Source organism: Cornus florida, unplaced genomic scaffold, assembly GCF_030987335.1.
Source record: "Cornus florida cultivar Cherokee Brave unplaced genomic scaffold, ASM3098733v1 CherokeeBrave_3.0.0_Hap2_Chr04, whole genome shotgun sequence".
In the NCBI taxonomy this organism is placed as follows: Eukaryota; Viridiplantae; Streptophyta; class Magnoliopsida; order Cornales; family Cornaceae; genus Cornus; species Cornus florida.
Window position 1 is genome coordinate 14,652,479 of NW_026775574.1, and position 67,340 is coordinate 14,719,818.

The 67,340-nt window shown below is 35.8% G+C and overlaps 2 protein-coding genes and 2 long non-coding RNA genes across 8 annotated transcripts in view; 2 read left to right on the forward strand and 2 right to left on the reverse strand.

The window, feature by feature from the left end:
- The window catches only part of LOC132302178 (uncharacterized), an 866-nt gene extending 299 nt beyond the window's left edge, over positions 1 to 567 (forward strand). The window contains exons 2-3 of the long non-coding RNA XR_009480760.1: positions 49 to 230; positions 363 to 567. This is a non-coding gene — a long non-coding RNA (uncharacterized LOC132302178). The remainder of the gene's footprint in view (positions 1 to 48; positions 231 to 362) is intronic.
- A 1,067-nt stretch (positions 568 to 1,634) lies between these two features.
- LOC132302811 (uncharacterized) lies at positions 1,635 to 5,136 on the forward strand. Of its 2 annotated transcripts, XM_059799778.1 has the most exons (4): positions 1,637 to 1,859; positions 1,940 to 2,095; positions 2,495 to 2,560; positions 2,709 to 5,136. In XM_059799778.1, the coding sequence occupies exons 1-4, from the start codon at positions 1,779 to 1,781 to the stop codon at positions 2,736 to 2,738; spliced, it is 333 nt and encodes a 110-aa protein (XP_059655761.1). In that variant the 5' UTR covers positions 1,637 to 1,778; the 3' UTR covers positions 2,739 to 5,136. The 2 variants fall into 2 exon arrangements, with proteins under 2 accessions (XP_059655762.1, XP_059655761.1); XM_059799779.1 differs by lacking the exon at positions 2,495 to 2,560 and having other exon boundaries at positions 1,635 to 1,859.
- Positions 5,137 to 6,977: 1,841 nt separating this feature from the next.
- LOC132302810 (uncharacterized) lies at positions 6,978 to 16,048 on the reverse strand. Of its 4 annotated transcripts, none has more exons than XM_059799774.1 (5): positions 15,502 to 16,048; positions 12,682 to 12,742; positions 11,083 to 11,318; positions 10,076 to 10,877; positions 6,978 to 9,547 (listed from the first exon to the last, which is right to left on the reverse strand). In XM_059799774.1, the coding sequence occupies exons 3-5, from the start codon at positions 11,314 to 11,316 to the stop codon at positions 7,344 to 7,346; spliced, it is 3,240 nt and encodes a 1,079-aa protein (XP_059655757.1). In that variant the 5' UTR covers positions 11,317 to 11,318; positions 12,682 to 12,742; positions 15,502 to 16,048; the 3' UTR covers positions 6,978 to 7,343. The 4 variants fall into 4 exon arrangements, with proteins under 4 accessions (XP_059655757.1, XP_059655759.1, XP_059655756.1 ...); XM_059799776.1 differs by lacking the exon at positions 12,682 to 12,742 and having other exon boundaries at positions 6,978 to 9,436; positions 9,512 to 9,547; positions 15,502 to 16,047; XM_059799773.1 differs by lacking the exon at positions 12,682 to 12,742 and having other exon boundaries at positions 15,502 to 16,047.
- Positions 16,049 to 26,122: 10,074 nt separating this feature from the next.
- Positions 26,123 to 56,337, reverse strand: LOC132302179 (uncharacterized). The gene is made up of 4 exons (XR_009480761.1): positions 56,108 to 56,337; positions 54,794 to 55,154; positions 51,596 to 51,684; positions 26,123 to 26,534 (listed from the first exon to the last, which is right to left on the reverse strand). It is a non-coding gene; the product is annotated as an uncharacterized LOC132302179 (long non-coding RNA).
- Between the last annotated feature and the right edge of the window lie 11,003 nt (positions 56,338 to 67,340).

Consider the following 67,340-nt stretch of genomic DNA (forward strand, 5'->3'; position numbering starts at 1 on the left):
TACATATATATATATTTTAGATTAAATCTCTAATAGCTGTTTTTTTAGGTTCTTTACACCCCGGGTAGTGTCCAAGAATTCTGTTTCAGTAAGAGTACTGAAACTGAAACATACAACTTCTATACAGAGAAGTATGAACAAAAAAATAGTAGCAATTTGATGGAACAAATTGGACTTGCTATTCTCAATTTACTTGTTACCGGTGTATATCTGCAGACCCGTAATGATTCGTAAGTTAATTTTATTTTTCATTTTATTTTTCGTTTGTATTTATGTTTCAAGGCTTCTGCTGGTTTTTTCCTTTTCAATTTGATATTAGTTATGTTAGGTACTGCTAATTTATCCGATCTTTATCCTTTCAGGATTTTTTGCAAAATTTATTGCTGGTTTGGACTTTAAGGACTATATTATAATATCGAGTGCAATTTTGCCAGTAGTTTATCAATACATCATTGAAAAACGTAAGGAAATCGATGACAAACGTAAGGATGTAATTGAGAATTACAGTGCGAAGTTTGGTTTATTCCTTCAAACCATGGAAATAATTAAGCAGAAAAGATCTAGGATGTAATGGAGGAATTCCTTGTAACGACCCTCACCTGGCCAGACACAATATTGTTCGTTTTTGGCTCACCCAACCAGAGACTTCCCAGGGGGTCACCCATCCTGATACTACTCCAAGTTAAGCACGCTTAACTACAGAGTTCTGATGGGTTCACGGCCATCACGGCTTTAAAATGCGTTGTAGAAGAGTGTTGAATCTACATATAGCACTTGCCTCATCCACACCCAGACGATGTGGGATTTTACATATAGCACTTGCCTCATCCACACCCAGACGATGTGGGATTGTGTACCTGTAACTCGCCCAGTGTGGTAGCCTACTGGTGCCCCCTGCACACGCTCACACACACCTGCCCACAAGGTCGCCACAATCACCCCCTCTTTGGGGCCCAACGTCCTCGTTGGCCACACTTCCGGCTGGGTCAGGCTCTGATACCATTTGTAACGACCCTCACCCTGGCCAGACAGTGTCCGCTTTTGGCTCACCCAGACCAGAGACTTCCCAGGTGGTCACCCATCCTGGTACTACTCCAAGTTAAGAATGCTTAACTACAGAGTTCTGATGGGTTCACGGCTATCACGGCTTTAAAACGGGTTGTGTCATAGAAGGGTGTTGAATCTACATATAGCACTTGCCCCATCCACACCCAGACGATGTGGGATTGTGTACCTATAACTCGCCCAGTGTGGTAGCCTGCACACGCTCACACACATCCGCCCACAAGGTCGCCACATTCCTAGTGTCCAAGAATTCTGTTTCAGTGAGAGTACTGAAACAGAAACATACAACTTCTATACAGAGAAGTATGAACAAAAAAAATAGTAGCAATTTGATGGAACTAACTGGACTTGCCGGACTTCTCAATTTACTTGTTACCAGTGTATTTCTAAAGACCCATAATGATTCGTAAGTTAATTTTATTTTTCGTTTGTATTTATGTTTCAAGGCTTCTGCTGGTTTTTTCCTTTTCAAGTTGATATTAGTTATGTTACTTACTGCCAATTTATCCGATTTTATCTTTATCCTTTCAGGATTTTCTACAAAATTTATTGCTGGCCTACAAACTTTGAACTTCAAGGACTATATTATAATATCAAGTATAATTTTGCCAGTAGTGTATCAATCCATCATTGAAAAACGTAAGGAAATCGTTGACAAACGTAAGGATGTAATTGAGAATTACAGTGCGAAGTTTGGTTTATTCCTTCAAACCATGGGAATAATTGAGCAGCAAAGATCTAGGGATGTAATGGAGGAATTCCTGGAAGAAAGGGATAAAAGTGGTTATAAGAAGGTAGTGATTTGTTTTTTTCTGATTTTTTAATTTAGTGATGTATTTTGATTTGTTTAAAATGTAGCTGATTCATTTTGCAGGCAGAAGCCGCAGAACTGGATGAGTATCACCAAATTCTGCAGTTATTCTTGAAGGGATTGAAGGCTAGGCCTGAAGAAAGCGATCCTTTAAATCTGGAAAGCGATAAAGTCATTCGCGAATTGGTAGAAACGCTCTTGGACGCTGTGGAGCCAAAGGTCTCTTTCTTATACTTAATGTATTGTGCTTATCTTAAAATTTAGAAGCTAAGAGAGGCTTTTAGGTGGGATCAAAATTCATACTATGAACCCGTGTAAGAGGTCTATCGAGAGTCTTTTCAGGCTTTGATTTACCTGTCATAGACACATCAATTGATGCAACTATTTTTACATATTTGTGATAATTAAGCTTTTACGAACAGATATGAATGTTCTTTAAATTAGAATATTTTTTATTATGAATGTTCTGTATTTTTTTTTGTCTTACTCTAACTAAAGATTCAATTAAACCAATTGTATTGCAAAATCGTGAACAAAATAACGAAAAATCTGTTCTATGAGTCACAGCGATCTTAAACGGTTTCTTTATGAGTAACTGTAACTTGGTGTTGTGTTTAGGACATAGCAGCAGCTAAGAAGAGGGCAGAGCATGAGAAAGCTCTGGACGACTGCAAGAAGAAATTGGTAAGATTGTGTGGAGAATTAAAGGCATCGGAAATATTTGTCACTGTTCTGCTTTTCTTTTTCTTTCATGTCTTGCGATTTAAAAACAATTTATGTTTCTCCAACCTGTGATACTGACTACTGTTTTCTGTCCCCCCTCTTTTTTCAGAATGATAATGGAGAAGGAAAGCCCAAGTAATGTGAGAAATCATGTGCTGATGACCAAGAATTTAACTCTTAGGTATGACTAGTTTTGTTCAGATTCATTTAAAGTTGTCTGATTGTCTCTGATTTAGGTATATGTTAGTGTCTGAAGTTAGTTTGGTCTGTTCATATTTAATATCTTATGTTTGTTTGAATCCAACTCTCTTGATAGGAAAGGATATTATATAGATTTGAGTGGGGGTAAATTGGGAACACAAAAAGGGTAGTTTGGGCATATGGATGGTTTGAACTTTTGAGTCAAATTTTCATAGTACCATAAGAGATAGCACTATATTCTTCATGGAGGCCAAAATCATCTGTCCTGAATTTTTTGGTGTTGTAATGATTTTCAACATCATTACTTACAAAAACAGATTTAATGTCTTCGGATTACAAGAGATGGTTTTGCCTTATGATATGACTGTCTTTATGGAAATTTATTTTTATTTTTTATTATTTTTTTTTTTTCACAATTAGTGTCTCTATGCACCTATATTAAGTAAATTTAAATTAATTGATAAGTATTTTTTTTATTTTATGAAAATCAAATTGAGAATGTTAATTTAGAATAAGGATTAAATTACACAAAGCATCCCTTAAATTTTCATCATTTATTGGTCAACTATCCTTAATCATTGACTATACACATTGACCTATTGACCTCCATTTTTTGAGTTGAGCTTAAAATCAGTTTGTTCTATTAAAATAAAATAAAAAACTAGACAAAACTAGCCTTCTTGTTTTGAGAAGACCAAATTGTCCATTCATGTCAACTAAAATTACACCTTCACCCATGAATATTAATGTGGTCATTGTCCTCTCGGTCTCTCATTACATCTCTATCGAATTTATTCATCAAGGAGAAGGCCTGTTACTGGATCACATACAAGCACATCGCAAACTAGTCATGTTAGGCGGTGGCGTGCGTTTGGGACTACGTTTGGTTGTGATTACTAATTTTTTGATTAGCTCATTCGTTTCAAATAGTTTCTAAGTGTTTTTTTATTTATTTATTTTATTTTTTTATAACAGATACCCAAAATCAAATATGGCAAATAAGTGCTTCTGCATGTGTTTGTTGTATTATATGTATGTATGTATAAGAGAAGAAAGAAAGAGAAAGAAGAGGGGCAAACACGTAACTTAAATATACCAACTCCCCTTCCAGATTCTTTTTTTTAAACCAACGATTTTGTGCAACAAGGTCATATGAGTAAATTCATTTTCATCCACCAAAAGTTAACTAGTCAACATAGGACTTTCTGTTATATCTTGTCTACTTCTATAATAGTGTTCCAGATGAAAATGTCCGAGTGAAGAGAGAGACAGGAGTTTTTTCGTTTATATAAAGTGAGATCTTGTTTTGTACACGTGGCACTTAAACATTACAAGCCTCCGTGTCGGTTGGTCTTCAGTTGATTTCTGTACGATAAAGATAGTACTAAATTCACCAATCACAAAAGTCTCTTTTTCTGTGATTATATTATTGCCTGCTGGTGGGCTTTTGCTATATACATGACTTCTACAATAGCTTACCCTAATCTAATCTACATATTTTAAAAGAGTAAATGATATTTATATTGAATATTTATATTGAATTGTCTAATCGAATAATTTTTAATTAATTATTTATATTAAATATAATTAAGTGAAGATAACAGGTCTACCAATTCAGTATAACTATTCGGTGTAAGAATCATTTTTCATTTTACATTTTGTTGAAAGAGATAGATTCTATATGGACCGAATTCTCCCTCCGTCATTTCATCATTTGTTGTCCTGATATTACATTACATTTTTTACACAGCAATTCATATTACTTATGAGCTATGTTAGAACTTTACATGAAATTATTAAGTGGTCCACAACCATTTCATCATGCCATTATCACGAAATGTGTCTGTTTTTATACCGCTTGTTGGTGACATAACATGTTTTTGATTGATTGGGATCACCGAACTATTTAAATTTAAATTTTTATCCAACTTTGCATCATTTATACAGCAACAATAAAATTTTCATATAATGTGTTCCACTAGCAATGTGTAAGGTACACAGAATTCCCTCTACATCTGGGCTACCTCTACAGCTGGGCTATGTTAAACCATAATTTGACTCGGACTCTCTCCAATTATATGATTGGAATTAAAAATATTTTCAATTTTTATCCCCAATCCTTTGTATTAAGATTATTATGGTAAATGCAAATAATATTGAAATCATTTTATCTTTTGAAATTAAAAGAGAATGTATGAATTAAGGTTCTTCAAAGGTTCAACAATCGGGTATAATTCAGTGGTCTAATTGGTAAAGCGCCTACCTCCTCAAACGGGTGTTCCCGTATTCGACCCACCTAATTTGCCAAGGAAAAAAAAAAAAAAAAAATTCAAAAATCCATTAGTGAGGAAAGGAGGACATATTGCACAGCTGAAGGGATACCAGCAATCTGGTTTGTATTGGCCAAAGGGCCACCTCTAATTTACATTTTCATTTATACAATTTGCTTAATTTTTCTGCACGGGGGTGATGGGGGAGGGTTAACCAAGAAAAGAAAACGACACCATTTAAGTTAGAAATACGGTTCGAAAACGAAATTTCAAGGACTTGCCTCCCGGATTTCTCCCAACGCCACTATGCCCCTGGGGCGAAAAGGAAATAAAATTGACATATTGCAATGATACATCCTTTGATGCTGAATATGAAATATGTAAGTAGAATATGAGTCCCATCACATAATGTTAGAGTGATGTCATGAGGTCCCACTCCCTAGGGATGCACAGGAAAAACGTAGAACTGAACCGATAAAGGAAACAAAATACCAATATTTTGGGCTTGGATACCAGCAATATGGTTTGTATTGGCCAAAGGCCCACCTGTAATATACATTTTCATCTATACAATTTGAAAAAAAAATTAAATTAAATTAAAATAAAATTGACATATTATTTAAGGGCAATGATAATGTAGGTCCCACCACATGATGTTAGGGTGATGTCATGAGGTTTCACTCGTTAGGGGTGCACAAAAAAACCATGGAATTGAACCGGTGTGTCGGTTCCGGTTCTCACGATTCTGGTTTCGGTTCTGAAATTTTGGAATCGTTAAATAATTATAAATATTATGTTTTTAATTATATAATTACTAATATATATGTCTATTGATGCATACAAAGAGAAATGTATAGTAAAAGTATGTTCTCATGTACAATATTATACATCAAAATACATTACGAATGAATTTAGATTCATTATTTTTAAAAAAAAAAAAAAAACAAGGAACCAGAACTGTGGAACCGGTTCGGTTCAGTTCCAATTCCATGTCCCAACAGTTCCGGTTCCAATTTTTGTGAATCGTTGGGGCCGATTTTGGTTCCGCCAAGAACTGTAGGAACCGGAACCGTGTGCACCATATCACTTATGCAACACCTGGTCGGCATCCTCTGAATTCGAAAGATGTATCATTTTTCTTTATTTTAACAATTATTCAATATCCCAAGCATTTTTAATCCTCATACAAGACTAACGAGTCCTCCAAGCTAGTAGCAGTGAGCATTTTATGCCTAATATCATCTGCAGTCTTGAGTAAGACAGATTGCCTATCCACATAAACATTGGAGAACCTTCTATTATTCCGGTCCTTCTAAAAGGAGAAATTTTTACATGCCCCAAGCGGTAAGCAAATGTGTTAGCTTTATTCATATTTTTGCTTGCATGTCAGGTTGTGAAACTTGTGATTAGCCGGAATCATGTAATAATTTGTCCTCTAAAAGATAACTTGTTTGGCCAATTAAACCCTCCTTGGAAGCTGGAGCAGTACAAACTCTCAGAGAATACTGGCAATGAAAAGAAAAGGTGTTGAATAGGCAAGTATCCTGCTGAGTAATTCCTTTTTGCACCAAGTCCATGGTTTGAAGCTTGTTTTTGGCTGCCAACTATAGAATGAAGCAATGTCCAGGGTTACCCCCATTAAACCAAACAACCATAGAATGCAGCAGCAGCAATGTCTAGGGTTAAGATGCTCTGAGAATCACGCTTCCACGAACAAGTTTTAGCTCAGAAAGACAATGCTCCAGAAAGGAATTTGAGAATTTTATACTGACTAGAGCACACGAGGGCAAGAGTATGCTTTACAGCCAGAAATGGGGTAAAGCTTTAATCATTTAACCAATGTAAGGTTAATGATGAAAACCCCAATTTTCTCATTCATTTCCTGGGGAAAACAAAGTATTTCTGGATACACTAACTTCATCTTTAACAATTTTATTGAAGAAAATTGGGAAAGAAAAAAAAAACTCACTATTGTACAATCTCTAAGATAAAAATGATGTCCCTCCTATCTACTACACTAGAGACAAATTATCATGGCACTTCAGATTATGAGAGAATTACTTCATAGACTGAAACAACAATGCTCAAACACGGAAGAAATCGCGCAATGGTGACCAAATGACAAACAGCCACCGGGACCCAAGTTATGATTTAAGGCATGTACAAAAGCAAACACCATATCTAACAACCACCTTACTCCAATAGCCATTAAAGCAGTTCTCTACTTCCCCACGCTGCGCTATGAAATCTCAATTAGCAAGCCTCTCCCACAATTATGTTAAATGGACAGACGAAGGATTACCTGGGGGGCATCTTTGCCGGCGGGGGCGCCTGGTTGTCTTCCCCCACCCTGTAAGGCTTCTATCCTCCAGTCCCACTTCAATGTTATTAAGCTGCTGCATCAGCGGGGTGCAAATTGTGCCTGCTGCCACAGCAGGGGTAGAGTCAACCAATGACCGCCTCCTTCCCCTACCACCGCCATTTCTGGTGCAACTCCTTCTCGTTGATCCAGAATGCCATGGATGGCCTGTAGCTCGCATCAGCCCTCCAAATGTCTGAAGATCCTCGGTGACCTCATGCCTTGACAAAGAAGCAAGGCCTGGAAGAATGTCTCTCTGAAAGTCTCTCCGTTGCCTCCCTCTCCTGGCCTGGCCTTTCTGGGATCGACTAGTTACAGAAGTGACTCCTGTTCCTTCCACTTCTCTGGTTTCGGGAACCAGAGGCATAGGCATATACTCTTCTTCCTTGATCTCTGTCAGTTTCAATGTCATGGCCTCAAAGTCATCAATCTCATTGGAGGAAGATTGCTCATTTTCTCCACCATTTTTGCCCCTTGATTCACTGCCAAGAATGTTTTCGAGATCATCTGCACAAGAAGAAACTACGTCCACAAACCACAGGAGAGAGTCTGCCAAAGAAGCTTCAGATGGGTGGCAAGCAGTGTCCTCTGTGTGATTCTGATGAGCAGATGATGAGATGGAAACTATAGCCTCTGCTGCAATCCTGACAATTTCATGCTCTGGGTTTTCAGCTTTATGTTGTGGCGAGCGTAAGGGTGTCTCAGGTTGCTTTTGTTCTTCCCCATGGAGAAAATCTTCCTCAATTTCTGGAACTACGGGGGCTTCCAGATCTATCTCCAATGCAAGCTTAACATTAGCACTGGTGTTTGCAACAGAGGGTGCTAAAAAAACTTCATCCACACTCGCAGACAAATTCAAATCAATGTGATTTCTGAAAATAGAAACTTTTGTACCCATTTCCTTGTCTTCAACCAGAATTTCTGCAGAACTCTGCTTGCTAGTCTCAGGAATCAGAAGGTCAAAAGCCACATTTATATCAATTTCTCCATTTCCATGAAGACGGCTACGAAGGGATGCCGAGGTGGAGCCATGAGAAGAAGACTCATTCCGAGAAGTACAAGGATTTACAGAAATAGGAAACCCAAGTATCTTTCTGTTTCCAAGGCTGTCACCAATCTCGTCCCTATTGGCCCCAACATTGTGGTCGCATGAAGCTGATGTAAGATTCTGGGTAAAAATTTGATTGGGACCTTTATCTTTTTCAGTTTTGATGGACAACTGGTTAGAAGAAGTTTGGAAGAAACTCATTTCTACCGAGTTTGAATCCCTCCTCATATTGATAGTCTCGCTCTTAGAAGCAGGCTTAGCTCTAAGCCAAGGCAACGCTGCTCCTAGATGGTCTTCATGCTTCCCTTCTCCATCTATGATCTCAAGAGCATCCTGGGAAGCCACCATGTTAGATGAACTTTTTGAAAGGGACACATTCAAGTTCATGCCTTTCCTAGAATTCAAATCTATAACATTTGAGCCCTTGAAGAAACTTCCAGAACCATAATTAATTGACCGTTCAGAGCCCATATTATCATTCTTACAAAACTTTAGATAATCAAAGCCAACTGAAGGGATGCAAGCTGGTACTTCCTTGGACCCTGATGAGGATCCATGGTAAAACCCATTCCGGTTAGGTAGATCACATCCAAGACCATGATTTGACATGGAACTGCTATTAAGTAGCCATTTGTTTCCAAAAATCTCATGGCTCTGAGCAGATGACTGAGAACTCCTACTCAAGGTCACAGACGAGTTAAAAGATGGGAGTTTTTGAATTGATGTTAACTTCTGGGTAAAGCTACTACTTGGATTTCTGCACGATGAGACAGAGGAAGACCGAGCATTCGCCAAATCACAGGAATTAACAAATTGATAAGGACCGGGTATAGGAGAAGCCACAGCCGGGTCCAGATGGCTAAAATTAGAAACATCACAACTTCTTTCAGAGATTTCTAAACGATGAACTGTGCCATCTCTCCGCAGATCCCCCCTGCTATAATGACTAGAAAGAGTTCCTGCAGGTTGAAAAGCTTTGTCAGGCATAATATGCATTGGCTGGGTAGGTAGAGGCAACTTATCAGGTTGGAGACCTTGATGGATTGGATTCAGATAGCCTTTACTGAGGCCTGTAATAAAGAAAACATTCAAATTGAAATCATTAACCCTAAAAAAGTAGAAGAATCTTTTTGGATCTATTTGCTACATTATAGAATTAAACAGATTTTACAGCAAAATATTGGTTCCCCGTTTTGATAGTCCCAAAAAAGAACATCAGTAGCATGATAGCTCATAAGTGGTTTGTTTGTTGAAAGGTAATGAATGAAGTACATGACACTTCCCCACATATATTTCTTACACATTTTTTAATTTTTTCTCGAAATTTTTGGAAAGTCAAAAACTTCCTTCAGATATGACCTTCAGAATCTAATTTTTTCTACTAGCATATTTTATTATTATATGTTTATAATTTTTATATGTAGAAACAAACGTACTAAAGTAGTTGCTCAAAGAATGCAACTACCAATAACCTCATCATCGTAGAGATCGAAAGACAATCTAGACATGAAGTTCAATAGCTGAAAATACACTCATGGTAAGAACATGCTTATCTAGAACAAAACACTCAGATTTTGCAATTTCAAGAGAATTCTTACCTTCTTCATACATATGGGAGAACCACTCTCTCCCGTTTCCTTTGTTCTCAATAGATATATTGCTCAAAGTCCCATTGTTGTTTCCATGTTGGGAGTTATTCAAAATTAACTGTGATTTTGGTTTAGAAGACAGATCCAGACCATTTATCTCTCCATGGCTGGCAGCACGACCTAGAAAATCAACAGATGCTGGAACACTTGCTTCTTCAAGCTGAAGTGGTTCGTTCAAGTCAGCCAACCCAATAGATCTCCTTAAACAGGAACCAGATCTTGAAGCATCTACTTGGCAATCATTCTTCACCTCAGCACCAAGAAACAACTTTACTCCACTCTCATGTGCAACATTATGATTTGTATTCGGTGAATAACTCAAAATGTAAGACGTCTTATTGTCTAGGGACTGTTCTCCTTCTTCGGTATCAATGTACTCATCTGCTGGAAGTTGAAGATTAAACAACTTTTTCCTCACTTTTGAGGGTCTGGATTCCAACACCTCACAATCTTTTGAACTGCATCCATTTTGGGAAGGACTTGGACCAGTTTGCATCCCATCCCCTTTGGTACAACTCACAGGAGAATTAATAATCTCAGCCCCTGAAACAGATTGTCTAGCAGAAACAGAGCTCGCCAACGGGAAACTAGTGATATGCCATTTCTGAACTTCTTCAGATGGCATTTGAGATGGCAATGGGGTTGACGAAGACGATGTATCAATTGATATCCACTGTTTATGTGCTTCCCTTTTCTTAATTTCATCCATCATGTCCCTCTGTATTTTGTAGAGGCGGTGGAGTTCATAAACCTGGGTACAATAAAAGATTTAAATAATCACAAGCATCTAGAAAGCGAATGGAGCACTTCAGCAAATGTAAAAAAAAAAAAAAAACCCAATTGAATTTACTTGACACCCTCCAAAAATATGGACTCCATTAGTAGTATCAAATAGAGCAGATTGTTTGAATGTGTAAAAATGACTGGGAACAATAGAGACACTTGGGACTACATGCCTGATTCTTGAATATCGCCTCATGCTCAAGCATTTTCTGCTTTAATGCAACCTTATCGTGTGATGGATACGCGTCTGCGACACTCCATGGGAAGAAACTGTTGTAAAACTGCCCATTTGCTAAGGTTTTATCTCCATGAAAGAGGTGCCAGCTGCTACTGTTAGAATTGTCATCATGATTCCTCATGGAGTAATATGCCGGCAAGTAGCTTTTACAATGCACTTTTGTTCCCATTCCTGCCAACCAATGATTCCAAGTTTGATATAGATCACATAAATCAGTTACCAAGTTCTCAACAGCAAAAAGTAATATCAAACTTCTTTCACTTGATTAGGACATACTGCTTGGCATGATTACCCACCTCTTAATTCTTGATATGAACAAAAACATAGAAGATAAAGATTGTTATACTAAAAAAAGGAAAAAAAAAAAAAAAAAAGGAAAGAAGAAAAGTCTGTTTTCCTTCAGTGAGAAAGCCTTAATAATCTTGAAATATAGGTTTTGCTAATTTGAAGCACCAATTCATGCCATATTATTCCGATAAGAAAAGCAAAAAGAGTGACACACACAAGACAATGATTATCAGGTTGTTTCATTAATTATAGTGTTTGATTAGGATAAATCTATATCCAGATGACCCAAGCAAAACTCTGATCCTCTAGCATAGGCAACTAACAAAGTAGTCTGAACAACAAATGGACAAACCAAGGGAATTGATGCCTAAATTGAGCTGATACAGAATGTAGTGATAGCATACATTAATATTGAAAAAGGTAACCCAGGGTTGCTTCCACAGGCAAAGAAGGGCAAGACATGGAAGTTTACACTTTGAGGATACCATTTAGTCACAAAGGACCTAGTTTCCTACAAGGATTAACTTTTCTCAGGAAAATTATCTTTGTATTTCAGATAAGTGTTAAAAGAATCGTATCTGGAAATACTCTTAAAGTATTTAAGAGCTGGGAAAAAAAAAATACAACAAATGCAAATAACAAAGAGCAACTAGAATGCTTTTGGTAATTCATAATTTTTTTTTCATTGGCAAGAAACACACTCACGCACCCACAATGCCCCTATGGGGACTTGAACCATCAACCTTCTCCTTTGAAAGGTGAGGAAGTACCATTAGGCTACACGGTCTACACCGCCATGTATGCATACCATATATACACTTAAGAGATAAAAAGAATGTACACATCAAATAATGCTTCATACTTCAATATTTGGAAATAACCATCACTTCCAAGTCATAGATTGAATTTAGTATCAACTTTTGCATTTTTTTTTTCCTAATTGTATTGTATTAAATACTGTAAGATACACTTAAATGTGCAAAAATTGAAATAAGTAATATATGAAAGACACGAGAAGTAATTTCATTCACATGACAAAGTATAAGTCAAAATTGGGGCATGAATCGGATATTTTTTTAAAACTGTAACAATTCATACCATTTTATCCACTACAAAACATAATTAGAATCTAAAATATCAGTAAATTTGTGGATGCTTCTGATCATCTGTCACCCCTCTCCCAAAGACACCACCCCACTACAAAAAGAAAAGCTTATAGTCCAAGTTCAAGAATGTCAATGATTACCCGTGGAGTGCGGTGGCCGGCGTTGGTAAGTTGAAGAACACCAATAACTATGGAATATAATCTGTGTAAAAAAGCAAACACAAACATGGTATTATAACTCGGCTTACTCTTTCTTGCTTTTTACCAAGGACTCCATTAAATGCATTACATTCGAAAGAAATTTTAAATTTCCTTTCTTATACTTCCCCTTCTAGGAGACACAAGTAAACAAAGTCTCTGTGTGTTTTTTCTTTTTCCATTTTAATTTACCTTTGGAACAACAATTATAATTTTTTTTTTTTTTCGTCAAATAAAAGATGATGAAGAATTGATTGCATAAACCTATATGGCCAGTTTGGAGAGCCGAAAGGCCAAACAGGTGGACTGACACTTTTTTTCGAAACAGATTCGATGAGCTCGTTTTGACCCGAAAAGACCCATTCCCGATTGAAAATGGGCCAACTCGTAGAATTCCATCGTTTAGGGCCCCGAAATCGCATTTTCAAAATTGTTGATTATTTCAAGATTTTTGTTAGAAGTCTAAATGGACTCGAAATTTTTTTACTTTTGGTATTTAGTAGTTTTTAGTGATTAGGTTTCTTATTCTATTTTTTCATAATTTTTAGAGAAAGTTCCATTTTGGGCTTATTTTTAGCTTTGCTTATGCGGTAGGTTTCTTGCGTTGTTAAGGTTTATTCATTATATATACATGTACTGCAGAGAGTAGAATCCATCCCTTGATTAATAATATTTTCAAAATTCTCTTTTCCCATACTTGGTGGTTTCAAAGTTGCTTACTGTTTCATTCGTGAACGTTCATAGCTTCCACTTCGTCAAAAGGTCAAAAAAGATTATTTATATCGAGTACCAAAACTAATTAATGTGTCTAGAGTATTAATGCATCTTTGTAAAATATTCAAGATGAGACCTACATATTGGCGTTACATATTGTTGTACTCATGAAACACATCCTATTGTATGTATCATGTCATAATCATGGCTAGGGAAATAACATTAACCTAATGGTTAAATGCATTGGTGAAAAACTTTCCCTTAATATCTCTCAACAAGTCATCCAGAAAAGGTGTGAAAGAAATAGGAAAAAAAACACACCTCGTAGATTTGGATTGTGATTTAACTATGTTGCCTGATACTTTAATATAAGTCTCCTGATTCAAACAGAGGATAGCCAGAGTAAGGGAATGGGATGTTTGCACACTTGTTATGGAACAAGTACCCAACAAGCATGTCCAAAAGTAAGAGGCAAAACATATCCCTTTTCATTAGAGGATCCCAAAAGAAATTTCTTGATATGATCCGGAATTACATTAATAATTAAATAAGAGTTAAATTTTGTCATATGCTACATAGAGCCTCATTTCTTTCCAGGTATGTAGGAGTTTACACAACATCCTATGTAAAATTATTCTTTCTTGGTAAATTAAGGAAGAGCAATTACTTTATTAAACAATGTATACAAAGCACTCTGCTCCACAAAGGCATCCAAATATCTCTGAACACCTGTGCTGAACACATTGCCCTAGTGTATTCATTGTTATAATCACTTGATTAAGAGTAAGTAAAAAAATTGATACCAGAAAGGTAATTCAGGATTGACAATCACTTTAAAGGGCGAAAAAAAATACCATGACTAAGAACCTCTCGCGTCAGTTTCAATTTAATGTCAAAATCATGGGACAAAGCTCATTGCTTAGACTGCTATTAAACGCTATAATAGTAGGGGGAAAAAACAATGTATCTACTGGTGGCTGCTTCAAATTGAACAGGAAGAATGATCCATTGACCAAATTAATAAAACGTCCCTCAAGATAGAGAAACACACATTTCTTCCTGTTATGGAGGGAACGGGAAGGGGGAGGAAAGCAGCAGCTTAAAAAGCAACACCATCAAAACATGAAGTATAAAAGTATACTACATGACAATAGGTTGCAGAGGAAAGCTGGCAAATACATAAAAGATATTAAGATTGTAGACCTTAGAGTGGGCATTATCCAAATCTCAAAATCGGGTGAATAAAAGTAACTGAATATGTGATCCGCAGCACCTTCCGGATCTCATCTATCATAAACCATATAATATTAACCTTCTAAGGCATGTAGGCAACTTAAATGCAGCAAGATTAATAATAATCTATATGATGTTTGGTTTGGAAAGTAGTGCATTTGATCAGGTATCAACATGCTGTCATTGGCAAATCTCCACGTAAAGCAGAATAAATTGAATTCTACCATTCTGGACTTGCTCCCGGATGAGCCATGATGCAATTGAAACCACTTATTTATTAGAATTAAGAAAAATCATTACCATGTACACAATAAATTTCTCAGCAGACATACTAAAAGCAAAAATCTAAGCACTAGAACCAAGGCTAATCAATAAGCTCTTCCAATCTCAAATGATCCAATTAAAAGCCCCTACATACTAGAATTTCATAAAAACCCTATCATCAACACGGGAACTTGTAAGTTCTTTTCGTTTTGCCAAGTTTTCCATAAGAAAGAATCTGGTTAGAAGCAGAAGCTAGAAAGATCACACATAAAAATGACCAATTACCAAATTCAAATGTACATTAAATCCATTAATAGTATAACAAAATAACAAATTACATTAAAGTGAGTCAATTATATAATAATGCAAAATGCACAAAACCAATTGTTCCAAGAGATCAAAATCAATTATTTTAAAAACCCAAAAAGGAAATTTGGAAATAATTAAAACCCAATTAACCAAATCATCAAATAAAGAATCCATCAAAACTCCAGAATCCAAAAACCCATGAATCCAATTATCAATCAGAAAGTGTATGATATTAAATTTTACCTCAGACCCACATCCTGCAATCACCTCTCCTTAAGAACCACCCATGGATTCAAGTCATGAGAAGTAGTACCTCCAATACTCAATAACTAAGAACATGGACATTTATATTCTCAGACTGGCACCAGCAAGGACAATATGAGCAAAAAAGAACAATCACATAATAAATACAGAGAAGCAACAAAGTGGGTACTTTGGTAACACAATCTGGAGGAGCTTAGATCGTCATCAGATAGAAGAAAAGATGGAGATTTCGATCTGCTGGGCCAGTCTCTGAAAGAAAGGAAGTTTTTAGAGAGAGAACCAAAGAGTTTTTTTTAGAGAGAGAGATCCCAGATAAGAAATCTTCACACACAAAAAAACGACCTTCTAAGAACAGTGACATTATATTTGTCAACATCCGGTCTCTTTTAATTCTATGCCTTTTCTTCCTCTCTCTCTCTCTCTCCTCTCTCTCCCTATGATTTCTTTTCCAATTTAATAATTTCTGGGTTTTTGAGGAAATGAAAAGAAATGGGCATTTCTAGATTCTCTCCACCTTTCCTTGCTTTTAGTACAGATATTAATGAAAATTAAATACTAGTAAGAAGTGTACATTACAACTATATAGATATAGATAGATATATAAATACAATATATATATATATATATATACATGCCTGCGTTGCTTAAAAAGACAAAGTTGAGCTAGTTTTAATCTTCAATAATACCGTATTATAGCAATCAGAATAATTGCTTGGAATTTGCCATTTTGAGTAGTGTTTAATTGGTTCATACATCAGACAAAAGGTGGGCCCCTTTTCACTGTGGCAAGATGAGGATTAGGGTTGGAGATATAAATACCCTCTATGTTGGAACTATTTACGACAATAAAATATAGTATTTATGCTGGTTCCTCATTGCCCATTGGTTGATTCTTCGCTCGTTACAGGAAAGTATGTATTTTATGATTACTGTGTACCTCGTTTAAAGCATATAGTATTACTACTATACATATATATATATATATATATATATATAACATACACGCACCATGCATAACAGAGAGAGTAATGCATTTTTCTTTTTTAACTTAAATAACAAACACACCCTTAAATTTTGGTTCTGTTATTTATGATTTATGTACACTAATGTCATTTCACTTTAGAATCAGTACATTTAATAAATAAAAAAGACCAATTAATGGTACATAATATTATATAATATTTGATATTTGCACTTCACTTCTTATCAAATACACTTATTTGGTTCCTTTCCTTGTTAATTGTACAAAAATTTATATAAGAAAAATGATACACTCTCGAATTTGAAAAATGTCAAAAGTGAGTGATGTAAGCGAGAGTACGGATTGCAAGTGCATTATTTCTCGAGTGATTGGGTTACTCCTTGTATTTAGAAGTTCGTGTTTGGCCATTGCCATTTCCGTCTTTCCTCTAACTACTAGCATTTAACATTCTAAAAAAAAAAGTGAAGTTATGAATATCATTACATGACATTACATTGACGTCATGCGATGGCCCAAGCCTTCACTTAAATCAACTCATTTGCATCTTCATAGGATGTATCATCTCATTTATATATTTAATATATGTACTTCCATTCTCACAAAATACACTTTTTTTTATTGACATAAATAACAAACATATTCATAATTATTGGTTTTCCTAATTATAGGTTAGGAACACTCGTGTCATTTTGCTTTAAGAGTGGAGTGTAATTAGTTGAAAGTAGAGTGCGAATAGAGTTTCTTATGTAAAAATCAAGATGGCATACTTTGTACCCTTCGATTAAATGCTTTATTTCTTTTTGAACAAACAAATCAAAAGTTTTGATATAATTAGAGGGTTAATCTCAAAAGGAAGATGATAATTTCCCTTTTTTTTTTTTTAACATAAATGACTAACCCTAGTACTAGTTTGATTGTTTACAAGTTAGAGGCAGTTGTGTCATTTGACTTTAAAAATAAAGTGCATTTTGAAAAATTCGAATATTGGGTCCTTTTGAAATTAAGTTGAAACTAATTTTACTGTTCTATATTGGATGACTGAGATCATTTGAGTTTCGGTACTCAAAAAGGAAAATGATTTTTACACTGAGTAAATATTTAAATTTTTTTTTTATCAGTCCTAAAGTAAAAGTCTCATTTGAAAAGTCACTATACTATTTTTTATTTTTTAATATTACAAATTTAACCTTTTTACATTGAACCTATAAAAAATAAACCATCGCGACCTATTAGGAATAAATTTGATAAAAATAATAATAAGCATTATGGGTCTCTTTGTCTAATTCAGCTAAACCAGAAGACATACAAGCATCTTCTACTAGTAGTACTAGTGTTGTAGTCTGGGACTACTTGTTTTGAGCACACAGGACACAAAAAAATGAACCTCTTGAGTGTTTGGACTGTTTTGGTCATAGGCAATGGATTCGAATTTTAATATTTTGTTGATGGTAATCTCAAATCACATATTACGGGCTTTGTCAATTGCTTTTGTTTGGTGTTTTTTGTTGCAAGTAGTCTACTGTAGTGAAGTAACTGCAATGCATTTGATAACTTTTGTTTGGTGTTTTCTATTGCAGGTGGGTGCACTATAGTGAAGTACACATCAACACATTTGATAACTTTTGTTGAAATTTGAATGGTATTTCGTTTGTTGCCGAAAACGGCCTCAATTCGGAAACTTAATGCTTTTGAAATGTAGCAAAAACGTGTACATTATCAAAAATAAATAAATAAATAAATAATAATCTAGGTAAACTTTTTAATTAGCCATCTTGTTTTTCAATTTTGCAACACTTTTATAACAAACAATTTTTTTTTTTTTTTGCTTCCAAAAATCTTGTAATAATTTTGCGTTATGAAACATGTTTCCAATCATTATTAAACACACTCCACAACAAAAACGTTATTTTTGTTTTTTATGAAAATTGAAACTTTTGAGCCTGTTTGATATGCGTTTTGTTTTTTTCGAGAACTGCAACAGTGAACAGTGGAAAAAACATGTTTAATAAAAAAAAAATTTATTTTGTACAGTGCCAAAACGTTTAGTAAATAGTAGTTAAAAGTCAAAATATTAATTTGGTACATGTTTCTGCATTGTAGCAACGGGTACTATATCAATGAATAGTAACAAAAAAAATTAAAAAAACTCTAAAATGACCTTTTTAAACAAGCTATTATATTTTTTAAACTTGAAACACGTTATTACCAAACATGTTTTTATATTTTTTGTTTTCAAAATTTTTACAATAAAAAACATTGCCAAACATATTTCCGATTACAATTCAAAACATCATATAACAAAACACTTACAAAATAGACTAGATATATATTATTATTATATTTTTTTGAGTGGGAGGCTGCTAGGTCCATCCATTAAAGTTGAATACAACTTAAAAAGTAAACCATGGTCTTGCTATACTATTTCATGAAATTGTGGGTTATGATGAATAAAGCACCTGTCAATGTCATAATCAACCTATATTAATCACAAATGGTAAACAAATGGGATGGTTGCGAGTCAATTAAGGTTAATCATTCAAGATATTTTTATTTTTATTTTTTCCTTTTCTTCTTATGAACATTAGACATGAATGTGGTCCCCCTGACCTCCCTCCCATTGTCACTTTCATGGAAAATGTGTGAAACTTTCCATCCGGTGGAAAATTCTTATAGCTAATAGATGTTAAGGCCCCATCAATTAAAGTCCATCATCAACCCCCAAAGTCTCTCTAACTTGATTGCCTTTTATTCTATTTATTAGTTTTATTTTGGCTTATCTCATGTCTCAAATCTCAATCCTCCTTCCTTCCTTCCTTTCTTTCTTTTTTGTCTTTTATTTTACAAAAAATAAAAATAATTTCACTCTACTTGAACAAGAACCAAATATCTCAATTTCGGTTATCTGAAAAAATTTCAAATAGCCCATATCTGCCATGACTAAAGTCTCGTATACTGGACTAGTGTAACTGGTGGATGCTTGTTCGTCCACCCATTACCGTTGGTATCAGAGTCAAAGATGTGACGACCTTATGGACAAGTATGTGAGCGTGTGCAGGTGGCACAAGTAAGCTACCACACTGAAAGAGTTACAGATGGGAGGGGGCAGGTGCTATATATAGATTCAACACCCTTGTATGACACAACACGTTTTAAAACCATGATGACCGTGAACCCATTAGAATTTCGGAGTTAAGCATGCTTAACCTATAATAGTACCAGGATTGGTGACCCCTTAGAAAGTCTCTGATTTAGGGGAGTCAAAAGCGGATAATATTGTGTCTGGATAAGGTGATGGTTGTTACACAAATCTAGTTATTGATCCGGTGTTACGCCAAGAGCTCGGTCCAGAAGTGTTCTGATTGTCGTCATGAGTAGGCCACCCTGACCGTAATGAGGGCATTGCTAGTTCGGATAGGGGAGAATGTTAGAGGTGTCTACTCAGATCGAATCTGAATGAAAAATAAAATAGGTATAAATGAATAGGTGTGCAATAGTATCTAACAACTTAAACTTTTGAATCAACGGGCAAGTGCCCACGGGTTACAACTAGCCCTAAGCCAGAATGGTGAGTAGGGCATGAATCTTAGTGAATTTTGAAGCATGTGAGGCGGTTTTGTGAGCAATAATGGCATAGTGGGGAGAGGGAAATTAAGTACCTTTCAAACAAATTTTACATGATTAGTATTCAAGTAAGTGGTTCCTACAAAGGCCCAAAAAGGATTTCAAATTTGGTAAAGCGGCAATCTATCAAATTATAAAGGTCCCATATATAGAGAGGTGTTGAACAGGAAAATCAGAAGGAGGGTTACAGATTCTGATTGTTTTATAATGATGATAGCCACTGATCATCTCACAAATTATAAGTGTGTGTGTGTGTGTGTGTGTGTGTGTGAGTGAGTGAGTGTGTACATGAACATGATAGACCATAGCAATCAAGACCAACTATAAACGTAGGAATTTACAATACTCTAATCCATCCACTGCTTTCTTATGCACTGATGTCTGATGGCAATTATAATTTAAAACAAACACATTCTCTTATTTATTTATTAGATTAGTACTCACACATACATTTCACAAATTATTTAATACAAAATTTGAAGCACATGCATTTCATAAATTGTCCAAAGTTTGAACCATTCATCTCTCTTCAAGGGAGAGAGGTTATACCATTGTGTTAATAAACCATTAGTAACTAACTCCAAATTTAACGTACAATATAAAAAATTTTACATGGTCGTACAATATAAAAAAATTTACATGGTCGTGCAATTATGTATGCAATTGTGTCAGTTTTTTGTTATTTTTTGCTTATGTGGGCCACAAGTAATTGACCAGATCAAGTAATCTCAAATTATATAATAATTTTTACACAATGTGTATCCAACTTGTTATTAAGATATTTTGTATAAATCTTGAAATATATAACTTAATAAATTTAAATGAGGATAAGAACTTGTGTCATTTCATCGAATTTATCTAACAAATAGGAGTATTTGTTTCTCTCACTCCTCTTTCTTCCAATTTTGTATGAAATGGAGGATTGAAAGAGACTGTTCATTTTTCTTTTCTGTCAAACCAGATATAAATTGTTTATTATTTTTGTTGTTAATAATGTTGTTGGGACTCTTAAATCACCTCATAATTCATTAGGTATGTGTGTTGTGGGCCGATACATAAAAACATTTTGCTTTAGCCCTTAGCCAACATATATCCCACAATAAGGCCCCACCTTATCTTGCGGAGCATAATTGTCTTTGGGGTTTCACTTTTATGACTCAAAAGAGTCCTGCCTCTCTAGGTTTCACTTCAAGCAAGGTTCTGGATTCCCCAAATTCAAGTAGGTTGTCCACAATATCACATTATCCTAGCTAACTGCAGAAAATTGAACTGTATTGAATAGTGGCTTAAATATATATTTGATCAACCAAGTGATAGATTTATATGAGGGGTAAGGTTTAGCACTAGTGAATTTGTTTAGATATTGACTTTTTTTTTTATTCTTTTTTTTTTTTTTTTTCCCCTTTAGATATTGGCTTGAATGTGGTAAACCTTGAAGAAATACAATTAACAAAGTTACTGAAATTAATAACAAAATTCTGCAATTACTAAATTCAAATTATGTGGAATGGTAAATCCTATCACATATTGTCACGATGACATCCTATAATGAGACTCAATTTAGTCCCATTATAGTGAAATTCGATAATTACCGAATTTAGTCATTAAATCATTATTCTAAATTTAATCATCACTTAAGCACCTTGATATCCACACCAAGGAAAATGAAATGACTTCGAATGGGCCTAACAAGGAAAAGGAAAATCCAAAAGTATCCGAGGGTCAAGAAGGGCTTCGTGGACCATTGTCCTGTTTATCATGATCCAAACACAACTCAATACCACCTTCAAAGTTGCAGCTTTTGTACCTTTGAATTGTTAAAAAAGAAACCTCCATATGCCAATTCCATGTCATTGTGGAACAAAAATGAGATCAAACTAGTGCAATTTAATGAGTAATTATTCATGAATTGACTTAGATTGGTTCATTCCCCATATTTGTTTAGGGTGTTTGAATTTTAACCTACCCATGTGAATCATATTTGATTTTGACATAAATGTCATTTATTATCCATTATTACTTTGTTTACACAACTGTTTTTTTTTGGGAGTATAATGAATTTGAAATTGGAGAAAAATTTAGTTTAAAACTAAAATAAATTTTATCTAATTTCAATTTCAAGGCATCGAAGATTCGTTATTTCAAATATAACAAAAGTAAATACTCTGTTTATCGGTTAGAACTTTTTAAATTTTAGCTAGGGATCAGGAGTAGCTCCTAACTGACACATATTCTTAGTTCAAAACTCAATTAAATTTTATCCAATTTCAATCGATGCTTCAAACATAGCAAAAATACATATTCTCGTATTTGTATTTGTCGGCTAGAGATGTTTTAGTTTTAGCTTGAGAACAGGGTAGCTCCTAACTAACTTTTGACGCAAATTTTTTGTTCAAAATTCAATCAAATTTTATCCAATTTCAATTCCAATACATCAATTCTGTGCTCCAAACATAGCAAAAGTACATATTCTCGTATTTGTGTTTGTCGGCCAGAAATGTTTTAATTTTAGCGGTAACTCCTAACTGATTTTTGACACAAATTTTTAGTTCAAAGTTGAATTTAATTTATCCAATTTCAATTCCAATGCGTCGATTTGGTGCTCCTAACATAGCAAAAATACATATTCTCTTATTCGTGTTTGTCGGCCAGAACATTTTAAAGTTTTAGTTTGGGAACAAGGTTAGCTCCTAACTGACTTTTGACAAACACTTTCATGTAACACAAGACGACACCAAAAAAAATTCCTAAGCATCCCATAATGTTCCACTTTAATATGGCAAAATCATGATTATACAAAGCATAGATGGAGAGCTACAAGCACTCACCACATGAAATTGGTGATGCACTACAAATGCATAACATTTAGGTATGTTGGCCATGACAACCACTCACAATACATCTTCCTCTTCTTGTTAGGAGATATGTCTTTTTCCACTGTGACAATAGTTGCATCATCTGACAGCTGTCATTAATCAATCGTTCATGAATGTATTGTAAAAACAAAAAAGGGATTTTTTTTTTTTTTTTTTGGAGAAAATTTAGGGGTCTCTAGTGATTGGCCTACCTAAAATTTAATGAGGATTAATTGTATTTTGGTGAGATTTGAAATGATTGGATATTCTGAGTAATCTAACCATCACCTTTCAGACTAATTAAAGTGGATTTCCATAAATGGTAAATTACTTCTTGCCACAACTACCCTCTTGTTATTATCAAAATTCAAATCAAGTCTAAATCATAAGAATTTTTGGACTAATTTATCTGAGTGAGACTAACATTATCATGATGTCATTAATATTTTTGATATCGTGATTCTTGACGATATTAAATCATATTCACGTAAAATCAATGAAATGTAACTGCTCCCTATCATTACTCTTTTAAATTATCAAGTTGTTAAAGTTCATAATTCTAATTATAACTTAATTAAATGTAAAAGAAATTAAAAATATATCCTAGATGTTAATCATTAATCCTAAAAATCGTAAATCTTAGTGATATCATAAAGTTTACTATTAAAAAAACCCTAGATATTTTAACATCAAAGTAAATATATATTAAATATTGTTAATAGAATATTTATTTCTATTAAAAATTTAATATGTCAATTAATAAAGTATATTTTTCTCATATGTATTTAATATTTAGTGTTATGTAAATACTCCGTATTAAATAATAGAGAGTTAGAGGATAGAGGTAGAGGAAAATTGATGACAGTGAGTTTCGAACACACGCCAAAGACCTCAAACATACGCCCTATGGGTGAGAGAGAAGAACTATGGAACATAGAGGGAACAAACTAGGCCATGAAGGACACTCAAAGAATGGCCTTCCGCAACCAAAGGAGGCTTTACAAATGAAAAAAAATATGAACTTATCGATCAGTAACAATTACAACTTAATATAATAATAATTGATAAAAACCTTTAAAAAAAGAGAGGGCATATTTTATTTATTTTTGTAAAAAAAAAAATTCCTCATTAAATTCTATCTATGAAATCACAAAATTAAATAAATAAATAAATAATAAAATCAATCGAACATTGTAGCATTATTCAACTATCATTTAGGCTCCATCTGCCTGATCGTAAATTTTTTTTTTTTGTATTTTTTGATATTCGGTTGTAGTAAAATATTTATAGAAAAAAAAAATAGTAAAATCTAATAAAAATTATCTATTCATTAATTTTTGACAATCTATTTTAGACGCTCCATTTGATGGACTCGACCTCAACCAGTCAATCTCGACCTACACTTTTGTCAAATACTAAACAAAATAAATATATATATATATATATATATTTTACGTCAAAATTATGTAAGATACATACCAAAATAATAGGAGTACATGTATATTCAAACACGCATACATGAGATGATGGGATGGTATATTTGTCTGTTGAATCATATGGGTCCCTGACCCCACCATGGGTTTATTAGTCATGTCTGTGTTCTCTCCAAAAATTGTCAGTTTGTTGGGTCCTTTTATTTTCCATTTTCGAGTTAGTCTAGGGTGTGGCTATATATAACTAAGATATGGTGTTGTGGGGTCCATTGACCATTTTGAAAATGACGTGTGTTTATTCCGGTGGGCCCATAGTTTGATTGCCACAACTAGATCCTGTGTGAATCACGAGACTTGCTTTTGATGGTGAGGTCTGATTAGGGTACATAAAGGGCAATTTTGTAAACACAGGCCCAAATCCATTGGGCTTTGACTGATCACCTGAACAAACTGGGCTGACCCTAAATTTTCTTGAGAAACCAAAGACCGGCCTGTAGAAATTGGGATACCAATTGCGGCTTCTCTAGGGCCGGACTACGAGATTATATATATTTTTTTCAATGGTATTGGATATCGTCGAACACTTACATAATCCACAAGTCACAATTAAACCCATGCAATTTTGCGTCTCGTATACACAAGGTAAAAATTCCCGGAGATGGTGCCAAGGGATTCAAACTCCCCCTTTATAAGGTGAGAGTTCTGCCGTTAGGCTATCCCCTTCTTTAATGAGAGAGGTTCGAACCTAAGTTACATAATTTTTTTAAATAGGTGTCGCTCTCACGTTTCGAGTGCCTCCCACTCACACATTCTTGCTCCCGATCCCACTATGTGCGACTTAAAGGTAGTAACTAATTTTTGTTTTGGAGAGTAAATTGAATTTAATTTAAAAGAATGAAACCTATAAAACCAATTTAAGAGAATTTAAGCCTCATTACAATACTTTTCATAACTCCTCATAATTAATTAAAACCTAAGTAACACCTAAAACTGAATTAACTCCCCCACTCAAAATTTCAAAACCATAATAAAATGCAGTTTACTTATTATATACTGAAATAACTCACTTACTTAATTTTGAAGTGCATTAATTACAACTCCAAGCATTATAAATGTATTGGAATATTTGGTTTCCTTATTTTCTGGTATTCAAACCATTCAGATGCTTAAAAAGTAAGTCTTTATATATATATATATATTTTTTCACTTTATCCATCTGATTTGTACTCCATTGGATTTCCATGGTCTTGTTCTTGGGATTAGACGTAATATTTCGTTAGTCAGTTTTCTACATTATATTTTTCTATTTTTGCATTTATATTTTTTGAGTAAATAAATTGATGAATGCATGAGTATTGAACTTTTAATATTTCATTATCATATTTATATCTAGTCATTTAATCGAAATAGAATTTTTGTTATGGTCTGCTGCTAGGAAGTACCAATGCGGACACGGGATACACATTGATACATCAAAAATTAATGATATATAAGTAATCATTTTATCATCAGTAATATATATTTAAATTTCAAAACATTTCTAGCCGTATCTAACACGTGTTCAAGTGTCCGACACCGCCACAGCACCTCTGATTGAAGTGTCCGTGCTTTTTAGGTATGCTTATTTATGTCACTAACATGAAATTTTCACAGGCACATCGATAAGTACTGAAGCACTGTTATGCATAAAGCTTCACATCTTTCTTAGCATTGCTGCCACTATCTTCAAACATCAGCAACACATTCAACAAGGACCCCCATGGTATGGCACTTAAAAAGCTCTAATTTCAACTGCTCACTTAAGGTGTTCAAACCATTTCAGGTGTGAATCAAAGTAAATCCCATAATTCTTTAAAACATAAAAAGAAAATAATAAATACCTAAGCCAAACATGGAATCATAAAGAGTAATATGTTTATATGTATGACTATTGAACGTACAAATATATGTGTGTTAAACATGAGTTTGGGTATGTACCACCAATAGTCATATTTAGCTCGCTATTTTGCCTTTGTCTTGGTGTCTTTGGGTCTTAACTCTCAAGTCCCAAGTTAAGTTACTGAGTCGAGATTGGAAAAAGAGATGAGTCGTCGTATCTAGCTTCTTGTGAAAATAGGAGACCTGTCACCAAAACAAGCACATTATCAAGTATGTAACTGTCACCAAGACACGCACATTCTCAAGTATATATAACTAGGTTCTCCAATAATAACTAGACCAATTCATGTGTTCTCAATCACGTATGTATAGACATCAAATATATGAAAATTATTCTAGGAAAATTCTAAGATATATTTCCAACATCATTTTGCTTCACTTACAATTAGTATACAAATATGGAATCTCTCTGTACGTATTATTCATGTTCTTTCTTTTTATCTACGTACAAGGGGAAAAAAAAATATAGAACATCAAATATATGAAATTATTCATGTTCTTTCTTTTTCTGTGTGTAGAAAAAGAACACTGTCAACAAACCAAGATGATCTCTGTCATCTCACTCATCCAACAATCTTAGATCCAACAACTGAAACTCTATTTGCAGTGGACCCGACAAGCTCAACCTCCTCATTGTTGGAAGGACCCGCCCATACCCTAGAAAATACCAAGATTATGTAATGGCCCTCATCACCCAACACCTCCTGTGCAGTAGCACAGTACCCCAGCCCTAGTATTCAGTGTGGGCAGGCACACGGGAAACTTCTACCATGACATTGATGACCGCTTCATTCCGCTCTTCATCACTATCCATTCCCACTACCATGATAGGAATGTTGTCCTCACGTTCGTCAACTGCAGCGATTGGTGGCTACTCAAGAACACAGACCTAATTCCCCTACTTCACGCGCCACCCGATCATCAACCTATATTAAGAAACCAACACTCGTTGCTTCCCATCAGCGATTTTATGCCTGATAAGGCACGGTGCAATGACTGTGGACCCCACATTATTACCTGGTCCCCACCCAAAAACAATCCTGGATGTCCATGCACTCCTAAGAACTGCCTATGGCCACGGCCATGCAATACCAACACAGCAAATAGAAATACTACTAAAGCTTTTACTACTAAATCGGAGAGTCAATCGGAGGATACTGAACATAAATAAAGTCCACCGAACTGTGACTGACGTCGGGATTGGCGTGGTGGTTTTTGAGCCAACAATTGACAAGCTTTTGCATGAAGCATATAGACTTATTGAAGCTAGCCATGCAATGGTAGGGGTGCATTGTGCAAGACTAACACAAGCATTCCTCCTCCAGCCAAGGGCGGTGTTCATGTAGGTGGTGCTGATCGGATTAGGTTTGTTGGCAAACAATTGTTACAAAAGTATTGCTAATAGAGTGGGGTTAGACTATATAGAGTATGACATATAAGTGCATGAGACAAGCTTAGTAGGGAAGTATGAAAGTGACGGTTTCAAGCTAAAAGACCCAGACATTTTTCTAAATGGAAGTTGGTCCAAAATGCATCCATGATACAATGGACCAACGTTGAGCTTGATTGAAAAATTGGATTCAAACTCTCTTAACCTCAATCTTAGTCTGCTTCGAAAGTCAATATAAACACCTTATATTTTCTGAAAACATATGCAAGCATAACTGAAGGATATACAAAAATAATTCAGTGCAATCTAGCAATTTGATTGCTAGACTTTGTTCCTTTTGTATTTGTCATAACACATTTAAATCATGAGCGTGCTTTGAGTGTCGAACTTCAAACAATATAAGTGCTACAAGGATTTTCCAACAATGGAAACATCTTCTACACAATTACACGTCGCGGACAATACTAGTCATGGAGATCATTGTGCCAAGGAGGAGTGGGTTCAAGGAGAACGTCAGGCGTGAGTTTAGGTCAGAGATACTAGCATTTTTTATTAGTCTGCATAACCTAGTTGTCTTCATTTCCTTACAGTAATCTGATCTGCCTAGGGCCCTAGACCAAGTAGATTTCCCAGGGAAGTACATGCCTTTGAAGACATGAAAGAATAGAGATTAGAGAGTTATCCTCAATAGTTTCTTTGTCTCAAACCATCTCTCTTCTTCTCTTCATGTCTGTGAGCTGCCTGCCCCATCCCGCATCCATCCTTCCATCGTTTAGCCACTGACGAACTAAAGTATGCATTAAAATCTACAATCAATAGAAGATTCACGAAAAGTAGCCAAGCACAATAGCACAAGCTTATCAATAGGTAAAAATCATGCATTCATATATGTGGATGTTTTTAAATATTTAATTGTTTTTATCTGTGACATGAATGATTTTTACTTGCTTTCTGGTTAGTTGAAATTCATATTTTGAATTTTAAATTTGCATCTATAATATGAGTCAATAAATATTGAATTTCTCTTTTATGATGAATTTGCTTATTTAGTCCGCAACATGAAAATTTTACAGGTACAGCTATAAACATTGAAAGCTAAGGGTGGAATCAGAAAGTTAACAAGGACTAATATATAATTATGCATAAATGTACAAAACTGCAAGGAATGAGGAAGAAAAAAGGTTCAACAACAGTAGCTGTATGCTTGGCGGTGTTTGTATCCGTCTTCTTTCTTGATGTCATCGTCACAATCTTCAGATCATCAGTCTCATATTCAATTAGGACTGAGGGTATGGCGTATCAAAGCTCTAAAAAGACTAATTACTTTCCTTTCATATACACCATATTAAGCACAAAGTAGCTATATCCTAAACCTTCCTCTTCCTTCTATTCACACTACCCTTTCTCTAGTTAGTACTTACAAAAAGCATGCATTTTGTGTGCTTACTACCAGTATAGTTAAAAGTGTTATATCTCTCCTTCGTTTTCTATTTATTTATTATTATTATTTTTTTTTCTATGTAGAACAAAAGCTCTGGGAAGAAGTCACAAATAGGCCAAGGCACACGACGCCGATCAGATGTGATCATTTTGATTTTTATGATATGTGTCATGTCACCAGTCCAAACATCTTGGAACCAACAACTGCGACTCTATTTGCAGTGGAATCCACCAACTCAACATCACCATCGTCCGAAAGGATCCGCCCTTACCCTCATAAATTCCAATTGTCCATAATGCCCTCCATCAAGGAGTTAACACTCACCACAGCCCCACCCAACACCACCTCCTGTGGAGTCACACACAGAAGCCCAGCCCTAATATTCAGTACAGGTGGATACACTTCGAATTTCTTCCATGACGTTAGTGACGGCTTCATTCCACTCTTCATCACCATCAATACCTACTTCCCTGATAAAGATGTCATCTTCGCTATTGTTGATTATAAAGATTGGTGGCCACGTAAGTATGCTGAACTGTTAACCCAATTAACTCGCCACCCAGTCATCAATCTTGACAAAGGAACAACTACCCATTGCTTCCCATCAGCAATTGTGGGGCTCATTACGCATGGCCCCATGACTGTGGACCGCAGACGAAAAGCTGGTTCCCACCCAAAGACGATGCTCGACTTCCGTGCCATGTTAGCAAATGCCTATGGCCAAGCCAACACAATGCCATATCAACAACAGATAAAAAAAGCTCAACCGAAGCTAATACTACTGAACCGCAAACAAAACCGCAGGATCCTAAACATAGACGAAGTGCGGAGAGCCACAGCAGCAATGGGGTTTGAAGTAGTTGTTTTTGAGCCAACAGTTGACACCCCCTTGCGTGAATCTTTTAGGCTCTTTGACACTAGTTATGGACTGATAGGGGTGCATGGTGCAGGACTAACACACGCATTATTCCTCCGACCTGGGGCAGTGTTTATACAGGTTGTGCCAATCGGAGTAGTTTGGCTGGCACAACATTGTTTCCAAGGAATGGCAACTAGTGCGGGATTAGACTACACTGAGTACAAAGTAGAAGCGCGGGAAAGCAGCTTAGCAGGGAAGTATTCAATTGACAGTTTGGAGCTTACAAACCCACGAGCTATTGTAAATGGAAATTGGTCCAAAATGGATGCATATATGACCCAAGATGTTAACATAGACATATTGAGATTTAACAGATATCTAAAGAAGGCTTATGAGAAGGCTAAGAAATTGATGATACGGGAACGTTTGTCTATTGAAGGTCAGGCCAAAACTACAAAAGTTGCAGTGGAATGACGACAATTTATGTGTAATGATGATATTAGAGATTCAGAGTAAAAAAACATTGTCCTGGCACATAGAATTCAAATTCAAAGAGCTTAAATAGAATAATAGGCTAACACTGAGTTATGTTGAGTTGAGTCTTCTAAATAGAGGTCATGTATGTTGTCAGGGGCTTATTTGTTATTACTTATATAATGTTGGGGCTTATGTGTAATTTCAGAAACTTGTTATTATAAATAGAATGTGGTGGAAGGATGAAAGGATTCTTTCATTCTTTCTCTCTTTCCCCATCTCTTTCTCTTTTTCTCTCATCCGCTTTCTTCTCTTTTTCTTCTTCTTTATCACTTACTTTTGATTTGATTATATCTTAAAGTCAACATGGTATCAGAGCATGATTTGTAAAGCTCTAGGTTTGAAGTTGAAACCCTAGGGCAAGTTTGTGTAAACCCTAGTGGGTGTGAAGGGTTTTGAAGAGATTCCAAGATGGGATTCGTTTGCAAGGAAGTAGTGTTAATCAAATCCACACGTACCGCGGATCCAACTCATCTGGTATGGTCTACTTTGTTGCTTTCTAGGGTTTGTGTGGTGACTGTGTGGTCGCTTTTTTATGCATCTCAGAAGACAGTAATCTTTTTAATTAAAGTTTGTATGTTAGAGAGGTGGTTCTCTACTTATTTTGTTGCTGTTTTTGTTTCTGAGGATTGTATACCCAAAAATTGTTTGATAAAATGTCTGCCCAGAGGTGACTTCAAAAGAAGTTAGGTCTTCTCCTAGTTTGACTCCAGTATTGGGAGGTAGTAATGATCACCATCTAGGCCTTTGTATTACGATTCGGCTGGATGAGACGAACTATATGGAGTGGGCTCAATCTGCTCATATGCATATCACTGGTCGTAGAATGATCGACCATATCAAAAGGACTATCACGTATCCCTCCAAGAGTGATCCTGCATTCAAAGAGTGGAGTGCAAATAATGAACTAGTTATGACGTGGTTGTTGCAGTTCATGTAGCCACAGATTAGCAAAGAGTTTCTGTTTGTGAAAACAAGCTAAAGAGCTTTGCACGACTGTGGAAGAGACGTATTCCTCGGTTGGTAATTTTGCAAAACTGTATGAACTCCAACAACAAATTTCAAGATTCAAGCAGGAAGACCAAACTCTTGCTACATATCACCACACTCTATGTGGTAAATGGAAAGAGTTAGATCACTACTAAGACTACATATCTGTGTGTGCAGCTGATGTTAAAGCATTTCATTTTATGGTAGAAAGGAATCGAATCTATGAGTTCTTAGGTGGTCTGCATCCGAGATACGAGCATGCTAGGGTACAAGTGTTAGGCAGGTATCCAGCCCCTACTTCTGTTAGAGATGTGTTTTCGTATATCCAAGCTAATGAGAGTAGAATGAAGGTTATGTCTGCACCTGTATACACTAAGCCTGAGCCAGAAGTACCATTATCTGAGAGATCTACTCTTGCCACACAACAATGGAACAAGCCCAATCCTCTAAAAGGAGGAAAACAGGATGACAAAAGCAAGTTGAGGTATGATTATTGTGGGCGTACGCGCCACACTAGGGAAACATTATGGAATCTACACGATCGCCCTACTCCAGCTCCTGCTAATGCGAATGCTAGGCCAAGGCCTGGCCCATTTAGGAGGTTATCTACGGCACATACTGTAGAGTGTGAGACTGCTTCTACTGGTCATGCCTCCTTAGGGCCACCGAGTTCTTTATCCGGGGCTGAACTTGATGCTCTCCAACATCTACTAGCACAACATTCCTTCGTTTCCACCTCTAACTTCACTCAGACAGGTACCTCTCATTCGGCACATCAGGTTTCCACATTATCTGGTGGACCACCCAGGATCATTGATTCGGGAGCCACTGATCACATGACTAGTATGGCATCTGATTTTTCTTCATACAGTTTATGTTCTGGTAAGGATAAGGTTAGAGTGGTTGATGGCACCTTCACCTCCATTGTAGGGAAAGGCACTGTTTTGGCCTCTCCTAATCTTTACCTTATCCTCTGTTCTTCATGTCCCAAAGTTTACCAATAACCTCCTTTCTGTCAGTCACATTACAAAAGGCTTGAATTGTTGTGTAACTTTTTTCCATCTCACTGTGTGTTTCAGGACTTGGACACGGGGAAGACGATTAGAAGTGGACGTGAGGCCAATGGCTTGTATTTGCTAAACGCGAGGCCACATTCTGATTATGTTGCAAATCAATCTAATGTTAGGAATGGTAATGTCAATAAAGATCTAGTAATGCAATGGCATAATAGACTAGGTCATTTACCTCTTCCTGTTTTGAAGCATATGCTTTCCCAGTTTGCTTATGTTGAATCTTTTGAGTTAAATTGTGAAACATGCGTACTTGCCAAACAATGTCGTGTTTCTTATCCTACTGGTATTAATAAAAATACAGCTCATTTGCAGCTTGTTCATTCTGATGTGTGGGGTCCTGAATCTACTACTTCGTTACTTGGTTTTCGTTACTTTGTTGTGTTTGTTGATGACTTTAGTCGATATACTTGGCTTTATCTTATGAAAACTAAAGATAAAGTTCATTCCATTTTTAAAACCTTTCATAGGATGGTATGTACTCAGTTTGGTTGTCCTCTCAAAATCCTTCTATTTGATAATGGAAGAGAGTTTATGTATAGTGGTCTTGCTTCTTTTTTTGCTGATCACTGGATTGTCCATCAAACCTCTTGTGTCGATACACCACAACAAAATGGTGTAGCTAAAAGAAAATACCGTCATATTACGGAGGTAGGGCTGCAAACAAACCGAGCCGTTCGCAAACTACTCGGGCTTCGCTCGTTAATTACTCGACTCGAGCTCGGTTCATTTATAAATGAACCAAGCTCGAGCCGAATTTTGAGGCTCGATTCATAAACGAGCCGAGCTTGAACATCAGTAGGCTCGGCTCGTTTGTTCATGAACTGTTCACGAACAGAGCTCGATAAGGCATTCACGAACATACTCAATTATAATATATATATATTACATATCCAATTATAATATATAATTTTATGTTATGAAGGCTTAGTCCACAGGCCCATTAAATTTTTTAGTTATGTTTTAGACCCAATTTTATTATTTATTCATTTTAAAACAAAAACCAAGCCCATCTGTACAATCAAACACAAGCCCTTAATTTTTTTAGTTATGTTTTAGACCCAATTTTATCATTTATTCATTTTAAAACAAAAACCAAGCCCATCTGTACAATTAAACACAAGCCCATCTATACAATCAAATCTAAGCCCATGTCTTATGTATAACCCTAATCATATTTCCTTTTTCTAAAATTATCAGTAGCCCAAGCAGCAGCGGCAACACACTCAACAATTTGCTTTCTGTCATGGAATCTTACTTCTCTCTCTTTCTCTTCTTATATTTGATTTTTATGTATTAATTGTCTTTTATCCAAACTGATTTTTAGTATAGATTTTGGGGTTTACTATTGATCTGTGCATCTCTCAACTTCTGCCATCAAAATCAACTCTGGTAAATTTAATTTTCGATCAAATTTATCACTTTCTTTCTCTTTTTCTCTCAAACTTCTCTTTTTTTATTGTTACAAATCTATTTCTCTCATTTTTTTTTTTTTTTAAATCAGTTAGATGCGAAAAAAAAAAGAAGAGAAGCTCGAGCTCGGCTCGAGGCTCGTTGAATAGAGCCGAGCCGAGTTTGAACCAAAATTTCTTGGCTCGGCTCGAGCCGAGCTTGAGCATTCGATCACTTAAGCCGAGCCGAGCTCGAGCACACCATGGCTCGGCTCGATTGCAGCCCTGTACGGAGGTGACCCGTTCTCTTCTAATTGGGATGTGAGTGCCTAAAAGTTATTGGGCTAATTGTCACGGGCTTAAAGTTTCAGCACCACTCTAGCTGCTCCCGTGCGGCACCAAGACGTTGCTTCCACTCTCGCAAGTACTTGGTCAACCTAATTCCCTTGCACACCTTAGCCAACACACTCCCCTCGTGCGCTTACTAGTGTTGTAGTTGCACTCGCCCTCTCCTCACTTGGCTTGCACACTCACACACACTAAGACACTTAAGTTGGCAAGGAAAGAACACTTCTATTACTTCAAAGAATGCTTTGTACAAGGCTAGCACTCAAGCTCTCTACAAGGCTCTCAAGACTCACTCTAGGACTTGTTGTTTGCAAAATGAAGTCCTACTCCTATTTATAGGCATCCCCATCCCTAATGGACGGCTACGATGCATTCTAACCAACGGTGAAGATTGATTATCTAGAATCTTCTCCCACCTTCTTCACACTTCCATACTTATCTACTAGTATCTACAACATTCTAAAATTCTCCATACTACTCCACACAACTCTGGAGAACTCTAGAACCTTCCACACACTTCTACACATATCTAGAATCTTCCACATAACTCTAGACTATTCCGGAAAACTCTAGAAACTCCCATGCCATGTAGCGTCCTCCTCAGCGTCTGCGTGTCGCAACCTCCATAGGTGGGGCGTGACATTCTCCCCCACCCATTTCCGTGACGCCCTCGTCACGGTTTCTTCAGCTGACTCAGCCTCTCGCAGGTCATCAACACTTGCGCATATGTCCTTGGCCCAAACGTACGAGCGCCCTTCGGGAGATGTGAGGTCCTCACGAACTCCATCGTGTTGATTGTCACCTCTGGACTCTCCTTCCTGCCCACGAGCGGCACCATGCATGCGGCCTTGCCTTCCTCGCCTCCAAATATCATCAACGCACCAAGGCATGGTAGTGGCGCGGCGTTGTTCCTGTCCATGAACTCCAGCCCCAGCACCATGTCGTGGTCGTCCATCTCCGCAACCTAGAAGTCGGCCTTGCCCTTCCATCCTTGCATGCATAGCTCCACCTCCTTGCACACTCTACTCACGTTTGCCTCCTCGGAGTTGATGGCCTTGATCCAGCCCTCCGTCTTGCGCATCTCCAAGCCAAGTCGTTGCGCCTCCTCCGGGGTAATGAAGTTGTGTGTGGCGCCCGTGTCCACCAACGCTTGCACGGCTTTGCCACCAACCTGCGCATCCACATAGCGCACCCCGGCTACCTTCTTCACCTTGCCCTTCTTCTTGGTGTCATGCGCCATGCTACTCAGCATCTGCATAGCCCCCATGTACCTGTCTTCATCGTTGCCCGCATTGTCCACCTTGCCTTTGCCCTTATCCTTCACAAGGGCGCTTATGGTCTTCTTGTTGGGGCAGTGTCGCAATATGTGCGGCCCTTCGCACAAGTAGCACTTCGGCTCCCACTTACCCTTATCGCGGCGCTCCCATTTGCCACTAGCCTTGGACTTCTCTCCATGGTCCTTGCCCTTATCATGGCGTGGGCGTCTCTCCTCGTCGCTGTGCTCATCATCACTTGACTTGGGCGAGCCCCTTTTCTTGAAGCGACGGTCTCCCCCACCTTTGTCGTGGTCCCTCTTGGGAGACGTGGCCCTCTTGTCATCGCGCCTAAAGTCTTCAAGGCGCTCCACTATAGCCATTGCGGATGCCAAGTCTCTAGGCTCCCTCCTTCTCAGCTCTGTGGCTTCCCAAAACTGCAACCCATCAATGAACAAGCACACGCGTTGCCGCTCCGGCATCTCTGGGATCTCCAGCATCAAGTTGGAGTACTCCTTCACATACTCCCTTATGCTGCCCTTCTGCTTCAGGCGCTTTAGGTTGATCATGGCGAGGTCCTCAACGCACTCAGAGTAGAACTGCCTCTTGAGCTGCCTCTTGAACTCCTCCCATGTATCAACTGCTCTTGCGCCCCTACCGGTGAAGCGCTTCCTCCACCATAGAGCGGCGGTGTCTGTGAGGTACATAGTGCCTGTCTGCACCTTCTCCTCATCATCCTCGATCTCCATGCACTCGAGGTACCGCTCCATGTGCCAGAAGAAGTTGTCAATCTGGCGCGCATTCCTCGCCCCATCGTACTCCTTGGGCTCCGGCGCCTTCTTCTTCCTTGGCTTCACCACGACCTCGCGCGCCTGGGAGAACTCCTTCTTGCACTCGGTAATCTCCACACGCAAGTCCTCTACCAGATCATGCAAGTCCCTTTCCTTCTCTTGCGCCTTGTTGGCAATGCCATCAATCAGCTCGTAGAGCTCCGTCATCCTTCTCTCGAGCCTATTAAACTTAGTCTCCGTGTAGACCAAGTGTGTGGCAAGCTTCTCCTCCAAGCTCTGCTCTAAGATGTGGACTTGGTGGTCTCCTCCGCTAGCCATGTCTACTCCAACAAAGCTCCCTTGACGAACCTGCTCTGATACCAACTGTCACGGGCTTAAAGTTTCAGCACCACTCTAGCTGCTCCCGTGCGGCACCAAGACGTTGCTTCCACTCTCGCAAGTACTTGGTCAACCTAATTCCCTTGCACACCTTAGCCAACACACTCCCCTCGTACGCTTACTAGTGTTGTAGTTGCACTCGCCCTCTCCTCACTTGGCTTGCACACTCACACACACTAAGACACTTAAGTTGGCAAGGAAAGAACACTTCTATTACTTCAAAGAATGCTTTGTACAAGGCTAGCACTCAAGCTCTCTACAAGGCTCTCAAGACTCACTCTAGGACTTGTTGTTTGCAAAATGAAGTCCTACTCCTATTTATAGGCATCCCCATCCCTAATGGACGGCTACGATGCATTCTAACCAACGGTGGAGATTGATTATCTAGAATCTTCTCCCACCTTCTTCACACTTCCATACTTATCTACTAGTATCTACAATATTCTAAAATTCTCCATACTACTCCACACAACTCTGGAGAACTCTAGAACCTTCCACACACTTCTACACATTTCTACACATATCTAGAATCTTCCACATAACTCTAGACTATTCCGGAAAACTCTAGAAACTCCCATGCCATGTAGCGTCCTCCTCAGCGTCTGCGTGTCGCAACCTCCATAGGCGGGGCGTGACATAATGCAACCTTAACAGCTACATACCTTATCAATCGCATGCCTTCTAAGGTTCTTGGTTATCAATCTCCCTTCTCTGTCTTACACCATGACACTGCCTTATTTATTGTCCCTCCGAAAGTGTTTGGTTATGTTTGTTATGTTCACATTTATCATCGCAAGGACAAAATGGACCCTAAGGCAATCCGATGTGTCTTTCTTGGATACTCCGCCACTCAGAAAGGGTATCGGTGTTAATGTGTTATAACCTTACCGCTCGTCGTCGCTTTGTCTCCATGAATGTTACATTCTTTGAGTCTATTCTTTTTTTTTCCACTGCTCGGGATTCTCTACAGGGGGAGACTACTATACAGGTAGAGAATCCGTTGTCCATTCAGAGGGAATGCCCCCTTCCTTTGCCTGTTCCATTCAGGGGGAGCTTCTTACTGAGGTGCCTATGTCTAGTCCTCCTAACACTAATGATTTGCAATAGGGAAAGCGGCCAATTGTCTACACTAGGAAGGCAAAACAAGTTATAGACTCACCCCAGGACCAAGAAGTCTCCCTCGATCCAGGTAATTCCTTAGTTGACATTGATACTCCTGATTCTTTTCCCAATAGCATTCATGTTGATCTTAATGTCCCTATTGCCTATCGTAAGGGTGTTCGTAGTTGTACAAAGCATCCCATATCTCAGTTTGTATCCCATGATGCTTTATCTCCAACATATCGTGCTTTGACTTTATGTATCTCCTTTGTATCTATTCCTTCTAGTGTTTCAGATGCTCTCAGTCAAACTCCATGGAAGAAAGCTATGCTTGAAGAAATGAAGGCCCTTGAGAAGAATGGTACTTGGGATATTGTTCCATTACCTAGGGGTAAGAAGCCAGTAGGCTGCAAATGGGTCTACACAGTAAATAATCATGCAGATGGAACAATTGAGATATATAAAGCTCGGTTAGTTGCAAAGGGCTTCACTCAAACCTATGGAATTGATTATCTGGAAACATTTGCTCCAGTTGCCAAGATGAACTCTATACGTGCTCTTCTTTCTTTTGCAGCTAATTTGAATTGGCCCTTACATCAGCTGGATGTAAAGAATGTTTTCCTTCATGGTGACTTGAAGGAAGATGTGTATATGACTATGCCACTAGGGTTTAAGCTTGCTAATGGTCAGAATTTAGTCTGCAAGCTAAATAAAGCTTTGTATGGGTTAAAGCAGTCTCTGAGTGCTTGGTTTGAGAGGTTCAGCACTATTGTGAAAAGAGTAGGGTACACATAGAGTCAGACAGATCATACTCTCTTCATCAAGAAGCACCAGGGCTGCACCACTTCCCTTATTGTATATGTTGATGATATTTTTATCATTGGAAATGATCCAGAAGAGATTCGTCGAATGAAGTCATTCTTAGGGACAAAGTTTGAGGTTAAAAACCTCGGATCATTGAGATACTTTCTTGGCATCGAGGTGTACAGATCGAAGAAAGGGGTGTTCATTTCTCAACGGAAGTATGTGTTAGATTTGTTGGCTGAAATAGGCAGGCCTGGAGCTAAACCGATTGATATTCCCATTGAGCAAAACCATAAGCTTAATGATGTAGATGGAGACCTATTAGATGATGTGGGAAGATTTCAACGATTGGTTGGGAGACTGATTTACTTATCTCTCACGCACGCGGATATTGCCTACATTGTTAGTGTGATTAGTCAGTTTATGCATGCTCCACGTACACCTCACCTTGAGGCAGCTCATCACGTTCTTCGCTACCTTAAGGGTTCACCTGGTAAGGGGATATTATTTGGCAGTCATGGCCACTTGCGTGTTGAAGCCTAGACTGATGCTGATTGGGCAAAGTCTGTGACAAATCGACAATCCACTTCAGGATATTGCACATTTGTTGGAGGTAATCTTATTTCATGGCGAAACAAGAAACAGTTTGTAGTAGCTAGATCTAGTGCAGCGGCTGAGTTCAGATCCATGGCACATGGAGTTTGTGAGTTGTTATGGCTATATACGATGTTGGGTGAGTTGGGTTATCCTGTTCGCGAGTCAATGAAGTTGTATTGTAACAACAAGGCTGCTATTAGCATTGCCCACAATCCTGTTCAACATGACAGGACAAAGCACATTGAAGTCGATCGACACTTCATCAAGGAAAAACTTCGTCTTTAGTTGATTTGTACTCTATACGTCAATACACATGATCAGGTTGCTGATGTTTTGACTAAGGGTGTGAGCAAGACTTGCTTACAAAATATGTTAGTCAAGCTAGGCATGATAGATATCTTTGCACTAGCTTGAGGGGGAGTGTTGTCAGGGGCTTATTTGTTCTTACTTATATAATGTTGGGGCTTATGTGTAATTTCTGAAACTTGTAATTATTAATAGAATGTGGTGGAAGGATGCAAGGATTCTTTCTCTCTTTCCCCATCTATTTCTCTTTTTCTCTCATCCGCTTTCTTTTCTTTTTCTTCTTCTTCTTTGTCACTTACTTTTGATTTGATTATATCTTAAAGTCAACATTGCATGAGTTCAGTTCTTTGTTACGTCAAGGAACAAACAGGAGTCCAGAAAATGATAAAGTAGCCTAACACAATTGCAAATATTTTATCTCAGAAACTAAGATTTTTTTTATAAATGGGTACTTTAGACTTGAAGCAAACTAGTCCAACACAATTGCAAATATTTTAGTTCAAAGTTGAATTAAATTTTATCCAATTTCAATTCCAATGCATTAATTCAGTGTTCCAAGCATAGCAAAAGTACGTATTCTCATATAGAACTTTTAAAATTTTAGCTTCAGAATAGGGTAGCTCCTAACTGACTTTTGACATAGATTTGCATGTAACACAAGACCACACCAAAATCATGATTATATAAGCATAGATAGAGAACTAGAAGCACTCACCACATGAAAATGGTTATGCACTTGTTTAGGTATGTTGACCATGACAACCACTGGCTATATATTTTCCTCCTATTGTTAGGAGATATGTCTTTTTCCACTGTGACAATAGTTGCATAATCTCACACTTGTCATTAATCAATCATTCACAAAAGAAGTTAATAGAAAAAAAGCTCTTTTTTTTGCAGAAAATTTAGGTGTCTCTAGTGATTTTGGCCTACCTATAATAATGAGGATTAATTGTATTTAGTGAGCTTTGAAATGATTGGATTCTAGTAACCTTACCATCACCTTTCAAACTAATTAAAGTGGATTTTCATATATGGTAAATTACTTCCTGTTAGTTGCCACAAGTATCCTGGTGTTATTACCAAATCCAAATCAAGCCTAAACCATAAGAATAATAAATTATCAAGTTTTTTAAGTCTAGAACTTCTAATTGTGACTCAAAATGTAAAAAGAGTATAAAAAGTCCTAGATGTTAACCACATATCCTAAAAATCTTAAACGAATCATTAAGCCTGCTATTAGAAAAACCATTTTTTTTTTTTTAACAAATTAAATCTGTATTAATTATTGTTAATAGAATATTTATTTCTATTAAAATTTAATATGTTATAAAGTATATTTTTCTTTTATGTATACACACCATTTTTGGCAAGTGTTATGTAAATACTAAATAATATTACAAGGGCATATTTGCCTCGGTGCTTTTTTATTTATACATAGTAAATGGGAGAGAACTACAACAGAGAGGGAACATCTAACTTAACAGCATCATAAAAACCAACTAGGCCATGAAGGACACTTGAAGAATGGCCTTCTGCAATCAAAGGAGGCTTTACAAACCGGAAAAAATAAATAAATAAAAATAAATAAATAAATAAATAAAACCTTGTTGATCAGTAACAATTACGAACTGATGTGGCGATGATTGATAGAAACCTTGTAAAAGGAGAGAGAGTGTATTTATCTATTCCTGACAAAAAGTCCGATTGTATCTATGGAGTCACACCAAAAAACCAATTCGACATTGTAGCATTATTCTTTACAAAGTCTTCAATATGTTTAAGAACGATGCATACCAAAATATATACGTACATTTATATACGCATACATGAGATGATGAGATGGTCTATTTGTCTGTTGAATCATATGGTCCCAAACCCTACCATGGGTTTATTAGTCATGTCTCTGTTCTCTTCAAAAGTGGTTGTTTGTTAAGTCCTTTAAATTTCCATTTTCTCAATTCTTTTGATTTTTGTTTTGCTAGTTGAGCTAGTGTAGGGTGTGGCTATATATAACTAAGATATGGTGTTGTGGGGTCCGTTGACCATTTTGAAAATGTCGTGTTTATTCTTGTGGGTCAATAGTTTGATGGCACAACTAGATCTTGTCAATCACGAGACTTGCCTTTGATGGTGAGGTCTGATTAAGGGTTTATAAAGGGCAATTTTGGAAACCCAGGCCCAAATTCATCGGGCTTTGATGGATCAGCAGAACAAACCAGTCTGGGCCTAAAAACCAAACACCAGCCTGTAGGCATTCGGATACCGATTGAAGGCTTCGCTAGGGATGGACTGCGAGCTTAGAACTGACTTTTTTTTATACACACGCATACACAGGTTTATTTTTATTTTTATTTTTATTTTTATTTTTTCTCTAAGGTTCATGTGGGACAGGAACTGCATGTAACCAGTGGTGGATTATAGACTATTCTAAGAGGTCCGACATCACCATCGCCGAGGGAAAAAAAACTATCTCAAGATATTTACATTTATCTTCAGAAAGCTACAAAAATTGTACCTATCGTGTGTCCAGTTTTTTTTTTTTTTTCCTTCCAATGGTGTCGGGCATCTTAGAACACCTCCATAATCCACAACCAGACCTGTGCAATCTCCCGTCTCACATGCACCAGGTAATTAGAGGAAAATTTTCCGGAGGTGCAGTAAGGGGATTCGAGGTTTGAACTGATAATCTTTTTGTATTTTATGATATTAAATATTTCAATATATGTAAAAAATTATTTGCAAATGATAAGAATCAAAGTGTTCCCATATATGCAATGAAGTAATTCGTTTCTCCCCTAAACGTTTAGTAGGTACATAAGCCTACGTACTAAAGGTAGGCACTAATTTTTGTTTTGGAGAGTAATTGAGTTTAATTTAAAACAACGAAACCTATAAAAACAGTTTTAAGAGAATTTAAGCCCTCATTACTCTACTTTTCATTACTCCTCCTAATAAACCAAAGTAACACCTGAAACTAAATTAACTCCAACTCTCAAATACTAATTAGGCAATTTGATACATATATATATTAGAAACTGAAATAACTCACTAATTTATTTTGAGGTGCATTAATTACAACTCTAAGCATTATAAATGTTTTGGAAAGTTGATTTCCTTATTTTCTGGTATCCAAACCACACATATGCTTCAGTTTTGGATTTTACAAGTTTTATCTTAAAAGGTAAGTCTTTATATTCTCTTATCTTATTTATTTATTTTTTAAGTGGTTAATTCTTTATTTTTCACTTTATCCATCTGATTTGTTGTATTCCATTTTTTATCGTCTCTTAGATATAATTGTCTTGTTCTTCTTGGGATTAGATGTAATGTTTGGCTAGTCAGTTTTCTACGTTTTTTTTTGTATTTATATTTTTTGGGTAAACAATTTGAACAATGGAAGTATATTTCATTATCATATTTATATCTCGTCATTTGATGGAAATAGAATTTTTCTGATGGTCTTATTCTAGGAAGTATGGAACACAGGTACGACACGACAGCATGCATATGTCAAAAAATTAATTATGTAATATTTTATTCTATATGTATATATAATAATCTATAATTTTTATTCTTCTTTTTCGTAGTTGATGCCCAAGCTCGCCCCGCCCACCCCCCCCCCCCCCCCCCCCAAGGAAATGTTTAGAGTTGATGCTTAATGAGGCACCAGGGTCAAATGACTTACCCACTTGAGCCAACCCCTTGGAAATAGTCGAACCTAAAAAATTTACTCATTTTGTCATGCAATCGTGAAAGAAATCACTAATTTGCAGCTTAAAACTAGATGTTTGTTATTTTTTATTTTCTTAAATCTATATTCTTTTTGTAATTAACCTATAATATATTTTAAATGGCATTGAATCTCATTCTTCTACAAAAATTTACTTACTAAACCACCCCGCTATGTTCTGAAAGTGTCCAAAACGTGTCCAAGAAAAAAATTAAATAATTAAATTTGAGAACACTTCTAGCCATGTCTGCACGTCCGACACGTGTCTGACACCGCCACAGCACCCCCGGGTGAACTGTTGGTGCTTTCTAGGTCTGGTTATTTATGTCACTAACATAAAAATTTTACAGGCACATCTATAAGTACTGAAGCTTATGCTTTTACTAAGAAAGTTGAAAAAGGACTAGAGATTTATATCAAAAGCTCACCAACAGTAATGCATAAAGCTTCAAATTTACAAGTAATGAAGAAAAAAAAGGGTTCAACAACTAAATTTGTATGTTCGGTGGTGTCCCTATTTGGCATCTTTCTTAGCATTGCTGCCACAATCTTCAAATCATCAGTAATATATTCAACAAGGACTCATGGACCATCGTATGGCACTTAAAAAGCTCTAATTTCAACTGCTCATTCACGGTATTAAACGATTTCAGATGTGAATCAAAGTAATCCCATAATTCTTTAAAACATAAAAAGAAAATGATAAGTCCCTAAACCAAACATAATGTTAAGAACATGCATTTATCGGAGTAGCAATGAAATCATAAGAATAATATGTTTATATGCACAATTATTGAAAGTAAAAAAATACGTGTGTGTTAAACATGAGTTTGGATATGTACGACCAAAGTCATATATAGCTCGCTGTTCTACCTTTGTCTTGGTGGCTTTGGGTCTTATCTCTCAAGTTCAGGGTTAAGGTGTCAAGACAGGTGGACAGAAGAAAGAAAAAAGAGTCGTATATAGCTCCTTGTGAAAATAGAAGACCTGTCACCAAAATACACACATTCTCAAGTGGTTTCCAAGAATAACTTCTCTAGTTCCTCAACCAGTTCATGCCTTCTCAATCATGTATATCTAGATATCAATGTATGAAACTTATTCTAGAAAAATTCTAAGATATACTTCTAACATCATTTTGCTTGACTTACAATTAGTATACAACATTGGCACATCAAATATATGAAAATTATTCTAGAAAAATTATAAGTTATATATACAACACCATTTTGCTTGACTAACAATTAGTATATGTATATGGAACCACTCAATATGCATTATTCATGTTCTTTCTTTTTCTCTATGTAGAGAAAGAACACTGGCAACAAAACAAGAGGATTCCACAGAACACCAAGCCAATTACATGTAATCGTTTTGATTCTTATGGTCTCTGTCATCTCACTCATCCAGAAATCTTCTATTTGCAGTGAACCCGACAAACTTAACCCCAGCATTGTCGGAAAGGACCAGCCCATACCCTAGAAAATACCAACATTACTTGATGGTCCTCATCAGGGAGCTAACCCTCACCGCCGCCCCACCCAACACCTCCTGTGTTGTTGCACACAGGACCCCATCCCTAGTACTCAGTCAAGGCAGGCACACAGGAAACATCTACCATGACATTGACGACGGCTTCATTCCGCTCTTCATCACTATCCAATCCCAATTCCATGATAGGAATGTTGTCCTCGCAGTCACCAACTGCAGTGATTGGTGGCTACTCAAGTACGCAGACCTATTCCCCTACTTCACGCGCCACCCGATCATCAGCCTAGATCAAGAAACCACCACTCATTGCTTCCCATCAGCGATCGTAGGATAAGGCACAGTGCCATGACTGTGGACCCCACATAATTACCTGGGCCCACGCAAAACAATCATGGATTTCCATGCACTACTCCTAAGAACTGCCTATGGCCACAGCCACAGTCATGCAAGACCAATACAGCAAATAGAAGTCCAACCACAGCTTTTACTACTAAACTGGACAATCAATCGGATGATATTGAACATAGACAAAGTCCGCCGAGCGGTGACCGACATTGGGTTTGGTGTGGTGGTTTTCCAGCCAAGAATTGACATGCCTTTGCATGAAGCTTATAGGTTCATTGAAGCTAGCCATGCAATGGTAGGAGTGCATGGTGCAGGACTAACACAAGCATTTTTTATCCAGCCAGGGGCGGTGTTCATGCAGGTGGTGCCGATTGGATCAGGTTGGTTGGCAAATAATTGATATAAAAGTATTGGTAATGGAGTAGGGTCAGACTATATACAGTGTGACACAGAAGTGCATGAGAGCAGCTTAGCAGGGAAGTATGCAAGTGACAGTTTGGAGCTAAAAGACCCAGCCACTTTACAAATGGGAATTGGTCCAAAATGCATATATATCTGAGCCAAGATGTTAAGATAGACAAATTGAGATTTAAGAGATATATAACGAAGGCTTATCAGAAGGCTAAAAAATTTGTGATGAGGGAAAGTTTGTTTCTAGAGCGCTAGTCCAAAACCATGAATGTCAAAGTGTAGTCAGTGAATAAAACATTATCTGACAGTTCATAGTTAATAACAACATTGGGGAATTCAAACTCTCAAAGATGTCCATGCATACAGAGTTTTGACTTCAATCCTTGTCTGCTTCCAAAGTCTATATAAACACCTTATATTTTCCGAAAAGAGATGCAAGTATAACTCAAGCATATACAAAATAATTAAGTGCAATCTAGCAATTGATTGCTAGACTTTGTTGCTTTTGTGTTCATCATTATACATTTAAATTGTGAGCGTGCTTTGAGTGTCGAACTTCGAACAATCTAAGTGCTACAAGGATTTTCCAACAATGGAAACATCTTCTACACAATTACACAGAGCGGACAATAATAGTTATGGAGATCATTGTGCTAAGGAGGAGCAGGTTCATTGAGTGGCAGTAGCGGAGTTCAAGGAGGACGTTAGGCATGAGTTCAGGTCAGAGATCCTAGGGGATTTTCATTAGTATGCTTAACCTAGTTGTCTTCATTTCCTTATAGTGGATCTGATCTGCCTAGGGCCCTAGACCAAGTCTTTTGATTTTTACCTTTTGGAGATTTCACATAAAAATCATGCATTCATATATGTGCATGTTTTTAAATATTTAATTGTTTTATATCTACAACATGAATGATTTTTACTTGCTTTCTGGTTAATTGAAATTCAAATTGTAGTTTAAAATAGTTTGAATTTTAAATTTACGTTATTCATATTTATTATTTGATTTGCATCTATAATATGATTCAATAAATATAGAATTTCTTTTAAGATGGATTTACTGATTTAGTCACTAACCTGACAATTTTTCAGGTACTGCTATAAATACGGAAAGCTAAGGATTGAATTAGAAAGTTTACAAGGACTAATATATAATTATGCTTAAAGGTACAAATTTGCAAGTAATGAAGAAGAAAAAAGGTTCAACAACAGTAGCTATATGTTTGGTGGTGTTTGTATCCATCTTCTTTCTTGATGTCATTGTTACAATCTTCAGATCATCTGTGACATATTCAATTAGGACTGAAGGTATGGCATATCAAAGCTCTAAAAGACTTATTCCTTTCCTTTCATATACAGCATATCCTAAACCTTCCTCTTCCTTCTATTCACGCTACCCTTTCTCCAGTTACAAAGAAGATTTGACACGAAGCATGGAAAGACCCAAAACAAATCCTAAATAAAGTCCGCAATAAAGCCAATACCTCCCAATGACCCAACCCATCCGAAAGTGAATAAGTAAGTAATCCTACAGTACCCTGACTCATAGCACAGGCAACACTAAGATTAAATTTCTTTCTCTTCTGGAGGACATTGGTTGTTAAAAATCCCATATACAGCAGTTTGCACAAAAATTGATTAATTACTTCTCAAGACACTGCTTATGTTATTTGAGTGGGTTACTGGTATTCAAATATAGAGAGCTTGCATTTTGTGTGCTTTACTACTAGTAAAGTTAAAAGTGCTATATCTCTCCTTTCTTTTCTGTTTTATATATATTATTTATTTTTTTCTATGTAGAACAAGAGCTCTGGGAAGAAAACACAAGGAGGCCAAGGCACACAACGCCGATTAGATGTGATCGTCATGTTTTTTATGACATGTGTCATGTAACTAGTCCAAACATCTTGGATCCAACAACTGCAACTCTATTTGCAGTGGAATCCAACAACTCAACACCCCCATCATCTGAAAGGATCCGCCCTTACCCTTTCAGATTCCGAATAAATCCCTCCATCAAGGAGCTAACACTCACCACAGCCCCATCCAACACCCCCTGTGGAGTCACACACAGTACCCCAGCCCTAATATTCAGTACAGGTGGATACAGTGGGAATTTCTTCCATGACATTAGTGATGGCTTCATTCCGCTCTTCATCACCATCAATACCTACTTCCCTGATAAAGATGTCATCCTCGCTATTGTTGATTATAAAGATTGGTGGCCACATAAGTATGCTGAACTGTTAACCCAATTCAATATTCCCCACCCAATCATCAATCTTGACAAAGAAACAACAGCCCATTGCTTTCCATCAGCAATTGTGGGGCTCATTTCGCATGGCCCCATGACTTTGAACCCCAGACTACAGCCTGGTTCCCACCCAAAGACGATGCTTGACTTCCGTGCCTTGATAGCAAATGCCTATGATCAAGGCTACACAATGCCATATCAACAGCAGATAACGGCTCAACCAAAGATTGTAGTAATGAACCGCAAACAAAACCGCAGGATCCTAAACATAGATGAAGTGCGGAGAGCCACAGCAGGAATGGGATTTGACATTGTTGATTTTGAGCCAACAGCTGACACTCCCTTGCGTGAATCTTTTAGGCTCTTTGACACTAGCCATGGACTAATAGGGGTGCATGGTCAAGGGCTAACACACGCATTGTTCCTCCGACCTGGGGCAGTGTTTATACAAGTGGTGCCAATTGGACTAGATTGGGCGGCACATAATAGTTATAAACGGATCGCAACTGGATTGGGATTAAACTACATGGAGTACCAGATAGAAGCGCAGGAAAGCAGCTTAGCAGAGAAGTATGCAAGTGACAGCTTGGAGCTTAAAAACCCAAGAGCTATTGCAAATGGAAATTGGTCCAAAATGGATATATATATGACCCAAGATGTTAAGATAGACATATTGAGATTTAACAGATATCTAGAGAAGGCTTATCAGAAGTCTAAGAAATTCATAATACAGGAACGTTTGTCTGTTCAACGTCAAGCCAAAACTACAAAAGTTACAGTGGAGTCCTTTGAAAAAAATGATGACTTTAGAGATTCGGTGTAAAAAAATGTCCTGGCACATAGAATTCAAATTAAAAAAGCCTAAATAGAATAATAGGCAAACACTGAGATCTATTGAGTTGGGTCTCCTAAATAGAGGTCATGTATGGATTGCATTGAGTTCACTGCTTTGTTACATCAAGGAACAAACAGGAGTCCAGGAAATGATAAAGTAGCCTCTATGATATAATGGGCCAACATTGAGCTTAATTGACAAATTGGATTCAAACTCTGTTAAACTCAATCCTTTTTTGCTTCAAAGTCTATATGAACACTTTATATTTTCTAAAAACAGAAGCAAGTATAACTCAAGCATATACAAAAATACTTGAGTGCAATCCAGTTAATTTGAATGCTAGACTCTGTTCCTTTTGTATTCGTCATCATACATTTAAATTGTGAGCGTGCTTTGAGTGTCGAACTTCAAACAATCTAAGTGCTACAAGGTTTTTCCAACAATGGAAACATCTTCTACACAGTTACATAGAGCAGACAATACTAGTCATGGAGATCATTGCGCTAAGGAGGAGCGAGTCCATTGAGTGGCAGCAGCAGAGTTCAAGGAGAGCATCACACATGAGTTTAGGTCAGAGATGCTAGGCGATTTTTTATTAGTCTGCTTAACCTAGTTGTGATCATTTCCTACTAGAGGGTCTGATCTGCCTAGGGCCCTAGACCAAGTCTTGTGATTTTTATCCATTGGAGACTTCCACATCAAAAACATAGATTCATATGCATGGATATTTTAAAATATTTAGTTATTTTATATCAGCAACATGAATATTTTTACTTGCTTTCTGGTTAATTGAAATTCAAATTATAGTTCAAAATAATTTGATTTTTAAATTTACGTTATTCATATTTATTATTTTTTGCATCTATAGTATTATTCAATAAATATAGAATTTCTTTTATAATGGATTTTCTTATTTACGGCCTGTTTGATTTCCTAATTCAGCGCTGAATGCAGAACACGATAAGTGATTTTTAAAAATAAGTGCGTTTGATAAAATTTTAGGACACCGCTTAACATGGTAAGTACCGCTTAAAAGAGGCCAAAATTTTAAGCGTTGGAAAGGTTGCTTATAGCTTATCGCAGAACACGGTAAGTGGTTGGGTTTAAAAAATAAATTTCCAATGACTACTCTAACCTCATATAATCATATATATTTAGTTGCTTGTTATTGCGAATGAAAATGAATTACATGGAACAAATTCCAAAAAAATAAAAAACATAATTCTACCTAATATATTTTAAACTATTACCATTCATATTGATTCACTATATATAGAAAATAATTATTTATATAAGAATTTTATTCAATTTCACGTACTTTCTTTAATATTGTTAACACCATTTTTATACCCTACATAAATATTATGTAATTATTTATATTTTAAACTGCTACCATTCATATTCATATTGATTCACGATATATAGAAAATAATTATTTATATAACAAAATTCTATTCAATTTCACGTATTTTGTTTAATATTGTTAACACCATTTTTATACCCTACATAAATATTATGTAATTATTTATATAATAGAATTTTATTTTCAGAGAAGAATTGTGTTTCAAATATTATAGAATTACTTTATTTAGTAATAATATTTTTGAATATTTATTTATCATGCAGGAAAAAAAATATTTACTTATCATATACTTTAACCATTTTAAACATATTACATTGTAGATAAATATTATTTGTGTGATGCAGCATACACACACCCGAAGATTTATGGTATCTTATAGTAATGTAAGATATTGGTTAGCCGACTTTCGAAATGGTGGTCGTCCTAGAACAAAAGAAGAGCTATTTAACCATGCACATGCCAAGCTAAGGAATGTGATTGAACGAACATTTGGAGTATTAAAGGCCCGTTTTCCAATCTTGAATTTATATTTTTTTATGATTATATTTGACATTAATATTCATTGTTAAATTGATATATTTCATTGAGTAAATGTGGTTGTTTTATTAATATTTTTGTATTATAAATATAAAACTGTTATGAGTATCAGATATTAAGGGCAAAAATGTAATATGTACAACTTTCAGACTTCAGCTTTTGTATATAACAAACAATCTTAATAAATTCAGCGCTTAAAATTAAAACGTTATCAAACAGGTTTTCAAATTAATACATTCAGTGCTTAAAGTTTCAGCGCTTAAAATTCAGTGCTTGAAATTTTCAGTGCTTAATTTTCAGTTTTATCAAACAGCACCTTAGTCACTAACATGATAATTTTACAGGTACTGCCATAAACATTTAAAGCTAAGGGTTGAATCAGAAAGTTAATAAGAACTAACATATAATTATGCTTCAAGGTACAAATTTGCATGTAATGAATGTTAACTACCATCTCCTCTAAAAAGCTTAATAATTCTAACTTTTAAATCCTTCAACACACCCCCACAAGTGTGACCTTCTTTTTGGTCCAACGTATGTTTTAGTTTTAATTATCGGGGTGATGGTGAGGCTTAAACGTAGGACCTTGTCTACTCTGATACCATATTAACCACCATCTACCTCTAAAAGCTTAAGCTATTAGAGAGGATGTAACTCTAATATTTAAACCCTTCAACAATGAAGAAGAAAAAAGGTTCAACAACAGTAACTGTATGTTTGGTGGTGTTTGTATCTGTCTTCTTTGTTGATGTCATCATTACAATCTTCAGATCATCAGTGACATATTCAATTAGGACCAAAGGTATGGCATATCAAAGCTCTAAGTTCAAATGCTCGTTCATGGTATTCAAAAACTTTTAAGTGTCACAGCAATCAATAGTTCTCTAAAATATAGGAAAAAACAAGGTCATCATGTCAAATCACTGGAGTGAACTATAGAAAATATGCAGAAACATGTGATCTTTCTCTAAGGTGGCAAATGATTTGTCTCTGCATGTCTAATTCAGTATGATGTTCAATACCTGCTCCTAGATTCTAGGAGGAAGGGAAAATTCTGGCGTACATGTTCTGACCACAGTCGTTGATTTGACCCGCATTCAACCTTTTAAGCCTGAAAATATAATAACAAAATAAACACAACCACACTGAAATCATAATATCATGGGGAATGAGTAGAGAACAAAATGACATGAAAAAACTTTACAAAGTAAATGTCTTCAATTTGTTATCAATATGCTTTATTCTTCCTATCTCCATGATGATCAGTTCATTTTCGGCATAAAATAAGAAAAATATGCACATATCTTCTCTCCCTCTACTTTTTCATTCTATTTGCTTGGGGGAAGAGTCTGGAATAGTGATTTCCTGCCTTTACAAAAGAGAAACAAAATCACAAGATTCTTTTTAAGGTTGCCAGTAAATGAATAATTTTAGCAGCCACATCATGGTTGATGCTAAAAATTATCACTAATACTAATATGAACATTGCATAAGTATTGGTTTTGATTTGAAATTGGTAATCTATGAGTCAAGTGTGATGTTTGCTACCCAATAAAGTAGCAGTCCATGAATTTGCTAAGAAAAATAGCGTAAACTATGATCTAAGAATTTTATATTATGTATATATATTTACCAAAACAATGGCATAGTTTACATTTGCCTTACTCCCATTCGTAATATAGAAATATGATCAAATGATTTTTTAATTGATCAACTGCTGAATATGCAATTGCTCTGAAATGTTTTTCACGAAACTGACAGGACATTCATAAATACAGAATTTCAATGTGAAAATAAGGACTGGTAACTGAATATAAGGCCCAATATATAAATCAAAACAAATACACTAATAATATCATAACAAATAGGCCATTATAGGTTTTGGGAAAAGGCCCAATAAATCAAAATAAATAGACTAATAATGAGGTTTTGGAAAAGTAATGGAATAAAAGAGGTTTTTAGACCTTCTCAAACCCCCCAATATTTTGATCCACCATGAAATTCTGATCTTCTTTGCTGTAGTACTAAGAGTTCATTGATCAAATGTTTTTGTTTGAGTCTGATGATCACCCATGAAAACCCATAAAGATCATATGTTGAAATAAATCATCAACAAAAATCACAACAAAAAGTGCTGGTGTGCTTTCATGTTCTGCTTCCTCCTATGGTTTCCATTGCTTTGCTTTCATCATGATTCAGATTTATTTGCAGACAATATTCATGGGAAAACAACATTTTCTAACTACGCCAGTTCTTTCATTTTCGGAGAATCTAGTCCTCGCCATGGTTTTGCTGAAAATTCCAGTGAAATCACTAGTCCAGTGACCATAACACCTGATTTGGGTTCGTGCTCAGGTCAATACATCTATGTTCATGATCTTCCTAGCCGGTATCAATGATGACATTCTTATCAGTAGTTTGGCTGGGCACAAATGGTATGTTTCGTGCCAGTCCATGTTGAACAAGGGTCTTGGTCCTACGGCTACATATTTTAATGGGGTTCTCCAAATACAGGTTGGTTTGTGACAAACCAATACATATTGGAAGCCATTTTTCACAACAAAATGAAGCAGTACAAGTTCTTAACAATTGACTCACCACTAGCTTTGGCAATTTATGTACCATTTTATGATGGACTCAATGTTGGGCATTACCTATGGAATTTTAACACATCTATGAGGGACTCTGCTGCTCTTGATCTGATCAAGTGGCTCGCTGAGAAACACAAGTGGAAGTACATGTGGGGTAAAGACCAATTTCTTTGTTGCAGAGAGGGTCCATTGGGATTTCGGGAGACTAATCTACAATGATTCTGCTTGGGCAGTAGACTCGTGTTATCACCAGAAGCTAAGAACACAACAACATTAATAACTGAATCAAACCCATGTCCAATAATGATTTTTCAATTCCATAGCTGACAAACTTCCATCCTTCAAGTGACAATGAGGTAGTATTTTGGTGGCAAAACAAGCTGAGAATACCCTACTTGTTCTCATTTGTGGGTGGACCACGACCCGATCAAGGTTTTAGCCGGAGTGAGATTATTAACCAGTGCCTAGCTTCAAGGAAGAAATGCAGGTTTCTAGATTGTAATTCTAGTGATTGAAATGACCAATTCAAGTGATGAAAGTGTTTCAAGGCTCTAGATTCTGCTTAGAGCCTACGGGAGACATATTCGCTAGGGGATCAGCATTTGGTTCAGTTTTGGCTGGGTGCATTCCGGTTTTCTTCCATCCGTGTAGTGCCTAGGTGCAATATATGTGGTATTTGCCTAGCCTTAAAAATGCACTATTTGAAGATATCTGATAAGGATCTTCACCAAGAATTATTCAAAATATTTGGTGTTCATACCAGATAAAGCAATTGAAGATGGATCCAACATTGAGAAAACATTGTTTGAAATACCCAAAGATGAAATCTTAGCTAAGAGGGAGGAGGTTATAAAGTTGATTCCCAGGATAATATATGCAGACCCAAGGTCTAGATTGGAGAACATTGAAAATGCATTTGATAAAGCAGTTAAAAGAGTTCTTGAGAGAATTAGGAAGAAGTTGAAGGAGGGGAATTCTAAATTTCATTTTGAAGAAGAGGATATTCACAAGTACAATCATTTTGGGACATTGAGAGAACATGAATGGAATTTTTCCTTTGCAAAAAGAAATGATCCCAATTCTTTCTGGTCAAAACTGGCATAAAAAGGAACAATACAACCGAAGAAACAATACCAATTTCTTCATGGTTGTAGACAGGTCAAGTGGCTTCTTTACCTTCTCCTTCCAATGTTTCTTTTATTTCATTCTTTTCTGGTTTCTGGTATTAAGTATTTATTTAGTTTCCTTACAAAAATCAATATTTGTTCCTGAAACAATCCATAACATTTGCAGGCTTGTCATGCCTCTAGGAATTTAAAAAATGTCAAATTTATAATATCATAGTTACAAACAATTGTAGCCTTGTCATGCCTCTAGGAATTTCAAAGAAGTCTAATTTATAACGTCATAGTTACAAATAAATATTTCCCCTTTGGCTTTCATATTCCGACAATTAATTCTCCAAATGTATGTTCTCAATCAGATAAAAACCAGATTAGCATGCCGATCTTTCAGAAATCACAACATGGGTAAAGTGTTATTTTATTTTATTTTAGGAAAAATAATACATAGTTGTGAAACATAATGATAGGACAAATAAATGAAAAGCCAAGAGAACTAATGAGGCACCTCTTTAGTTAGTACTCTTCCATGAGGACAAGAATGGAGTGTCTGAATTCTCCCAAGTAGCTAACATGTTTTCACATCTGTCACCTGGCCTTAACAGCATCAACAGAGGCAAAAGATTCAAGTTCAGCAGTCTCTTCCGGTGTTAGCTTTACTTACAAAGCTCCAATTTATGTTCTAGTTCAGATTCTCAAGCTTGGTGGTGCCCAGTATGGGACAAGCGTTGCTGCCTTGGTGATGATACCCAAGCCAAAGGTAGCTGTGATGGGGTGCAATGCAACCCTTCCTTATTGCTGCCATTTCAATAACTCTCGAATATGGTTTTATTGTGCTCCAAATTCTCATATTGGAACCTTGGTAGATACTGCAAAAGAAGAAATATCTAGTACTATATTAATTTGGGCATCAAAGCTTGGAACCAACAATACGAGAGGACTCAATGATCACATCAACACAATTATAATGTTTAAGTTAAAATAATTTAGAAACAAAATTTATATGTTTCCTCCTGGCTAATCATGATCATACAATGTGAGTAGCTATTTATAATGTCAATATAAATGTCAACATCTTGTTAATTTAGAACCTCGTTTAGGTGAGACTAGGAAAGCTTTGTTAGTCTCAGAAGATTGATCACTTGATGATTGATTTACATGTGGAAAGAAATATTAAATTCGTGGCAACTGAAAAATAACAACCGATTGATGATGACGACACTAAGCAAAATTCTTTTATGCCTAATGCTACTAAATCACATTCTACCAAGGACCTTGTGGCCCAGTGTATCTCTTCAACCTCCCAAAGTAGATGGTGAGGATTCAAGTCCCGTAGGGACAAATGGGTGCGTATGGCCTCAAATACTTATATCTTTTATTTTTCCCTCTTCAACTAGTTTCTTGAATTCTCCCATTTAGCAAAAGCATGCCCAAAGATTATCAACATTAATTCAATGTGTCCTGATAGCATTGAATTAACATTATTTCAATAAAGGGCTAGTCACCATCACAGAGTCTGTCTGCGTATGAGCCTATTGAGAGACTATTCGGTTACGAACCATGACCTCCGAGTCACAATGAAACGATCTTACATTATATATTACTCCACAATGCAATGCAGCCATTTACATCAAGGATATAGGACAGGAATTTTAATTTAGTGACCCCATTTTATGCGACATAATTTTACTTCATATGAAATACAAAGTGGGTATTCGATTTCGAAACCTAACCAAAGAAATAAAAGTGAAGACAACAAATTAGTACAAATTTACTGTAATTGATAAGAGAGAGAAATGGAAGTGATTGGTCACCGACTCACCGTGAAGCGAGCAGTTGTGAAAGCTAATGCCGAACTTGGACCTATTGTATTTCTTTAGTAACGGGATGAGTGTTGTCAGAGCGTTTTTATCTTTCCGATTAGGTGAACAAGATCAACAACCTGGACCAAACGTCCGAGTTCAAAAAATAAGAGCAAAGGGTATGATTCCTCGTGTTTGCCTCTTTGCATTCACATTTGTAGAGAGTCAGGCCCTCTTGCGCTGAAGTACCACTTCTTCAAAGGGTTAAAACACCCTCTGTTTTTTAAAATGTGCAAATAACATTTTTGAAGTAAGTAAAAATACGAACGTACCTCCAATATTTTTTATTCAATAATAATAAAAAAATTGAAGAAGTTGAAATGATCCAAATAGACATTGACCAATACTGCGTCGTTTTGGGTAATGTGGTAATGAAATCTTATTTCTCTCAGCTTTATTTTATTTTATTTTTTTGGTGAATTTCTCTCTCTTCTCTTCGCTCGTCAGTGTTCATGGTGAAGGAGGGTTTTCATTCAAGTCGCCTTTGTCCCTTGGCCTGGCCGTTCTCCTCATCGCTATCGACCGCCGCATCATCAACCATCGCTGTCGACCCCCGCTTCAAGAAGTGCCGAGTGAGACACGGTCAAATCATCAAGATCAGAGGTAAAGACAAACAAAACTACAAGATCCTTCGCATCCTCAGAAAATTCTCCCGTTGTAATAATCTATATATATATATATATATATATTCTTCCATTGGATTTTGAGATTTTGATATGTTTTTCTTGGATTACTCGGATTGTGAGTGTTGATGTTGTGAAAAAGTATTTGGAGAAGATAGATTTTGATATGTTTTTCTTGGATTAGCTCGGATTGTGAGGCCGTTGTGATTGAGGAATTTTAGAGGAGTGTTTCGTGGGTCAAAACAAAAATAAGAAGTTACAAGGTGTGGGGCAACAACAATGGAGGACAGCGGCGATGAAATTGAGCTCGGCAGCGGAATTTTGGCGGAGCTCGGGGAATTGGGTGGGCGTAGTGGAAGAGGGTGAATCCAGAATCTTTTCAAAATCTCACAATTTACCTTTTCCAAACTCTTCTGTGTAACCATAATCCATCCAAATCCTCTGTTGATTTCACATTGCAAAATTTTAGTCACTTTAGTGAGAATTTATGGAGCATAACACAAAAAAATAAGTAAATAAATAAGTAAAATTGGTGTTATATGTCTTATAAAATTAATTCATATGATTTTGCAGGTTTCTCCAGGTTCTGATTGTATTTTTGGTTAAGACGTCGTAGCGATCAACACCATTGACAAAAGCTGTAGTATGCTTGGAGAACTCAACAAGTGGGCTATTGTAACTCCTGATATCAATTCCCTCCTGAACTGTGATTAACTTGTACTAGATTAATACTAGTTGCAAGTAGTTTGTTCGATGTAAATCAAGTGGAAAATGTAAAGAAGTTGAGCTAGTAGAGGGTTGTATGTGTAAATACGTAGCCAGATTTACTGACTGCAAATTTGGTGGCTTCTAAAGTTGCTCTGTGCATTATTGAGCTCCAATGTTTCTTGAGGAATATTAAGGGAATCACTGAAGCTTCTTTTACAGATGGGTTGGAACCTCAATAACATCTTCAAATTGAAAGTTAAATATGAAGAGACTAACTGTTAACATTGCTAGTATTGAAGTAGATGATAATTCTATAAACCTCTTCAACTCCATGGCTTTCTTTTATAATATATGCCTTGCACCTCCCATTGGCCTTTCTTTAAAATTTGTGATGCTTTGATCTGCCAGTGTCAAATAAATCTCGAGCACGAACATACCTGCAAGGGAAGCTAGTGGCTTTACCAATTAAGCTATTGGGTAATATAAATAGGAGATAAATAATAGAAATGTGAATATAATAAGTATTATATATATATAATATGTTTATTATATATAGATTATTTATAAAAAGAAAATTAATTAATACAAATAAGAAAAAAAAAACATACAGAAAGAAAATATATATATATATATAGAAATATGAGTATTATATATAGAAATGAGGGATATAATATAAGTAGGAGAGAGAAATATGAATATAATGAGTAATATATATACAAAATAGGAGAGAATAACAAATTTTAAAAATTATTTTCATGTGTACAAAAAACCCCCCTGTATTTTCAAAAGTGTGCGAACAAACCCCTATAGGCATTTTGGGCAGTGCAAAAGGGTAGTTTTGGTATTAAAGGTCAACTTTTGGTCACATGCACGGCACATGCCAAATTTGTTGGTCAGAAGCCTTTATTTGCAACTTTTTGAAACTAGAGGGGTCAATTTTGAACAACATGGGTGTTATTTGCCCAATTTTTTAAAATAGAGGGGTGTTTTTTGCACTTACCCCCTTCTTTAAATGTTACCGGCACAATTTATTTTTTATTTTTTTCCCTCCGAGCCCTAAGGTGATAAAATTTTGGCTCCCTAATTAATTGATTTTAGGGTTTTTTTTTTATATTTAAATACCATAATTTCATATAGGTTTTGACATTGGTCTTTTATTAAAAAAATATTAGAGATTGATAATATTTTGGGTAACTTACACTCATCTCCCATGAATTATCATCAATATACTCAGACTTCCCCTCTTGATTGCTAGATTACACTTACTTCCCTTGAGATTTGTATCTTTATAACATGAACCACCCCTCCATTAACAATTGTTAATGGTCATCACGATAATTGCTGACGTAAGCAGCTTTTTTCTTTCTAAGTTCCTAAAATGCCATTTTAGTTGATGTTTTGACAAATTTAACCTTATTTGTTCAAACAAATTTACTAAAACACTCTTCAACTTGTCATTCCCTTTTTCCTAAGCCTTTGGGTCTCTTCAACACGTCTCTGTCGGCTCAAGATTTGGGTATGGCTCCGGCACCCGATGATTGACGTTGGAGCAAGGTGCTCACTACCGATCTCTAGAGCAACATTATGTATGCAATACCCCATATATTTTAGAGGAAGTATTTAATTAAATTAATTACCTTTAAATGAATTTAATAGATTTATTTATTTTAAATTAATTATTTGTTTACTTGTTTATTTGATTTATTGGTATGATGATGTGCTTGATTGTTAATTGATTTGTTGGCGTGCTGATTTTTTATTTGTATGGTATGATTTGGTTGTTAATTCTTGTTTGATTATGTAATACATGTATTTAGTTGTTTTAATATTAAGTATATATTTATTTAATTATTTGTTTAAGTTTAATGGACTGGGCTTGGATTATTTGAACTAAAGGATTTGGGTCTTGGGTTGGAAAAGGAAGCCTTAAAGGATTTGGGATGGTTTAAAGGACCATCGCAAATCCTTTAAGGCTTCCTTTTCCAACCCATTTATATATATATATATATATATATATATATATATATATATATATATATATATATATATATATTATGCGTATTAAATGAATTATATAAATATATATATAATAATTATATAGAGAATTATATATTTATAGTAAGTATACATGTATAGGACTATATGCATATATATGGTAAGTATTGTTAAAAATGATTTATAAATATATATTGCATAATATAAATATTTATATTTATATATATTATGTATATTAATATAGTTGGAGTCCTACATGGAGGAGGATTTGAATTGGCAATATATATTATTTATTTATTTATATTTATATGTGTCATGTATATTAATATAACTAGAGTCCTACTTGGAAGGGGATGTGAATTGACAATATATATTATTTGTTTTTATTGTGTGAGAAATATATATATATGTGTGTGTGTGTGTGTGTGTGTGTGTGTATTTTATTTAAGATTATTATTATTTCTATTTGGGCAATCATACTTGGAATAGGATTAGGGTATTAATGTGTATAAATATACACATAAGGTTTTATTGTTAAAAGATTTTCACGTTAAAAAATAAAATAAGAGAGGCAGAGAAGAAGAAAAAGGGAAGGCTGTGTAATGACCCAGTCATTTCCTTCCTTTCCTTTTTCGGCTCATTTTTTTTTTCTTTCTTTTTTTTTTTCGTCTTTTTCCCATTTTTTGTTTTCCCTTGCATAACCTCACTTTTCGTGTCCGATTTTGTTTCTACTTTTGCATGCATCTATGTATCATGATTTCATTGACACGTGTATTTTTACTTTCTTAGAAATGCATGTTATCAGTGTACTTTCTTCATTAAGGGTATGGATGCACACATCTTTGGAATTTTTCTTTCTTTTGGAGTTACTTGTGTAATCACTTAAAGTAATTATTTTTGTCTTAAGGACCATTTTGCAATTAAGTTTGCAAGATATTTAGAGGAGGGACTCATTTGCAAATATTTTTGGGTTATTTTGGGATTATGATTTTAAAAAGGGGTTTTTGTGTAATTGACCCAAAGTAGTGTGTGTTGACCATGGTACTAGTTCACATAGTGAGTGGAGGATCTCTATATCCTCCACTCACATTTCATCTCCCTCACATTTTTACATTATTCTTTACAATAGAACCCTAGACTCCATGGATGAAGCTTAAAGCCTTAAGCTTTGACTTTGATTTTTGAGGACCTTCTATTGATATTCAAGCTTAACCTTGGGAATGCTTTTTGCTCCCCTCATCCTCCTCTACGTAACCCTTGAAGGGTGAATCATTTGGAGCTTCCTAGCCTTGGATTCTAGAGATACTTTTCTCTAGTGAGGTAGGGGGTGATTTAGGTTTATAATTTAAGTGTTTTGATTGTATTTATAGTTACTATAAATTGTTTACATGTCTTGTATTTAATTTTGAAATTGTAGGTTGTCACATATTGCATGAAATTAAGTTAGGACATGATTTTCTTAAAGGCCATGACTTGCTCTATAACTTGTATTAGTATAAAGTCATTGGGAGTTGTTTTTGAAATCTAGAGATTTAATTAATTTAATTTGATTTAAATTCTACTTAATTGTACTTTGCTTATATTCCATTTTAGACTTGATATATGGCATGGTCATGACTTAATCCTTGCTATATATTAATTTGTGATCATTTGCATAATTTTTAAAATCTAGAGAAATTAATTAATTAATTAGTTTAATTAATTTCTATTTAAAAGTTCTAATGACCTAGTCATGTATTTCATGGAGTTTTTGTGTTTTTTTATCATGTATCTAGACTTCTTGTAACTTGATTTCGTTAATGTAGTTAATGAACTAGCATAATTGTTTTTGAATGATTTAATCACTCATATGTTGCTTAGTAAATAATTAAATCATTAATCTTATATTAGTGGTATATTCACATCATTGGATTCAATGTGCTTTAAATCCTAGTTTGTAGTCTATGTAGATAAATACTATGATTTCTTAACATTTCACATGCCATTATAGTTGAGGACTTAGGGCATGATTCGTGTGTTCCAAAATCTTGGTTGTGCATGGAATGTGGTTTTATTTATTACTTGTATCTTGATATACTCTTGGTTGCACAACTTGTTGATTTTAGAGACTTGGGATATCATCAAGAACTTGACTTGGCTAGGACTTGGTTCTAGTACCGGAGATAGAAATCTCCCTACACTATAGTGCGTACTAGGGGAAGGTACCCATGGGTCAGTAGCCCTAAAGTGATCCCAAGAGTATGGTTTTAATCCGGGCGATATCCAAGTATCCACATTAGTTGATTTCACTATTTAAATTTCAAGTTGTATTACTTGAAGATTTAAATCTTGTTATGTTGTATGGATTATTCCAATCTTGTTCAAACTCATAGATTTTTTAATTTATGTGCCTTATGAAAATATGACTTAGGAGTGATCCTATAGAATCATTTTGACATAGACTTTAGGTGGCATGACCCCTTTTGAGTTGTTCCATGTTAATGTGATAATTTTGTAAAAAGATAGGTCTATGCATGTTCATTCCCTACGAATAACTTGCTTACTCACCCCAAAGTTATCGGGTTATTTTTTAGGTAAAGAAACGTTATTATAGGATGCACAACACACCTAGGCTTGCTTGACTACTTGGAGTATTTTTGTTATACTAGAATATGCACTTATTAGCATATCATGCTTCATTTTGGTTTATTATGTCAAAAGTTATAAGCTTTGTTTAAACTATGTAATGTGCACTTAAGTGCACCTTTTGACACCTTTATCATGTATGTAATAAGGCCAAGGGCTAAGCATGTTTACTATAGCACTTGTACTCATTTAGTACCATATTTTGCTTTAAAAATGTATTTTAACCAACTTTGAAGGTTTTGCATATGAAATCCTTATAATTGTTATGTATGAGGCCGTGAGCCATTGTAATACATTCAAATATTCATATTACGTTTGTTGACATGTTCACGTGCTCATATCTCTTTGAAATTCAGCTTTTAACCTTCGCTTTTGAACCAATTCATGATGGAATTTGAGGCTTGGGTTAAGCCTCAACATTTTTGGTGTATAGCAGGTCTTTCAGCACCTTCTTGAGTCATTTCGACGGACCAAAATGTCATTTCGATCGACTGATAGCTTTTGGGAATTAATTGCACAGTAAAACTCACTTTCCAGTAGCTAAAAACACTGTTTGGATCACAACCGGTCGACCATTTCTTCATTTCGGTTGACCTAAGTGACTTTTCCTCAAAAATCAGCTTTTAGGTGATTCTCTGTTCATTTCGGTCGACCTAAATGACTCACACACAACTGCCCTTCAGTTTTGTAACAACACTATTGTTTCGACTTTAAACGGTTATAACTTCTTCATTTCTAATCCAAATGGGTTAATTTTTTAGCCTAAATTCAAGGATTTTGAGTCAGTTTTCCAATGGTACCAATGCCATTCATAGATTCAAATCACAGTGGGAGTTATTCATATTTTAGTGACACAGTGTCAGATTTTATTTAAACCGAGAATGGGTGTTTTGTGGGATTCTTGGCCAAAGTTCTTAAAACCTCTTGGAATGCTATGAAATAATTAGATTAGGTTGTTTTCACCTCGTTTGACTTGTTTAGAGTCAAGTTTCTTTTTTTAAATGTAAATTGACCATTTTACCCTTGATTAACGAATTTTGCCGTTTTGACTCTCATTTTCTCTTTCGTTCTCTTTAAATTTCGCGACTTCATGGAAGGTCACTTTGGTGTCTTAGAAAAGAGTTATATCTCTAGAGACCTTGGTTTCATCCTTCACTTCCGCATTTCAGATTCATTACCGGGTCAACTTAAGGTCATCACTGACGCACCGGGTTGAAAAGACTTGGGCCGTCACAGGCTGACAAAGAGGATGCCGAATCAGAGAAAGATGACGTCAGATTTGGAAGAGACAACCGAGGTTGAGGCGTCGGTTTCGTTTCGAAACCTTCAGGCAAGTTCTTTTCTAACTCTCCTCTTAGAACCCATAAGTTTATCACCTTGGGTATCAAAATCTATAGATTAAATTGACATGTTAATCACCTAGACATAGGATAAATGCATGTGAATAAATTGACATGTATGTATACACACACACACACACACATATAGATATATGATTAATTAGATATTAGGACAGAGGAGTTTATGTAAACTTATATCATACATTATATGAGTTGTTGGTTAACCTATATTGCACATTAGAAGAAAATGAATAATCCTTCTTCAACTAGGAAACTTTCTCCAATTTTGGGAACTTGAACCCGTTTTAGTATTCTTTCAGTATCTATTTTCTCAAGTGTCAAAACGGATCAAATCTTGCGCAGTTTGAACGGAAATTCGAAGATGAAAATTTCGTGAAACGGATGTTTACTTTGTCAAAATTGGACTGGAAGACAGCACGAATTTTGTATATACATATATCTTATCCCATAATTGTTTTAACCAATTTGGATAATTTGTATTGGTTGGATGTTGGCCAAATAATTCTTAATATTTATATTTAACGTGTAACGTGTTATTTGGACATTGCTAAATTGTGTAACCTACGTATTATATACGCCTACGTGTTATACTGCCACACATAAATAAATAAATATAACATAATCAACTAATAAGTTGTTCATTGATATTTATTATGTTTATATATATGATAGTGTTGTTGATGAAATCATAATAGGTTGTTTCTTTAAATTAATTATATGCTTATAACTTGCATGGAGTGCCTACGTATGGTTTATTTTATAGTTAATTGTAAAGTTTGGTGTATGGTTAAATTGGAGGCATGGATGAGTTGCCAAAGGCATAAATAAATTGCCTTATTAATTATATGAATAAAATACATATATGGGGATCAGAGTATGGATGAATTGCTAATTAATAATATGGATAAAAACATATTTTTGGAGGTATGGATGAGTTGTGAAGGCATAAACAGATTGTCATTTAATAGGCATGGTTGATTTGTCAAAGTATAAATAAATTACTTGTAGAGGCATGGTTGAGTTGCTATATCATAAATAAACATACTTCTAGAGGCATGGTTGATTTGCCAAAATATAAATAAATATTTGTGGAGGCATGAATGAATTGCCAAAGTATAAATAAATTGCTAGGTAAGTTAGGTGATTAAATATACATCTATAGATATTGTGTTTATAAGTTGGAGGTGATAAATATTCTTATATTAAAATGAACTAATGCTTAAAGGACAATATATTATTTTATAGTATTAATAAAATAATATTAGTGAAGGCATGGATGAGTTGCCAAAGTATAGATTTTTGCTATGTGATTTTCATAAATAAAATCAAACATTAATGGATATTGGGATTTGGATTGAAGGAAAATTTTCCTTGGATTATTATTTATTATTTAAATGGTTAAATAACTGTTTAAAAATGAAATTTAGGTTTAAAGGAGTTCTCTTAAAAAGGGAATGTATTTGATGGTTAATTTAAATATAGAGATAGTTTTATCATTGTTTATGGCCTTGGGTTTCATAGAATATATTAATGAACCTATTCTTTATATATTTTTATATATAATATATATTTATCATCTTATATTAAAGGTTAAAACTTTAATTAGGATGATTTTTGTTAGAGATGCTTTATTTATCGATTTTAAGAGGCTTGGTAGAGGGAACTTGCTCGTGGGTTGGTGGTTATCGCGGGCACTAACGTCTAAAGATGTACTAAGAGTGTGAGTGTGCAATGTGGCCAAGTTTTAAATTTATAAAAGTCACTACTACCTCTAACTAAAAATATAGCTAGGCTGAGTAGGGATCATCCCAAGGGATTGTGGGCGTGCTTGCAATGGAAATAATGTATAAGGTTAGTAAGTCGAATGATCAAAAGGATAGTTTGTTTGGTTGATTAAACTACAATGCAATTGAAATTAAAGCAAGTAAAAGGTAACAATTTAGAATGTAGGGAAAAGATATAGTGGAGAGGACTTGGGGTACTAGAACTCACCACTAAGCTTGACTTCATTAGACACTAACAATTGTATATCAATGGGGGAAATTGAATTGTAACTTGTGTGTGTGTGTGACATTAATTGAAACTAGGCATGGATGGCAAATTAGTATAGACTGTCTAGCCAATTCAAATGGAGAGCACAACTTATCAAATGAGACCAAAATCCATTCAATGAAACCACAATTTATGCACACACAACTATCTAGAAGCACACACCATTTGCATTCATAAGTATGGAACACCAAGGAATAAGAAAAGATTGTCCACCTATCTCTGAATCTAAAGCAACTACACTACATCTACACTAAAGACATGGAAATTAAACTAAGTAAGCTAAAAGTGTGGCACAATCCATCAAAAAACAAGTGTGAACCATCAAATAAATTACAAAATTGTTCAATTAAGCACTATGTTTTGACCATCTCTAGATTAACTTCATCCAAATACATAGACATACATAAACTCCACTAAATCTAGAGAAAAACACATGAATTATCCATTCTAGCATACATAGACATATGGTTAGAAATAGATAATCAATTGAAAGCATTAATCCATACACATCTAGTAAAAAATTACATGATATATATATAAATCCAAGATCAAAACATTTATTACAAGTAAATCCCCAAAAATATATAAAACACTAGGTCTAGGAAGCAAACTTAAGGGCTACTTTAGCCCTAAGTAAATGTCTAGCCACTCATTGAAGTAGTCATCCAACCCTCAAGGGCTATCTCCATGGTAGGAATGACCTCCTTCTTGATGGAAACCCTAGAAGAATGGAAGAATTCCCAAAGATGTGTGAAAGCTCTCTAGTCTCTAGCCTTCTCTCCAAGATATGAGATATGATATGTGTAATGAAGATATGTTCCATCTTGCTCATAAAATGGCTCCCAATCCTTATATAGGAGGCTCAAGTGTCACACCCAATGGTCTGGATTCGTGCACTATGGTCCTTGTAATGATTGCATCATGAGCCAACTTTTAATAAGCTAGAATTTATTTTATTTCGGACTTGAGGAGGTTCGATCGATCGAACTGCGTTGAGATCGATCGAACATTGATGAGATCCATCGAATACTGCAGAGATCGATGATCCTTGGTTGTACCGTTTTGAATAAAGACAAATCTCTGAGATATTTTGGGATATTTTGGGAAAGAGACAAGAGTGGTAGGTAGGGTGGTAAGTGTGGATAAGATCGAATAATTTCGATTGATCGAAGCTAAGTTGGATCGATCGAACATGGTGGAATCTTTTGGATAAGGACAAAAGCTTGAATCCATCTTGAAATGTCTAGATCGATGTTGCTTTGATCGATCGAAGAAATGTTGAGATCAATCGAAATTGCTGATTTTTCACACTTTGCTTCATTTTGCTTCCACTTTGCTCCTTTCTTCCATTCAGCTTGAGATTACTTCTTTTAAGCTCTTATTTGGCTGAATTAACTTATTTTTGGGATAAGTACCTAAAAAGGGCAATAACGTGAAATTAGTCTAAGACAGAAAAATAAGATAGATAAAGGTCCTAGAATACCTAAACTTAAGGGGTTTAATTGCGCACTTTTCAGCGCTCATTATGGGTCTAACCCACGATTTATTTTTTAGGTTATTAGAATTTCCAGTCTTGAAGTTGAGGATTCGCAGCTGGAAGACTGTCATTCATCTACTCTTCTTGTTTACTTTTAAGTAGTATTGTTATTTATTGTTAGATGTTATGTATAAACTGGTGGATTAATAGTTTATAGTTTAGGGGTCCTTGACTTATAGGATTCTCGAGTTGTATTTTAGAATTTTAAATTCATGGAATTTATTTTTGTAAAGGAGGTTTTATTTTATTAATAGAATTTCATTCAACGATTTATTCATTCTTTTTATTCTTC

Excerpts from the sequence above, each read along its gene's own strand:
- LOC132302810 (XM_059799774.1), bottom strand. The coding sequence starts at position 11,316 with ATGGGAACAAAAGTGCATTGTAAAAGCTACTTGCCGGCATATTACTCC. Across the intron at positions 10,878-11,082 it reads AGGCGATATTCAAGAATCAG|GTTTATGAACTCCACCGCCT; the intron begins GCATGTAGTCCC and ends TATTGTACCCAG. Across the intron at positions 9,548-10,075 it reads CTCCCATATGTATGAAGAAG|GCCTCAGTAAAGGCTATCTG; the intron begins GTAAGAATTCTC and ends TCTTTATTACAG.
- LOC132302811 (XM_059799778.1), top strand. The coding sequence starts at position 1,779 with ATGGGAATAATTGAGCAGCAAAGATCTAGGGATGTAATGGAGGAATTC. Across the intron at positions 1,860-1,939 it reads ATAAAAGTGGTTATAAGAAG|GCAGAAGCCGCAGAACTGGA; the intron begins GTAGTGATTTGT and ends TTCATTTTGCAG. Across the intron at positions 2,561-2,708 it reads ACGACTGCAAGAAGAAATTG|AATGATAATGGAGAAGGAAA; the intron begins GTAAGATTGTGT and ends CTCTTTTTTCAG.